Here is a 72089-nt window from a genome sequence, read left to right on the forward strand (position 1 = left end):
CTCTAATATCATATGATTCATGCCAATATTTCCAATATTGTATAATTTCGGCATTGTTTTGAATACTTGGCACTTACCTTGTACACACACTTACACCACCCTCTAAGCTTTCTATAAGCTTATGCACGATAGATGCGTGCAGGTGATGTTAGGTTGCAGCAGTATTGAGCTTGGAGCGTGCAGCTCTCTTCTGGAGCTTTAATTTTATTTTGACATATGTACTTCCCTTTCAGCATTGTATTCAAAGTTTATATTAGTGGATATGTGATGATGATGTTGCTTTTGTGATTTGGGTAATCTTGTGATTATACTTCTTACGAGATAAATGTACGTTGGAAAAAAAAATCCTCCTTGTAGGATCCTAGGATCGGAACCTGGCATATGAGCGATGGGAGCCGAGAATGGGGTAATACGGAGGTTGTCGACACCGGATTCGGTGATCGGGATTCCTGTGAATCCGATTTTTGGGTTTGGGGCGTGACATAATATCTGCTTGTGTTTTGTTTAATGATCTTTTTAAATCTAATAATTTTCTTTTTATCTTTATTTTTATTTTTTATTTTGAAAGTAAGATTAAAAAATGGTTTGTATTCAGCCAACTGGACAGTGACTGGACTGTCCGGCCAGCCGAACATGGGTTTCGACCAGCCGAGTACCGCGCTGACCACTTTTTAAAGTGAAAAATTTTCATTTTCCCCAAATCTTCTTCTTCTTCTTCGGTTTGCCGATGCCTCCTTCAGTTACCCATCTTCCATTACTTGCTTGTAAGTACATTTGAGTCCATTTTATTTCTGATTTAAGTTGCTCATTGTATTTCCATCTTGATTTCATATCTTTTCTTAAGATTTGAAACTCCTTTGGTGGGTTATTTTGTATAAGACCTGATTTACTTGATGCTCTTTCTTTCTTCTTGTTTTAATATGATGAAACAACGATCTAAACGTATTGTACGCAAAGTACAAGCCGGTTCTTCATCCCGATCCGGTTCCCCATGACATTCAGTCCATCCGTCCACCAGAAAATGACCTCGAAAATCTTTGAGATTTTAGAATAAGAAGCATTATCATTGAAAGATCAATAAGATTAAATCATATCGTTGAATATGGATTATATGATCATCTTTCTAAGGTAGAATGGGAAAAAATTCTTTAATGGGGAGGGAATGCAACCGATCGATTGTACAAGGAATATACTCTTCTATTTCTGATTTATCTCTTGAAAATGACATATTTTTCAAAGTTAATTTTTGTAATGCCCTGAAAATCGGGGGTCGAGCAGAAGCTCAGCTCTCGAGTTCCAACGCATCACTTATGCAATATAAATAATGATGATTTAATATTTTCCATATTAGTGCATTAGACATGAAAGGGGATTATACCAAATCAGCATATCATACTCCAGCGACAGTTAAATTACGCAAGCGGAAGACTATGATAAATATATAGGGCATATAAGTGATTGTAAGTCTTCAGAGTATGAGCATCACCAGGTTAAATAAATACAAGTGTAACTCCAAAAGATACAAAAAATTGATAAAGTGTAATGTCATCTATTCATATCCCTATAGCCCCGATTCGCAACTCCAAGTCTACATAGACCTGCCAGAGAGTTGCATGTAGGAGAACTCCTCCTCCTCGTCGTAGAAGGTAGGCTCCATCTCGTAAGCCTCAACATCATCTGCAACTACAATAGGGTCTGGTTGGTGTTTTAAAATACTGTCCCAGAACGTGGGAGTGAGTGATCAACTCAGTGGAGCTATAAGGCAAAGGCTAACATGTTATCAATTCAGTCAAGCAGTAATGATAAAGCAATACAACAAGCATTTCTAGGTACTCTAGTTAATGCAAGGATGATATGAGTTAATGATATATGCACTTGCCTACACTCCCTCTGCGAACTTCATCTCACGGTCGCAGCATGCACAACTCCAGACACATGCTACTTCCTCGCCAAAGCACCGTGCAATGCAATGTTATAATCGTGTTAACCAAGTTCTTACTTAGGTTTATTCATATAGCAGGTTTGGGAAGCTAAGGTCCCTTGTATCATTTACCCAAACAATGATCCATCTAGGGTTGTTAATCCTAGTTAATCATACACATTAGGCAAGTTTAGGTCACTACCACCAACGCCCTAGCAACTGGCAGTCTATTTTTGAAGGCTCGTCACTAACGTGACTGGGGACCACAACCAGGCTGCGCCAAGGTAGGCCTATTTCATACTCGAGGTCACTCCACCAACGCCCTACCAACTGGTAGTCTATTTTCGAAGGCTCATCACCAACTCAACTGGGACCACAGCCAGGCTGCACCAGTGTAGGCCGACAGCTCGAATACAGGGTCTCATACCACCGTATTTGGCTCACGAGTTTGGGTTGCTCACTGGTCACTACAGGGAGGCTCGTTGCCCCAGCGTAGGCCAACAGCTTGACCACGGTGTCCCATACCACCATGCCCGACTCATGAGTCTTAGCGGATCATGATACCATGGTTGAGACGGGTCTTTACATTGGTAATGGGTACCTTAGGTTCAAGCAGTAGTGCTCATACATGGTAAACACACAGTGGGCAAATCGGGTTACTTGACAAGTTTGATTGGTACGAGCATACGCTGAATTAATTGACATGGAGCACTAACCACTGTCGACAATCATCGTATGACTCGGATTCCCCGAACGCATCAATTGTGGTGAGACTAGCTTGGCCATTCAAACAGGAATTGTTACCGATTGCCTGGACTACGTCGTAGTCCCAATCATAGTCAAATGTAAGAAGTAAGTATACATGATAGTCATACGGCATTTAACAACCAACGTACATATCATTTGAGCATATTATTCAACACATATAACATGATATTATACATATACATTTGCTACACAAACATGCACTTGAAATGAAAGCTACATGAAGAAAAGTACACATATAGCTAAGGTAGTTGAGAATGCTATCTCAACAACCCTCGTAAATACAAAGCATCAACCAATTACTCATACAGGCATTTTGTCAAACACTTAAACTACATATTACACATACGTGTAATATACTAGTTCCAATAGACATTAGGGCAAATCCTTTCACAAAGGAGCTATCACTTATACAACGATCATATATTATCAATTTACAAGCATGACAAGCACAAATCATATTTCCATATTCGTTCAGACATTTTAACAAACACATAGAACGCATTATACTCAACATGGTTTATATCTATATGTAATATATAGAAAATATTGTATCTAAGCACATGTAACAACAATCAAGTCAGTCATAAACCATTACTGACATTAAAAGCCTTGAAATCCATAACCTAAATGTTTATAGTCCGCACCTTTCGCCGGTAGACTCATAACGAACTCAGTTTAAACACTAAGTTCTCGCCTACGGCACAACGACAACCTATAGCTTGAAATAGGTTAGCTACTTCACCATTTACTCTACTTAAATTCCTAAAACAGATTAGAGTTAGGATTTCTTACCTAAGAACGGAGTTGGATCACCGGTATAGCGATACGGACAGAGTGGTTAAGCACGTGGAGCGACAGGGAAGGATCCCAGGGATAGTCTCCCACTTTCTCTCTCTCTCTCTCTCTTTCCTTCTCTCTTTACCCTCTTCTCTCTCCTAGGGTTACAAATTCGTATGTGAAGGGAGAGAGGATTTAAGACCCTTATATAGGCCCAGAACTAATGGGAATGGCCCCATGGCCATGGTATACTTAGGTTATAGCCAAAGACTAGTCGTTTTGGTCCAACGAAGCTGATCTGGAGGCCTCTTTTCTGCATATGGTTGGGAGTAAGCCCCCTGATGATGGATCTACACCAGGTTAAGATCTCGGTCCGATCGGATCAGTAGATCGACGCGGAGGACCTATTTCAGTTCAACGGTCACCGGTACTCGATCAGGGCCATAAGTATACTACATGTGTTGGAAATTTTCTCTGATCTGAGGGTGTAATTGGGTCAGAATCTAATGCTCTAAAACCTTAAAATTAGCCTACAAGCGAACGGCTCAATTCACTTAAGTTTCAGTTCATATCCTAAAGATATTCTCGTTTCTCACACGCTTCGCTCCGGGCTCAAGTTGTGCATTTCTAGACACTATCTGGATTTAATTTACAAGGTGGTAGTCAAGCCCAGTAAGGCAGTCATAACCGTATAGTTTCACGGTCATCAGACTTTCGACGCGCGGTCTAGGTATGATACGGAGTTTCAACGTGCTCCCGAGAGCAACTGGGTTTTGAGATTGATCCTAAGTTTTTACGTGATATAACGTTAATGGTTCTACTCATTTAGGGTCTTACAAATTGTATTTAAAGTGATTAGTTCTAATTTCATAGGTAATCTAGTTTAACACTTAATAATTTTCGTCTAATTTCTAAAAGGTTCGGTCCTTAGTGATTTCTGCCTGAGGTGGTACTCGGGTCTTTGTACGGAATTTTTTTTTCCAGGACGTTACAATTTTTTAAAGGAAACGATTTCAATTACACCCTCCACCATCGCATCTTTGATGGAAATTGAATTGACGGATGATGGAATTTCAATTGCTAGTCTTGTGGATAAAATGTTAAATTCTGAGAAAGAATCCTTCACTTGAGTTTTATGTGGTTTTAATGCAGATTGGAGATCGAGTAAGTCTCTTCCTATTGGAAAGCTATTTCCAAAATACTATGTTCTTCATCAAATTTTCACTTCAAATGTTTATCCTAGGGTTGGTTCGCATTCTTCATGCAATAGCTACTTGAGTTAGAATTTGTCTGCCTACTCTCATCTGTTATTCAATCATTCAGTATCAAATGCATCATAAGTATGGTTCTCTTTCATTTGGTTATCTTATGATGTCTCTCACATTATTTTTTCGTGTCCAAATTCTAAAATTGAGGCACCGAAATCCGAGCTTCTTTTTAATTCTTCCAATTTACATATGATGAACTTAACTCCTCTACTGAAGCAATGAGGAGTTCATGATGAAAGACAAGAAGAAGACATGAATAAGGATGGCACTTTTAACAAGCTGGAGGAAGAATTAGCAGAAGATGAAGATGATTCAGATTATCATCCTTCTAGTTTTGATTAGCAATTATCTTCCTTAGAGCATAGGATAGATTTGTTGCATGTATCTCAGGAAGTTTTAACATTAAATCAAAAGCTTAATATGAAGTACATGAAAAAGTGCTTTCATCGTTTAAGTAAGAGCTTGAAGGCCATTGATCCTGAGATGCATGTTCCGTCTTCATCTAAATCAGAATGATTTGTAATAATTTATGTTTCTGACTTGGATTATTTGCTTGATATTTTCAGACCTTTTAGCATATTAACTTGAATTGCTTTGTTATTTGATGCATATTGATATAGTTAATGCCAAATATTTGCAATTATTGCTTCCTATGTCTTTCTTGAATTTAATATTCCTTTGTCAAATTGTGATAAAAAGGGTGAGAGATAAAACAATACTTTTTGGAGTATATTTCTCAAGGGGAGCATACAAGAGAATTCTTACTTCAAGATTTGATTTGAAGCTGTATTCTAATTCTGGTTATTGAGTCTTTGTAGTCATTATAATTATTTATAATAAATGAGATGTATATGTGGAATGTGATGTATATGTAATGTTTTGTCATCAAATTGACAAAGGGGGAGATTGTAAGTGATAATGTTTTAAGCACACAAGTAGTTATCAAAATTTTTAGACAAAATGTATACAGTATGGAACTTCAGCACACTAAGCTCTCTTCGACATTTCAAAACTTGAGCGCAATTTAAAATATCAGGAGTAGAAGTTCGGAACGAATTCAAGAGAATCATCATTCATATGCCAACCTATAGGTAAAGATGACCTTAAAAAAGACCCTACGATATAGTGCTTCATTATGGTTTTTCAAACCTTTAACTTGTGGAAATTTTTACATGAAAAATTGAGGCTATTCGGCCAGTCGAAACATCTCGGGTCAGCCCGAGATTAGTCTAGGTCAAGTTTCTAGCAATATAAAATTTTATTTTTTGTTGGACCTTCGGCCAGCCCAATCCTGCCTTTGGCCAACAGAATGCAGCTCGCGCTAGCCCGAGGTTGACCCATGTTAAGTTTATAGCATTATATTTTCTGATTTATAGAAGCTTAGGTCAGCCGAAGCTTGCTCGGGCCAATTGAAGATTTGTTCGGGCAAGCCTAAGTTTTGAAAAAATCAAATCCTGCAAAATCTGATAGCTGTTAGAACAAAATCGTGAAAATCCGGCCAGCCGAAGGGATTCGTAGGGTGACCGAAAAACCAAATATTTAGTTGTAATAAATAGAGACCATTTCTCATTGTTTAAAACATGAAAATTAGATAGAATTCTTCCACAAACAAAGAGAGAAATTCTAGTTTTTTCCAAGCTCTTTAATTAATCATTCTTATTTCTTTTATATCTTATTTAATTCCCTTCTCAAGTATATTTAAATTCAATTAGAGAGTACGTTATACTCAACTTGAGATTAGAGAAATAAATCTGCAGCTTTTAGGGTTTTATTCTTTGAGAAATTATATATCCCTATATCTTTCTTGGTTGAGCATACATTGATTCTTCATCATCCAAGAAAAAAAAAAGGATCGATGTATCTATTGAAGCATCTACCTTTAAAAGGCTTCATCATATCTTTGTATCGACATTCGTCTACGAGATTATAAGTATTTACTTATACTATATTACTTTCATTTTGTGTTTGTTGATATTGCTCAAAATATCATCAGGTTATGTAGTGGTTAGCTCATGAAAATCACTTGAGGTTTTATTGTGGCAAGCTTGTGAAAATTACAGGAACTGTAAGAGGTTGTTGAGGTGATAATGTGAAAACCCTGAAAATAGTGGAAATCCAAAATTATGTAGAGTAGTAATTTTGGGAGTAGATTAGGTGTGTGTTAAACACCAAATCACTATTATTCTCTATGTATTATGGTGATTGATAATCTTATGCCTTATTTTTATTATTTTCAAATATTGAATTTAAGGATATCATGAAATAAGGTTGTCATACATAAGATTTTAGGTAAAGGTTGTCTTACAACTCAATTGAAATCAAGATTTCAACATCTATTGTCATTATGAAATTAAAAGACATCTATAACTCATCTTACAATGTGCAATGGCGAGTTCATGACCAAAGTTCCTAAAGAGGCATGGGATTACTTTGATAAGTTGGCTGAAAATGCACAATTATGGGATACCACCAACAAATCAAGTAATGCCAAGCCTATGCTTGAAGAAAAAGGGAGAATATATGTCTTGAATGAGGAAGATAATGTAAATGCTAAGATTGTATGTCTCAATCGAAAAGTGAGGCCATAGAACTAAGGAAGGTGGAAGCAGTCCAACCCACCAATGCGGTTGTTAAGAGTGCTTGTGCCATATGTGGGAGTGATTGACACCTTACAAAGGATTGTCTCATGATCCCAACTTTTCAGGATGTGTTGCAAGCTTTTAAGTAAACGCCATGAATGTTTATGAACATCCATTTAGTACACCTAATTCTAACATGTACAATTCTAATTGGTGGAATCATCTCAACTTCACTTGGAAAAATGGGCTAGCTACTAATGCAAGCACTCCTCCCCAAGGGCTTCCCCTTGCACCTCAAAGTGCACCACAAGTGTAACTACAAAAGAGGACCCTTGAGGACACGTTGAAAGCATTCATGCAAGGGGCAAATGCAATTGAATAAAACCACCATGCAGGCCATAAATGATCATAAAACATGGGTTTAGAGGATTAAATCACACTTAACTATTAAGGAGAAATGGACCTTTCTAGCCTAACCCTAGCCTAACCCAAAAGGACAATAGGAGGTGAGTGATTCTAATACTCATAATTCACATGTGGAACAAGGTAAATCCATCACCACTCTTAGAAGTGGAAAAGAGATTGACAAGACCATTCCAATGAAGGCCGACACACCTAAGGATTCAGATAAATCTATGAAAAATGATGGACCGAGTACCGCTCCACATTCAAAGAGCCAGTGCATGAGTACAAGCCCACAACTTTGTTTTCCCAATGCCTTATCTCATCAAAGTGCCCATCTGAGAACTAGGACATCTTAGAAATTTTTTAATAAGTCAAGATCAACATTCCCTTGTTGAATGTGATAAAAAAAAAATTCCATCCTACGCTAAGTTTCTTAAGGATCTTCGCATGGTTAAACAAAAAATGAATGTGTAAAAGAAGGCTTTTTTTATGGAACAAGTGAGCACTATTATCAAACAAAATGCTCCCCCCAAATATAGAGACCCGAGTATCCCTACGATCTCATGCATCATAGGGAATTTCCATATTGAAAGAGCCTTGCAAGACTTGGGGGTAAGCGTTAACCTCATCCCCTACTCAGTGTATGAACGATTGGGGCTTGGTGAATTTAAACCCTCCAAAATGACCCTATAACTCACTAATCGCTCTATTCATATACCGGGAGAGGTAGTTGAGGACATGTTAGTCCAAGTCGATAAGTTCTACTACCTGGTAGACTTTATTGTCTTGGATACATAACCGGTTATTAATGTTATCACTCAAATTCTGATCATCCTAGGACGTCAATTCCTTACAGCTTCAACTACAATAATTGTCATACCCCGAACTCAGAAACCAGGCTCACAAAATTCCCGATCGCCGAATCCGGCGCCGACAACCTCCGTAGAACCCCATTCTTGGCTCCCGGCACCCATTTTCCAGGTTCCGATCCTGGGATACTACAAGGAGAATTTATAATCATCAGTTTGATTCATAATGAGCATAACCAAAAGCATAACCCACGAACAATAACCACAAGAACACCATCACAAAATCCACTATGATCAAAAACTTTTAAGTACAAGGCGTATGTAAGGGAAATACAATATACTGAAAGTAACAAAAACTCCAAAAGCTCAACTGCACACTCCAACGGCGGTGAAGCTACGGCTGCATCCTGGCATCACCTGCACACATCAATCGTGCATAAGTTTTAGAAAGCTTAGAGGGTGGTGTAAGTGTGTGTGCAATATGAACGTGCTTAGGATGCAAGGTCAGAGAAATGCAGAATCGTGCTGATGAACACATGTATGCAACCAGCTGTACCAAGGCCATACGGTGCAAAACATGAATGTGATCGGCCACATCAAGGCCATGCGATGCAGAATGCAAGTCAAGCATGTCAATCTTCATCCACATATCAATGCAGCTCCTCACTAGAGCATCAAATCAGTGCGGTTCTCAGTCTGGATAATCACCGGGGTCAAGTACACTCTACGCCAGCTTGCCGCCCCTATCCAGACCCACAACTGGGAGGATAGAAAAGACCTCACTATCCACCTGCCAATATCAGGTCCGGCTCGTCGATAGCAGACTAATTCCTTAAACTGGTTAAACTCAACCTAGAAATTGCCCCCTCACTCAGGCGGGTAAGGTCACACCCCTTTCCAACCGACCACGACACAGTGGGAGATGCGGCCTACTAGTATACGGCCCTCGCGCGCTCGTGTATCCACTCGTTCTTGACATTGGAGTCATCCTCTGGTACCATTGGGTTTAGGAATTTTCACCCAGGGACATCTATGGCACCCGTATGCTAGAATCAAATATTTTCGGTATCCAATCCTGCCATCCACGATGTGTCTGTGGAGGCTATGGCCCTGATGTCACTAGGGCATACAGTAACAACAATCACACAAATGCAAGTGCATGAGTCACACTATCAGTCATGCAACAGTCATGCGTGTACCATGCACTTATATGGGGTAACTCCGCCTATCAGGGAGCCCATAAACAGTCTGCCCGAAGGCATATGCTATGATCGGTCACTCCTCATATCAGGCATGCATATGATGTGTATGATCATGGATCTATACTAAACATGTATAAAGAGATGGGCTTTGTGTATAACGGAGATGGACCTAGACGGCCTACTTACTACAAGTATGAGCCTATCAGTGGGCCTCAGGGAGAGTGATGATGCGGACATCTAACCAACATCATCCTTACAATGTGGACATCAAACCAACATTGTTCCCAAGGCATAGCCCACTACAATAGTCAACACACGAACCATGGTAGAATTACGTTGTAATGGGCCTCATTTACATCCCATTGGGCCTCGACCCATGGGCCTTCAATACATCAAATGGGCCTCAAACCATGGTCTCATATATATTAAAATGGGCCTTAGTGGGCGACCATGAATACATTAAGATGGGCCTCAACTAATGGCTTTATACAAATCAAAGTGGGCCTTAATGGACGGCCCATAAATACATCAAAATAGGCCTAGTCACATGGGCCTCATATGGCAGCTCATGATTGGCAAAATTAGAAGGACAGAGGGTCGGACACACTCATCACGGTGGGCTTGCCTGGGTGACCCATATTTGGGGCACATAAATAGGGTGGACCCCACAAAATAAATGAACAATGTGGATACAAAACATACATTAGTGGGTCCCGTGTGGGCCCACCATAAACGTTTATTTTTTTCCATCCAATATGTGGATAAGGTCATACAGACCCTGGGGCCACTGTAATGTTTATTCCCATTCAACCAGTTGATAAGGTCACATGGACCGGGGCCCACTGGAACGTTTATTACCATCCACACGGCTCATAAGGTCACATGTTTAAGGAGGGGCCCACCGAAACATTTATTTTCCACCCAATCTGTTGACTGGGTCACGTGGGCAAGGAGCCCACCATGATATTTATCAGTCGTCCAACCTGTTTATAAGGTCACATGGACCTGGGGGTGGGCGTGGAGCCCACCGAAATGTGGTTCACAAATCCAGCCCACCCATTATGTGTGTCCCACCTGGCTAATGGTCCAGACCAAGTTTCAACAACATCCAAAACTCAAGTAGGCCCCACCAAATGATTTTATATGTTTAGGCATGTCTTCACATGATTTTAGATGGTATGGCCCACCTGAGTTCCGTTTACGGCTGATTTTTGGGGACGTCCAGTGGACAAAGGGGACCCACCAAATGCAAGGTGTTGATGTTTAAAAAGCATCACGTGGGGCCCACAGCTGGAGCCATGAGGCCCAGCCAGTTCGTCCGTCAGGCAGCCAGTGCAGGCGCCGCCTGCGCCTTCTGTCAGCGGCAGCAGTTGCTGCTACTATTTTTTATTTTTTTAAAAGAAATTCTGTGGTTTTTCCCCTGCAGGGCCCACATCAGATGAATCCACTCCAGCCATTAGATTCCACGGTCCAAGACCGACCAAATGAGTACAATATGAGGCCTGTTTTTAGCGAATAGAAGGATCAAGGTGCATTTCAATGGTAACACTCCTATTTCCCATGGTATGGCCCGCCAGAAAATGGGATCAGCTTCATTTTTCGGCTCAACGCCTAAAATGAGCTGAAGAATGGAATGGACGACGTGGATCGACCCCATACATCAAGGTGGAGCCTACATAGGTAGCCTATCCCAAAAGCAACTCTTTTTTTTTTAGCTTTATTAGTACCCACCCATGTCAGTACATACACTCCATGTTAGCCAGCCCATGTCCAGCGTCCATCGACGCTGGACGGTGCAAACACAGGCGTCATGGTGGGGCTTCATATGCATGTGGCCCGCCTACACCTATATACATATATAATATTTATATATCTTATATTATATATATATAATATATATATATTATATTATATATCATATATATTATATAAAATATAACATATAACAAGAAGGGCATTGGATCCATTTCAACAGTGGATGGTGTGGATCTTCACCTATAATAGGGTGAGCCACACCGTCTGATGTTGATGGATGGAGTGGTGGGTGTAATTAATGAGGTATGGGTTGGTTTGAAAAATGGGTGAAAGAGGGATGGTGAGGGAGAGAGAGGTTTGACTTGTGGGAAAAGGAGTGGGGTGGTTGTACTTAGATAAGGGATGCATTTATGGTTGATTAATGGGACTTATTGTAGAGATTCCCTCGAGATTCGCAATGTGCGGCGTTTCTTCGGAATAAATGCAGACCGACATCTTCTAGCCTGGGAATCGGGTCGGTGCGTGAGTCGCGGCGTTAGAACTGCAGCAACGACGTGGTCGCTAAGATACAGGTTTCGGTTCGAACCAATTTCAGTATGCGGGACCTAGTTTAGAATCGTGCGCAAACGTCGGATACGGTGCGAAGGTTGCTGAAATTTGACCGGAAGGACCGCGGAAGCTAATAGAACGGTACGAACTAGGACACGGGTCTTACAATAATCAATTGCTAGAATGCAGTGATGAAGTTGTCCTTTGGAAACATGACATTGGAGGTGAATGTGTTTAATCTTTATAAACAACTAGGCGATGCAGATGAGATCCACGAGATAAACATGACTGATACACTCGTGGAGGATGAACTTGTTTTGACTACAATCTCTGATTCCTTATAAGCCTGTCTTGTTCACTTTATGGGCATAGACGATCACATGATTTTGGATATAGTGAGTGTATGGTTTGATTCTGCGTAGGTACTCAAAACTAACCGGTGGAGGCCATGCTTTGAAAATTTTCCATTCACGGATTCAAAGCCTTTACGGTCTAGCATCAAGGCACCGAAGCTTGAACTAAAATCATTATTATCCGAACTAAAATATACTTATTTAGATCAAGGAGAGACATATCCAGTGGTAATTTCTTCCCACTTAGATGATGAGCAAGAGAGCAAGTTGATTACTATTAAGAATCACAAGAGTGTTATAGGATAGACCATTAGGGACCTAAAGGGAAATGATCCCCTGATTTGCACTCACTGAATACACCTAGAGGAGAATGCCAAAACATCTAGGCAATCACATTGTCAATTAAATCCAAACATAAGGGATGTGGTTACGGCAGAGGTGTTAAAACTATTGGATATGGGTATCATCTACCCTATTTCTGATAGTCAGTGGGTGAGTCCAACTCAAGTGGTGCCTAAGAAGACCAGAATCACCATCATAGCCAATAATAATAATGAACTCATGCCAACTAGAGTTACCACTAGTTGGAGAATGTGAATTGACTATAGGAAGTTGAACACCTTCACGGGGAATGACCACTTTTCCTTGCCTTTTGTTGATCAAATTTTGGAAAGGTTGGACGGTCATTCCTACTATTGCTTCCTAGATGGGTACTCGAGTTACAATCAGATTGAGATAGCCCTAAAAGACCAGGAGAAGACTATATTTACATGCCCCTTTGGCACCTTTGCTTATCAAATGATGTCATTCAGACTATGTAATGCTCCTGCAATATTCTAGAGATGCATACTTAGTATTTTTTTCATATATGGTTGGGCATTTTCTGGAAGTGTCCATGCGTGACTTCTCCATTTTTGGTAGTTCATTTGATGAATGCCTTGAGCACTTGAAATTGGTTTTGACAAAGTGTGAAGAGAAAAACCTTATTTTGAATTAAGAAAAGTTTCATCTCATTGTTCAAAAGTAAATTTTCCTTGGACATGTGATTTCATCCAATGAAATCGAGGTATACAAGGCCAAAATAGACTTGATTGCTGATTTGTTGGCTCCTAGAAGCATACGTGACATTCGTTCCTTTCTAGGTCACATAGGATTCTACAAGAGGTTCATTAAGGTTTTCAATCATATTTCTAGACCATTGAGTAACCTCCGCAGAAGGATATCCCTTTTGAGTGGATTGGCTCACACCAAAAAGCTTTTACAAAGCTTAAGGGTATGTTGACAATCGCACCTATCATGCAACCACCCGATTGGAGCATTCATTTTGAAATCATTTTTTATACTAGTAATTATGCGGTTAGGGCTATGTTAGGCTAAAGGAAGGACAAAAAGCCATGTGTTATCCACTACACAAGTAGAACACTGAATGGTGCTCGTATAAATTATTTAACAACAGAAAAGGAACTCCTGCCTGTAGTTTTTGCTATGAAAAAATTCAAGTACTACTTGATAAGATCTAAAATTATAACCTTTACTGATCATTCGGCGCTCAAGTATATTATTTTAAATAAGCATGTTAAGCCCCATCTTTTGAGATGAATCCTCCTACTCCAAGAGTTTGACTTAGAGATACGAGAAAATAAAGGAGCAGAGAATGTAGTGGCGGACTATTTGTCCCGACTTGTCCTATCTGATTCCATTGAGAGCACACTGATCAAAGATGCATTCCCAGATGAACAATTATTTTCTGTTTCTCAATTACCTTTGTCATGCCCCAAACTCAAGAACCGGGCTTACAAAATTCTCGATCGCCAAATCCGGTACTAACAACCTCTGTAGTACCCCATTCTCGGCTCCCAGCGCCCATATGCCAAATTCCGATCCTGGGATCCTACAAGGAGGATTTTCAATATGAATTTATTTATTTTTTATTTTTACAAAGAAGCATAACCACAAGTGTACCCAAATCACAAGAACAACATCGTCACCACATATCCACTAATATAAATATTAGAATACAGTACTGAAAGGGAAATACATAAATTAACAAAATCTCCAAAATGATCTTTCACAAGGTCCTGCCTCAACGCTGTTGCGACCTAACGTCACTTACACACAAGAGTCATGCATAAGGTTACTAAGAAGCTTAGAGGATGGTGCGTGTGTGTGCAATACATGTGCCAAGCACATAGATATTAGAGTAAGTGGAAATACTGGCAAGTCCATAAATACTGTCAACCATAACAAGGCTATGTGATGCAATGCTAAATGTCATATGCTGAGGATGCAATGCAATGTACAAATCCTGACAAGTCCACGAATACCATCATCCTTATCTAGGCCATGTAATACAGAAACATAGTGAAGCAAATGTCATATATAGATGATGCAATGCAATATGCAATGCAAAAGAAATGAAAAGCTGGAGTGTGTAGTTGGGATGATAGTACGTGGTATCACAAGTTGTGGTGTTCATCACAAGGAACTTCTATCCAAACAAATCTCATACCTAAATTTAGATAGCTAGACTCAAGGTGGTAAACTCCTGATCTCAGGTTGGTTGTGCGCCCAACCAAAATCTTGACCATTGCGAAGGTACACATAATGATTTGGCTGCACACCACTAGCCCGAGTGGATAGTGAATGAATGAATGAATGAGTTAAGTACTGAGTATGTAACTCCTGCTCAGCAAGTCCGCATATAACATTCATAGCGCTTCTGATGTGGAACAAGGTTCTGCCTCACTGTATGTACAGTAGCCTGTCAACCATTGGTAGCTCGCCCAGGCCCTTAGGCCCCGCCCACATCAGCGTCCGCCCACGTGTGCCCGCCCACGTGTGCATCAGTGATGGGGCATCATAATAATAGTACCATGCATCTCTAGGATATCACCGGGGTCTAGTAGACTCCACACTGGCTACCGCCTCCCTAGCTGCACAACCCAGCGAATGGAAAAGACCTTACTACCAGCTTGGCCAGTAGTCTGCCAATACCTACTCAGCTCGTCGATAGCGGACCCATTTGGAAGCTGGTCAAACTCAGCCTAGCTTACAGCCCCCTCGCTCAGGCAGATAAGGCCACACCCCCTTCACAACCGACTATGACATAGTGGGAGATGCTACCTACTGGTATTCAGCACTCGGGCGCTCATGTATCCACTCAGTTTAGACGTTAGAGCATTCCTGGTACCAAGGGGTATAGGGACTTTCACCCAAGGACATCAAACCTGCCAAAGTGCTAGAACCAAACATTTCCAGTGTCCCATTTGGTCATCCACGATATGCCTGTGGAGGCCACAACCCTGATGTAGTTAGGGCGTAAAATGGTCATGTCACACAAAATGCGAGATGCATGAGTCATACCATCTAGTCATGCATTAAACCTGCGCATACTGCGCAATCATATGGGGTAACTCCATCGCACAAGGAGTCCCCGAAACATCTCAGCCCAATGGCATATGTTATGATCATTCATTCCTCATAACAGGCATACAAATGATGCGTATGGGCATGTATCATGATGTAATACTAAGCATATTCTTAGTGTCCCACTGGACTAAGTATACTAGCATGATTATCAGATGTAGCAGACAATAACCGGCCCTAACCGGTATATCACATACAAAGAGTAGGAGCAGAATGACATGCCCCACTAGGCATGAAGTAGTCTATATGGCATGGCCCATGTTAGACTATCCTAACCTTCTCAAGGCACTAACACATCATATATCCTAAGGCAAGGTCCACTAAAAGGATGGTAGATCTAACCCACGAATCCAGATAAGCTTCAACAGTGGATATACCAAATCTGATACCATATTCTTCCATCTATGGTAACGAGTGATGATGTACTCTCCTGTAGACAATGGGTGGCCTACATGGCATACTTATATTAAGAATGGGCCTCGTGGGTGAATCTAATAGGTATACAACAAGGTGAGTTGAGAGGATACATCTAAGTACAACAAGTGGGCTTTCTCACCCTCTTTATCATGCAGTAAACTGGGCTCCCTATGGGGCCCAATACGTATACAAGGTGGGCTTTGATGGGGTCCATACACTTAGGACTGTGTGCCCTTACAAACGGATCGGGTATCCCACTCATCATCTAAGTGGGACTTGGATATATTCACTAAACTTGGACAAAACACATGCATCTAGGTGGGCCACATTTCTTATGGAAGTCTTGGTACGAACACAAGATGGGCTCCAAGGCTTGGGTAGTTCTACAGGGTATGGTGGAAAGCATTATTATCAAATGGGGGCCCAATGAATTGGGATAGCCCAACAAGGTAAGGTGGGAATTGCTACATCAATGTGTGCCCAACGTTTGAGATAGCTCAATAAGAGAAAGATGGGTATCACTAGCATCAATGGGGGCCCAATGGTTCGAGATAACCCAACAAGAGAAAATGGGTATCACTAACATTAATGGGGGCCCAATGGTTTGGGTTAACCCAACAAGAGAAAATGTGTATCACTAACATTAACGGGGGCCCAAGGGTTTAGGTTAGCCCAGTAGGGTGAGATGGGTATCATCAATGGGGGCCCAATGAATTGGGATAGCCCAATAAGGAAGATGAAGAGTGGGCTTACAATGGTCCCTAGGGAGATTTGCAAGGTGGGCCTTTAACCACTATTGCTCCTAAGGTGCAGCCTATTTAGGATCGGAATCGGAATCATAACGGGACTCTCGGTCCTCTAATTATCCAGGAAATGGATGGACAATGTGTGCCCATCACTCATACATGGTGGGCCTACATAAGGCGGTGGGGCCCACGGCCTATGAATGGATAAATGGTGTGTATATAACACATACATCATGGTGGGTCTCACACACATAATGGGCCTCACACATACAATGAGTCTCTCATGGAATGGGCCTCATATACATCACAATGGGCCGCATCACATGGGCCTCATATACATCACCATGGGCCGCATCACATGGGTTTATATACATCACAATGGGTCGCATCACATGGGCTTCATATACATTAAGTGGGCCGCATCACATGGGTCTCATATACATCAAGTGGGCCACATCTTATACAGCAGGTGGGCCCTGCACATGCAACAGGTGGGCCACACAAATGGACGGTGTAGATATAATACACAAGTGGGCCCCACATACAGCAAGTGGGCCTTGCATACAGCAGGTGGGCCTGCTTTTAGGCCTCCCACAAGTATCATAGAGGGGCCCAGGAGATTACAATGGTGGGCATTAATCCCTGCTGTCCAGCAGCATTTAGGCCTACTGCTGGATGGTGTGGATGATACTCATACATTAAAGGTGGGTCCCAGCGTCCCACAGATGGACGGTGGACGGTGTGGATCAAAACATACATTATGGTAGGTCCCACCATCCTGCTGGACGGTGAGGATGAAACACATAACATGGTGGTCCCACCGTCCCATTACTGGACAGTGAGGATATAACACTTACATCTTACTGGATCCCACCGCAACACATATATCACAGTGGGTCCCACCGTCCTAGCTGGACGGTGTGGACACCACACGTGCAGTAGGGCCCCACCGTCCTATGGACAGTGAGGATACAACACACAGCACGATGGAGTCCCACTATCCTCAGATGGACGGTAAGGATAAAACCCATTCATCAAGGTAGGGTCCACGTCCTTAGATGGATGGTGAAGGTAAAACCCATACATCAAGGCCCATGTCCTCAGATGGATGGTGTGGCAATAACACATACATAAAGGTGGGTCCACGTGGTGGCCCACTAGCACCGGGATTAAGCTGATATTGGTTTTCTCCCTCCGTCCAAGCCTGTCCGAAATGGATAGGCAGGGTGGGCCTGCTGTTGGACTTCAGCAAGGAGGGCCCCACAAATGGGACGACATGGATGCCGCACGTAAATCATGATGGGGTCCACAAATTAGGTTGACATTTGTGTTTTCTCTTCGTTTAGATTGGCTTGAAAACAGGCAGTAAGGTGGGCCCCAATTTGGATAATGGTTAGTCTGCTAAATGGACAGCGTGGGTACGACACATACATCATCAAGGTGGGCCATCAACAAGGAGAGAGAGAGAGAGAGAAACGTTTGGAGGGGAGGGGCTCCGCCACTACGAGCCCTCCCTATACATGATACAAAGCATACATCAAATGGGTCCCACCACATGTGGGCCCTCAGATCATCAAAATTAATGGTGGATATCCCTTCCCACCAACAAATTACAAGCTCTAAATGACCTTCTCATAATAAAAAAAATAAACATCATGATGGGGTCCATGGAGAATGGCCCCATCATGGGATGACCATATGAATCATGGTGGGCCATCGGCCACACCTACGGTCCAAAGTGGGATCCATACCATCAATCGGTAGGCCCCACTTGGCCTATGAACAAAAGCATCATCTACACCTAAGATCAACCACCGATTTCTCTTCTTCTTAGTTCCTTAGAATGTTAAGCTCCTTGGCTTCTTTAAGGGTGGGAGATGAAGATCGAAGGGTTAGATTGAGAGTTTAGGGGTAGGTAGTGGGCCACACACTTGGCTATTTCCTCCCCTTGGAATGCTTGGATGGTTTCTCTCCTTGGTTGCTTGAGGAATGGGTAGAGAATGAGAAAGAGAGGATGGGTTGTAAGGGAGATGGGATGGAGTGATGGGTGTGTAAGAGAGGAGACATGAGGGTTGACTTTAGGGGGGGTTGCTTATCTTGGGGAGAAAGAAAGCATGGTTGTGATGGGATGTGTACTTGACTTGTACTTGAATGATTAATGTGATAGATTGGGTAGAGTGTCATGCCCCAAACTCGGAAATCGGGCTCACAAAATTTTCGATCGCCGAATTCGGTGCCGACAACCTCCGTAATACCCCATTCTCGGCTTCCAGCATGCATATGCCAGATTCCGATCCTGGGATCCTACAAGGAGGATTTTCAACATGAATTTGTCTCATAAGAAGCATAACCACAAGTTTACCTAAAATCACAAAGGCAACATCGTCATCACATATCCACTAATATAAACATTTGAATACAATGTTGAAAAAGAAATACATAAATTGAAAATCAAAGCTCCAGAAGACTGCTGCACACTCCAAGCCCAATGCTACTACAACCTAACATCACCTGCACGCATCTATCGTGCATAAGCTTATAGAAAGCTTATAGGGTGGTGTAAGTGTATGAGCAGTATATGCATGCTCAAAATGTAATATCAGAATAAACAGAAATACTGGTAAGTCCACGAACCATACAATATCAGAGTAAGCAGAAATACTGACAAGTCCATGAGTCATACAATATCAGAGTACGCAATACAAATCAACTATGCAAATGAGGAGTTCAAGAGAGCCAAATATCAGATGCCGAGGGTACAATGTAATATGTAAATCCTGCTGAGTTCATCTAGGCCATATAAGTGCAGAAACATAACAACCCAAAATGCCATATGCCTACGGATGTAATGCAATATGCGATGCGAATGAAATGACCAAGCTGGAGTGTAAAGTCAGGATGATAGTACGTAGTATCGCAGGCTACGGGGTCTACCACAAGGGACTTATATCCAAACCAGTCCCATACCTAAATTTAGATAGTCAGACTCAATGTGGTAAACTCCTAATCTTAGGTTAGTTGCGCGGCCCAACCGAAATCCTGGCCATTGTAAAGGCACACGTAACAAATAGTTGCGCACCACTAGCCTGAGTGGATAGTGAATGAATGAATGAATGAGTATGCAATGCCTGCTCAATAAGTTCACATATCAGTACTGTACATCTCTGGGATCATCACTGAGGTCTAGTACACTCTACGTGTAATCGCTGCCCACTAGATGACCAACCATGCAAGTGGAAGAGACCTCACTATCCGCCTGTCCAGTAGTCAGCCAAAATCTACCCCGCATGTCGATAGTGGACCGAATCACGAGCTAGTCAAAATCATCCTAGTTACGCCCCCTACCCTCAGGTAGGTAAGGCCACACCCCCTCCCAACCAACCACGACACAGTGGGAGACGCGGCCTACAGGTATATGGCCCTTATGCGCTCATATATATCCACTTGGTCTCAACATTGGGGCATCTCCTGGCCTCGGAGGTTTAGGAATTTTCACCCAGGGCCATCTATGGCAGCCTGATGCTAATAACAGATTTCTGGTGTCCCATCTGGCCATCCACGATATACCTGTGGAGGCTATGACCCTGATGTCGCTAGGGCGTACAGTAATCACAACACACAATGCAAGATGCATGAGTCACACAATCCAGTCATACATCAATCCTACACATACCGTGCGCTCATGTGAGATAACCTCCGCTTATCAGGGAGTCTCATAATAACCTGCCCAATGACATATGCAATGGTCAACCGCATCTTATAACAAACATGGAAATGATGCGTATGGGCATGTATCATGATGTTATGCTATCACATACTCATAATCGGTATCAATAATTGGCATCGACAATCGATCTCGACAATGTGGACATTTAACCAACATTACCCCCAAGGAATGGCCCACATAGAACCTAACATATAGTGGACCTATGGCCTCACACAAGGGCCAAGTATACAACACCATGAGCCTCACTCAAGAGCTTAATACACATCACGATGGGCCTTTCACATGGGCCTAACATACATCACAATGGGCTCCATCGCCTAGCCCTTAATGCATCACAATGGGCCTCATCACATAGGCCTCATATACATCACATTAGGCTTTAAACACGGGCTGAATACACATCACAACGGGCTTCAAATACGCGCAGCATATACATCACATTGGGCCTCAAACACGGGCCGAATGCACATCACAATGGGCCTCAAATATGGGCCATATATACATCACATTGGGCCTCGACAATCAGCCCCAATATCCGGCCTCGACAATCGAAATCGGAATCAACCTAAGGGAAGGTCACAATGTGGACATTTAACCATCATTGCGCCCAAGGAGTGACCCACATAGAGCCAAACGATAGTGGAGCCCATGGCCTCACATAAAGGCCTAATATGCATCATAATGGGCCTCATACAAGGGCTACATACACAACAGGTGGGCCCTGCACATGGGCCTCAGATACATCTCATGGGCCACAACCCATGGGCCCAATGCACATTATAATGGGCCTCATTAAATGGGCTACAAAAACATCACAATGGCCATGCCATATGGGAATGAAATATATCTCATTGTGCCTTACCAAATGGCCAGAAATACATCACAATGGGCCACGTCATATGGGCCGAAAATGCATCTCAATAGGTCATGACCCATGAGCCTCAGTACATCATAATAGGCCGCAAATATGACAAGTGGACCACATAATGAGCCGCACCAATGGGCCTCATATACATCAAGTGGACCACATTCATGGGCCTCACAACAGGTGGGCCCTGCACATGGGCCTCAAATACATAACATGTGGGCCCTACACATGGGTCTCATATGCATCAAATGGGCCACGTATCTGGGCCTCAAATACATTAAATGGGACACACATCATGGGCCTAATACATATCACAATGGGCCTTGCCCATAGGCCACGAATACATCATAATGGGCCTCAACCCATGGGCCCCGAATACATCATATTGGGCCTCTCAAATACAACAAGTGGACCGCACTACTTGGGCCGCACCATCTACACCGTTCATCTATTTTTAGAAGTCATTTTAGAGTATTAAAAAAATGAATCATATCAAAAGATCATCTGGACCATACCACAAATAACAGTGGAGGTAATGATCAAATGGTCAGTTGGACCACATCACAAATAGCAGTGGAGACAATGATTCCCACTATATAAAAATTTCATAAGGGGCCATCATAACATGTATTTTCCATCCAATCTATTCATAAGGTCACAAGGACCTAAACCAGTAGAAAAAATAAATATCATATTGGTCCAGGACTTCTGTGACCCAAAAGAGTGTCAATGGTAGACATTCAATCCCACTGTTTTGGCAGTGTGGTCCACTGGATAACTAGATCTGTCTCATTCTTTTTCTCATGCCATAAAATTTTCTCTCAAAATGGTTGGATGGTGTAGATACAGCACATGCATTATGGTGGGTCACTGCACGGACGGTGCAGATATAAAACATCAAGGTGGACCCTGATGAAACAGTAGATCAAGGTGGGGTCCACGAGCGTGGCCCACTTAAGATAAGCACATCAATGGATGTGCAGTTGATATACAATACATACAACCAAGGTGGGACCCACAAAACTTACTGACGTCAGTCCAGCAGCTATATTGTTGTTAGACGACGGTGAAGATAAGCACGTATATCATGGTGTGGTGCCACGTGGGTGGCTCACCAGCATCCAACCCTCGTCCAGCAGATGATGGACGGTTGGAATAAACACATGCATCATGGGTGGGGTCCATGTTCGTGGCCCACCAAAGCGAGTTTGCCATTTGGATGGATGGCTAGGATATAATACATATCTCATGGGGGGTCCACGTCCAGTGGACTAGACGGTGTGGACTGCCACACATGCAGCAGGCCCCACCATCCAACATCACACGGACGGTGAGATAAGACCCATATATCACGGCTGGCACAAAGCAAGTGGGTTCCCACGTGGGGCCACCATATATGTATATAACATATGTATATATATGTTATTATAATATTATAATATTATACACACACACACACACACACACACACACACACACACACACATTCTAAGCAGTAGCATCGTCTAGGCCCGGGACGGCCTGGATGCATCCATACATCAAGGTACGGCCCCACACGTGGGATGGGTCCCACCACAAAATCACATGGGCCCCAAGGAATTTGCTGACGTTACAGCAGTGGGACCCACAGTGCTTGGTGGCGTCAATACACCAGCTATATAAATGGTGCGAGATACCCAACCAATCTGCTTTCAAGGTGGGGTCCATCTCGTGGAGGGCGTGGATCAAGGTGGGCCATACAATCATCATCATCATCAAGAAAGAGAGAGGGAGAGAGTGAGAGATCAGTGATGATGGAGGGGCCCCTCTTTGATACAACATGTACATCAAAATGGGTCCCACCACAAGTGGGCCCTCAAATCATCAAAATCACACAAATCAAATCATAAAATACACCCACCATTGGATCTCCTCTTCCTTCTTCCACCAATGCATCCCAGAACTCCATGGAATGCATTTCAACGATCGAGATGAAGCTTAGAGGGTGGGATTGGATGGTAGGAAGGTGGGCCACACTAGCTTCTCCATGAGAGGCTTGGAGAGCTTGGACGTCTACCCTTAGGAGTTGCTTGAAAAATGGAGTGTGAAATGAGAGAGAGAGAGAGAGAGAGAGAGAGAAGTGATGTAAGGGATGGGTGATGGAGTGATGGGGAGAGGAATGGGTGTAGTGATGGAAAGTTTGACATTTTGGGATTGCTTTTATACTTGGGGTGGGTAGAGTAATGGGCTGAGTGATGGGTGTACTTTGACAAGTGAGGTGATTGATGTGACATGTTTCCCTTGGGATTGCAAAGCATGGTGTTTTCCTCTAACTGAACGCAGGCGTACATCTCCTATCCCAGGTATTAGATCGGTGCGCGAGATGTGGCGTCGGAACCACGGCGATGATACGGTTGCAAGGATACAAGTCTCGGGTCAAGCAACTCTAGAATACGGAATACGACTCAGGGTCACGCACAACTGCTATCTATGCATCACAGGTCACCGAAATTCGACCGGAAGGACCGTGGAAGCCTATGAAACGGTACGGGCTAAGATGCAGGTCTCACATAGAGATTCTCTCGAGATTCACAATGCAGGGCATTTTCCTTGAAATATATGCGAGCCCACAACTTTTGGCTTGTGTATCGCATCGGTGGGCCAGACGCGGTGTTAGAACCACAGCGATGGCGTGGTCGCTAGGGTACAAGTCTTGGGTTAAGTCGACTCAGATCTACGGGATGTGACTTAGGGTCGCACACAAATGTTGTCTTCAAGTCGCAGGTTACTGGAATTCAACGGGGAGGATCGTGGGAGTCTAAGGAACGGTAAGGACTAGGATACAAGCTTGACAACCTTAGTATGATAACATAGCTAATTATCTCGTGACTGGTATATTGCTAATTCATTGTATGTCATAAGATAAGAAGAGATTTTAGCTCAAGTACGTAGCTTTATCTAGGATGAACCATATTTGTTTAAATATCACCCAGATCAAATCATTAGGAGACGTGTCCCGAACAATGAACAAACAAGTATCATCTCCTTTTGTCACTCACAAGCTTGTGATGGTCATTTTATGACAAAGCAAACCATTGCCAAATTTTTACAATGTGGTTTTTATTGGCCGATAGTGTTCAAAGATACCCACGGGTTTTATAAAGTATGTGAGCAATGTCAAAAATTAGAAAGGATGTCCCATCGAGACGCAATGCCCTTAAACTCGATTTTAATTGTTGAAATTTTTTATTGTTGGGGTATTGATTTTATGGGACCATTTTATTCATCTTTTGGACACCATTATACCCTCCTAACTGTGGATTATGTTTCAAAATAGGTAAAGGTGATTCTATGTAGGACTAATGACCACAAAACTGTTATACAATTTCTGAAAGAAAATATTTTGTTAAGATTCGGAACGCCTAGAGCCATCATAAGTGATGGTGGCTCCCACTTTTGTAACAGGCCATTTGCAAAACATATGAAGAAATATGGCATAACTCACAAAGTTACTACACCACATCACCCACGGAAAAAGTTGGCAAGTTAAGAGAGCAAATAGGGAAATTAAATAAATTTTAGATAAATTTGTAAATTCAGCTCATAAGGATTGGTCTTTACGGCTAACTGATACATTGTGGGCTTACAAGATTGCATTGAAGAGCCCTATTGGTATGTCTCCCTACAGACTTGTCTATGGGAAAGCTTGTCACTTTCTAGTGGAGTTAGAACATAAGGCATATTGGGTGATTAAGAAGTTCAATTTTGATTTGGATAAAGCCAACATACCTCACAAGCTCCAGCTTATGGAATTGGAAGAAATCGGGAAAGCTGTGTATGAAATGCTAAAATATACAAAGAGCGCATGAAGGTGTTTTATGACAAGAATATTTTTAGAAAGATATTTGAGCAAAAATAGAAAGTTCTATAGTATAACTCTTGTCTCCATCTCTTTTATGAAAATTTGATATCCAGATGGAGCAGCCCTTTCATTGTGAAGAATATTTATCCTAATGAGGTCATGGAAGTTGACAGTCCCACATACGGTAATGTGTTTAAGGTAAACAAACAAAGGTTGAAACCGTTTGTGGCAAAATTTTCTCCAAAGGATGAGTCCATAACTCTCCTCTCCATCTCTTTCTTGGAAATTTGAGATCCAAATGGACCAACCCTTTCATTATGAAGAATGTTTATCCTAACAGAGTCATGGAAGTTGACAATCCCACAAATGGTAATGTGTTTAAGGTATGGACAAAGGTTGAAACTGTTTGTGGAAAAATTTTCTCCAAAGGATGAGTCCATACCTCTGGAAATCCTATGTATTAGGATTGATCTCCTAGTCTGACAGAGATGATTTCCCTTGCTTTCTTAGGAATTAGTTTTTTCTTGCAGAGTATGATTTTTATTTTTAGTTTGTTGAAGCACCGATCATTGAAGTTCGCATTCTGTGGTGTTTTTTTTTTTTTTTTTTTTTTTTTGCCTTTTAAGCACTTTTCTGCTCATTCCTCTTTATGTTTTTTATTGCTCTCATGTTGATTTTATTGCATATATTCATACATTGAAGACAATGTGAAATTTAGGTTCAGGGTGGGGTTTTCCTTTGGAAAATCTTCAATTTATGATTTATGTTGAATTATACTGATTTTTTTATTTTTTATTTTATTTTATTTTATTTATTATTTATTTTTTTTATTTTATGAATTCAAGTAATCTTGAAGATAATCTAGATATTAGAATGACAATGCACCAATGTTGAGGAATTTTGAAGCTTAGAGTCTAGTTTCTTAGTAATTTTCAAAGTTGAGTTCAAAGTTTATTAATTCTTAATTGGAAAGTATTAAACATTGATTGAGTCCTATATTCACATGTCATATCTGGGTTACACATTAGAGTTTAGTTTTGATATTGAATTGTTGACTTGATGATTATTGAGAATGATAGGAACCAAGCTTGGGTAATTTGTCCATCATGTTCAATAAAAGAAAGAGTAGAAAGTAATTCCCAACTTAAAAAATGAGAGTTGTTGAAAAGGGCTACCTATTGAATTGTCCATGAAAAGACTGTTTGATAAAGAAAAGAAGAAGAATGTGTAGACAAGAAAAAAGAAAGAGAAAAATAGATTGAAAGCAGTCAATGAAAAAATCAAAAGCTGGAGAGAAAGTAGAGTGTTGAACTGAATGACAAGTTCTGATTTAGGCTTTGGTTGATCTAAACATCTTGGTAAAATATCAATGTTAACATGAATTTAGAGAAATGAACCTTTGAACTCATGAAACTCAATGTTTTGGATTTTCTGTCTATAGGATTGATGCTTTGAACTTGATTGGGATACTTACTAAGTAATGGAGTTTATGTAAGTGTCATGTTCAAACAATCGTTTGTCTTAAAATTTATAGTCTGAATTGTTTTTAAAGATTACTTCAGATTATAAGAACTCATTCATTTGGATTTGAATATCTTTTGCCTATTTTGCTCGAGACTATCCTCTCAATTGCACTAGTTTCCAATGCATTCAAGTGTTAATTTGATATATTAAGCTATATTTGATATATTAAGCTATATTTTATATATGCGAGGTGATTTCTGAACCAAGGAAGAATACATGCTCAAATTGGTTCAAAAGAAGACACAATAAAGAATTAAAGATTCCAAGGTAATGAAAAAAGAATTTAAAGTGCCAAAGGACTGAAGAAACCAAGTGAGGAAGGAAGAAAATCAAATATTCAAACCAAAGTTGCAAGTTGAAGAAATTCAAAGACTTTCAATCCCATTGAGTTTTGTTTGATACCATTGAGTGGACCTAGATGGGAGTTCGATCCCTCGAGCATAAATCGAGAAATTATGGGATTTTTTAGAAAGCTTGCTAGACAGTTTATGTGTTCCTAGTTGATACCATTGAAGGAGCTTTTATGCAATCAACAAACTTCTGAAGTTTGAAAAACCGTTGCAAGATAGTTTTTGTGTCTTACTCAATCCCTTGAGGAGATCTTTGATGCCATCGAATGAGGTTCAATGAAAGCTCAATGCCATCGAAGACCCATGGATAGTGCACGCAGATGTATAAATTTAATGTCAGTTTGAAATTTTTTGAGGCAATGCATAGGATGGCTTGCAAATCTTATAAATACAGGTTCCTCGAACGTGTTTAGGTATCAAGTTAGGATTTTGGAGGTGATTCAAGTGAGCCGAAGCTCTTTCGGTGGCATTTTTCCTCAATCCATCCTCCCTAGTTTGTTTTCATTTTTCTTTTGTTTAAGATGTTAGTCATGCTTAGCTAATCTATTAACTAAGGCTAAGAGATGAACGTTTTGATAGATATTTGATATTTAATTCATTTTCAATGAAAGTTCTTTAGTTTTTTATGTTGAATTGTGATCGAATGTGATTGAATTCCTAAATTGGAGAAGGAATCAATCTGTAAAATTGATTAATCTAATGTCACCTTTAGGTACATTAGATACTTTTGATTCCTTGCGATTCATTGCCTAAATCTTCATGAGAGATCAAACCTATTGTGATTCTAATCTATTTTGGATATTTATGATTGATATTACTGCATTATCTTCTGTTGAGTGTGAAATATTACATTGTTCCTATTTGTTTTACCTTGGTTTTATAAACATGAATACACTTAATCAATCTATTTTTACTTATTTTCTCTTTTGAGGTGATTTTGAGAGCTGATGAGAAAATGATGCTTAAAGCATGAATTTAGTGCTCAAAGAATTACTAAGTGAAAGATTGGATCTATGTAGGTCAAGATTGAAGAATTCAAGAGTATAAGATCCAAGAAAACTAAGTGAAGAGGAAAGAAAATCAAGGAAACAAAGTGTAGAAAATCGAATGAGAAGAAATCGACCCTTCGATGCCATCGATGCTAGCTTCGATGTCATCAAAGTAAGTGTCAATGACATTAAAGCCACTTCGATCCCATCGTAAAAACCAAGAAAATTTTAATTTTTTTGTTGGACATATTTGAGCATTCTTCGATGTCATTGAAGAGTGTTCGATGACATCAAATGAGGTTCGATGCCATCGAGAAATTTCACAAATTTGAAAGTTTGTTGCTGGACAATTTTCTAGTTTTATCTGGACTCTTCAATTAGAGCTCGATGCCATCAAAGTTGCGATAGCTGCGTAAAATCACGTCGGTTTTAAAGTCGGTGTGAATCAAGCCTATATAAAGGGATATTTTAAGAGTTTCTAAACATGAATTAGGGTAGGAGTAGAAAAAGGAGTTATGGAGCTTCAAGGAGTCCTTTCCCCTCTTCAATCCTTCGGTTCTAGTTAGTTTTTATTTTTTTTATTTTGAGTTTAAGTTAAATCATGTCTATGGTTAGCTAATCTCTTAGCTAAAGCTAATAGGCGAAGCTTATAGTGTTTCTTAATATTTATTTTACTTTTATTCAAGTATTTGGTTTATATTTTGAACTATTTATTGATTTTTGGTTTGAACAAAGAAGTATTTTAAGTTTACTTTGATCCATTGTCGACTCTGGACAATTTAGATGCTTAGGAAGACTTTGATATGTTCTTCAATGTTTTGTAATGGTCTGATCTGTAAAATCCATTGATTTATCATTAACTTCGGGCATGATAGATGATTTGAATTCCCTACGATCAATACATTGATGCTTTATGAGGGAACCAATTCAATGAAGTTCAAATCTGTTTTGAAATATATGAATGATGATTTGACTACTCCATTATCTGGATGGATAGGATAGGACTTCGATTCCGGTTGCGTGATCCAATTGAATCAAGTAAATTAGCATTAAAGAAGTTATAAGTGGATCCTTAGTGCTCTAGTTTTTCCTTCATCTTGATAGTTTTATTTCACAATCACTCTTCAATTCAATATAATTGGTTAGCATAGTTATAATTCTAGTTCTAAAATATTCCAAAAATCATACAAATAAGCAAGTCCATGTGGGTACGACCTCGGTCTCACCGAATTATTACTACATTGTAGCCCTACACTTGGAGTTCGTGAATAAGTTTTTGGCATCATTGTAGAGGACTTCGATTATGCTTTTTCTTAAATACATTAGTATTAGAATTAAATTAGGATTAGGACTGATTTTTTTTTTTTTTTGTGTTTCTATATTAGTTATTACAATATGCTTAGGAGTAGATAAATATCCATAACCTTCAGTTATTGGATCCTGATCAACCAAATCCCTACTCAAAAGATCAAATATCTTGGTCACATCTTGCTGACCATGCACCCAGATCGTCTGTCCATACTGGCGGTTCAGGTATTTATCTATCATGTTTTTTTTCTAGTCTTATGTATTACTCTATCGATTGTACTAAGCCTCATTCATAAATCAATAAAAATCAGCATTGTTTTGGCATCTTTTTGTTTTAATTTATCCAACTTCATTCCATTGAGAAATATATTGGCTACAATTACTGGTGAAAGAACAAGTCCTTACCCTTATGAAAATCACCTAATCGTTATTACAGCCAATGGTTAAGAGGACGGCTGAATCCTAGAATTCAATCTTCAATGCTCCAGCTCAACGCAAGGGCAATAGCACTCAATCAAACTTGAGTTGATTATGACTCCAGCACAACTGCACTTGCACACAGAAATCGAATACAGGCCCTAGCTAACACGTGTGGCCTCATGTTTGATTGAATTGCACAGACACCTCCATTCATCAGGTGGGTAAAACATATACCAAGAAATGGATGGATAATAGCCAACAGTCTACTTTCAACATATATATGTTCCTCACCTGAAGAGTGCAATGGCTTGATTTTCAAGATCATGAACATTCCCGGATCTTCCAAATGTGCCACATTTGCACGTCTGATGCAGCTTTGTATGGAATTATCATTAATGTTAGATGGTTTGACTCTCACAATAGGGAGAACTCAATCCCTTCATTTTTATTTTTTAACAAACAGATCTTTCTTGGGGCAAGCTGTTATTAATGATAATATAAGCCCTTCATCGGATCATCTAAGATAGATCTTTCTTTATCGGTCAGTTCAAACAAAGCCCATCAACACCTTAGATAAGTTGTTGATAGATTGGTGGAGGGAAAATGTATCAAGTGCATCAACATCATTAGTTAGCTATAACTTTTTCTTTTCTTCTAACTGACTCATACATTCTCTATTAATCAAGGTTTAAAGTATCGTCCAACACCGGTATGTATCACTCGATACTTACTGGTATTGCCCGAAAGAGCCCGACAGAGTTAGAGCAGTAGAGGGCAAATAGTGAATGATATAATACCCCCATACACCGATTTAAAACCTTGATAGTAGTGTATGTTTTCAAATTTTCAGATAGGAAGAGATTGGGTGTGCACAGCCTCCTCTAAGAGTTAGGACACAACAAATAACGTATTAGACATAGGCCAGTGGGGCCCACTAGTGGGCAATCATTAGTGCATGGGTCCCATGAGGTTAGGCCTCTTCCATTAGAAGTTAGATTTCACTTTCAAGTTTGAATGAGGAGATAGGGATAAGACCGGATATGTCTCATCCAAACTCTTCATCCTTTCCTGTAAATAGGATGAGGCTCTCTCACGAAAAATGCTAAGGAATAACGAGAGTAAAAAAGAGGAAAGTGGTATATTGAAATTTATCCTTCTAACTTGTCCTTGGGACGATCTAAGCCAAAAATTGTAATCCGAGGCCATCTATATTGTAGAATCAAAGGGGTGATTAGACCCATCTGCACTAATAGTGGTTAGGCGGACTGCTAGATCTGGATTGTTCAAATTCGGCTTTGTGGAGGCTCCAGATCGTGTAGACTGTCAGATCTTGAGAGCTCACTCTTTCGCATGGACTTTCAGTGGTATCAAAGCAAACTCAACAGTGGATCTCCGATTTATTATTTTCATCATGAAAGGTCAGTGGCCCTTTTTATTAAATTAGATATTTTATTTTAATTATAAATCAATCATTTATATATTTTATTTTAATTATAAATCAATCATTTATATATTCGTTTATTATTATTATTATTATTTATTTTCTTCCTAAGGTATGTGAATTAAATATTGATAATAATAATAATCTTAATATCAAATAGACAATATCTAGATTTACTTCCTATTGAAAATGGTTAATCCTAAGGATTAGTAAAATCAGAGAATGAAGATTTGATAAAGCTTAAATTTAATAGGTATCCTATTTAATGAGTAGCCTTTTTAATGGGTAGCCTCTTTAACGGGAAGCCTTAAAAAAAAAAAAAATTTAAAGAAGAAAAAAAAAAGAAGCCTCTTTTAAAATGAAGCCTCTTTAATAGTCACCTAAATCAGACATTAGAGATTTGATAAAGCTCAAATATAATGGTGTACCATATATTGATTTGAGATAGAAATCAATAATAAGGGTCATATTGAGGATCAAACAAAAAGAAGTCTTTTTTTAAATAGGCACCACTTATTAAGGGAATAATGACAGTGTGGGTTTATCATGTTCCTCTAATGAATATATAGTTGGAATATGCATCAATCTGCACTGTCATGATTGTGAGATTTTTTTTAATGGCCCAGATAATTAGCTTATCAAATTGATGGGTATGATATGGATGACCAAAAGTTAAATAATCAGTAATTAAGATTCATTTTTTGGTGATATTTTTAAGCCCCATGTTTTGAATAATAAAGATTGGGGTATGTATTTACTACTATAGATAAATTACCACCAATTATTTCATAACTATTGAAGGCCTAAAATTCCATTAAGTGAAATCTATAGATAACAATTTTATCCAAATCATTATTGTCTAAAGCCTTCTTAAACCGGTGGGCTCGTATTTAGACTTGGACCATTTATTCATGTAGTAGCATTTTTATGAAACTATCTGAATATGCCTTTTTTTAAAATCAAAAATAAAAGAACCATAATAAGCAATCCATGAGTGGTTGAAAAGATCATATGGACCCCATATTAATATACTAATTCAAATTGACCGTATCAAAAGCCCAATTCACTTTCTTTAAAGTTTAAGTATATCTTATTAAGGGTTTTTAATCAGCCATTTGTGGGTTGATTTAAACCAAGTAATAGGAAGTGACTTGTGATTTTTTAAGCAAGATATAACCTATAGTGTGGTCCATTTTAATGATTAACGGTTAAAAACTCTTAAAATGATAAAGATCGATGTATGTATTAAAATAAATAATATATAAATATATTTAATATTATGATATATTAGTATCAACAATGTAATCATTTAAGGTAAGCTACACATTTTAAAAGTTATACAAGCAAAATGTATATTTCACGTGTTTCTTTATTATTACATGTACGTATACATGCATGTGAATGTAGTTTCCTTTATATCATTCTATTCACTATTGATCAAGAGACCATCAGTAATCGAAACGATCATCAATCATGATGATTGATGTTGATGAAATGATCCATCATCAACAATGATCATTAACGGTAATGATCGAATCCATCGCTAATAGACATGATCACTAGTGATAATAGAATTCTGTTTATATTTAAGCACTTAATTTTTTTAAATCTGATGATAATGTTTATATGTGTGATATAATTAGGCTTGATGTGATTAGATTTAAGCTCATTTTTCATTAAAAAATAGAAAACTTGGTGCTAGAATCCTCCCTATATATAAAGGTTGTGCGTAACCCAAGTGGGAGTTAATTTTTCCCCCACCAAATGATGCATGCAATCTGTAATAGAAGATTGCACGTTATACAAATACATTCTTATAAAAGCATCAAATTGATCATAAAAAGAGAACTTTATTGATCTACATCGCCCATACAAGTATATGGACTTTCAGATCTCGTTAAGATGTGTTGACTACTTTTATACCTTGAAAATTTAAATAACACATAGAAATGCTAATGATTAGTGTCAATACCTTAGATCATAGCTAAGTAGAGATACTTAATACAATGTAAAGATGGCTACCAAAGAGCTCAAAGGACAAAAATTTGACGATAACAACTACGAAGACTGATCCCATCGGTGCGAAGCCTTCTAGACGAGGACAACATATTGCATACATTCGATGAGGTTCAAGAGGAACCTATATTGGTTGAGAGTAGAAATTTAGGAGAACATAAGGCTATCATGAACCGCTATAATAAGTAGCATAAATAGAATTATTTTGCCCGTAATGTCCTAATTAACATAATGCACAAAGAACTCATACCAACGTATGAAATGCATGACACCACCAAAGGAATCTGAGAAGCACTGACAAATTCCTATGCGCAGAAGTCAGATGCAAAAGTTTGAGCAATGGAATTAGAATTTTCCATGAATACAGGATGCCAGTTAGCTACCCCATTAAAGCTCATATCCGTAAAATGAAGCAGATGATAGGTGCCCTTAGGAATGTTGGGTGCAAATTGACTTAAAATCAAAAGAGAATAGTAATGCATCGTTCCTTGCCCGAATCTTGGGCCCCAATCAAAAGAATTCCGAACCATATTGATTTTATCACTATGTTCAGAAACTTTTGTAGACATTTGGTATGAAAGGTTGAAATGAATGCAATTCAGCCAAGTTCGGCCAAGGCCTTTGCAGTAGAGACCCAAAAGTGGAAAGCTAACAAGAAACGGTACAAAGCTCGCAAGAAGGCGAAAAAGAATGACCAAGAATAGGAGTCTGCAACACCTCCTCTAAATCTCAAGAAGGAAAATGGAAAGAAGAAGTAGAAAAATGCTAACATAATCTGCTTTGTTTGTGGAAACTCCGGCCATTATGCCTGGCAATGTGCCCATAAAAAGGCGATAATTCCTAAGTCACTAGATACTTTGTATGTAAGTGTTTGTTCTGAAATCATTTCCGTTGATACTATATCTAACGAGTGAATTTTGGATTCAGGCACAACAAAACACGTGACACGAAGTCGTCGAGGACTCGAGGAATTTCAACCTGTAGCCACATGAAGTTGAAAGTGCCCTGGTTTGTCAATTAGCGTGAGTGTTGAGTCGGACAGACTGCAGAGCCTCATAGGAAAATCAATTCAAGCGTCTGCCTCAATCAGAATGTGTGCAAGCTCGCCTCAGGTAAATCTAAGCCTCACATCTCATGTCCTAAAACACCAGGTATATAAAACCTTAAAACAAACTAGAATATCATAGGGTTTTAAAGTTGAGAAAACTTTTTCAAAACTCAGAAAATTCTCTAAAGTTTTCTTGCTTTGTCGATTTTATCGATACACATCTCGATATGATTGACCTTTGCTGTCGATGTCCTTGATACTTAAACGATATCATCGAAATGAGGACAAAATACATCCAGCAATCGCATATATATTTGGACGGATTTATCGATGTATCGATGTACCTATCGATATCATCGATATTTGAATCTCGAGTCCATCGATGGTGACTCGATAATATCGACAAACAGATCTCCGGTGCCCCTATTTTTACTTTAAAAAAATCACGTGTGCATCTTCTCGATATCATCAAAGTTCAAATCCCGATGATATCAGAAGGCTCTCGATGTTATCGGTCATGGACGCCTCGTCTTCCAGCAAATATTTCAGGATGTTTTATCTTTGATCGAGGGTCCCTCGATAGAATCAATATTCAAATATCGATGATATCGATGCTGAATCGATTGCATCGATTATGGACATAATCTGTCCAGCAAGCTTAATGAAAAATCTTTTAGATTTATCGACGCCTTGACACATCTATCGATATCATCGACATTCAAATTCCGATGATCTCGAAGGTCCCTCGATCATTCTTATAAACCTGAAATATTTCATAGTAAGTCTCTCTCATTTTCAAGTATCGATGAATCGAACCTCTCATCGATGATATCGGAGTTCGAAATCCGATGACATCAACACGTGCTTTGATTCCCTTGACCAGCTGGCATTAGGTTTCAAAAGCGTATGACATTTGAGTTTATGTCATCGAGCGGACAGTCGATGCAATCGAGAGTATACGCTCGATGATATCGACCTCGCTCGATGATATCGAACTCTATCATAAATGTGACCGTTTATATCCATTGGAACCTTTTGCCTGTATAAAGAGGACTTGTCTATTGTTGCTGGCAGAGAAAGAAGAGAGTGCTTTTGAGTGTTTTACCTTAAATCATATACCCAAAGCCCTTTCTCTCAAGGGAGTTCATCCTCCAATCCGCCCTCATCATTGATATTCAATAGAGTGGATTGGGGAATGAACTTCCACATTCAAGGATCCTTCAGCTACTACCCTAATGGCAAATCATTAAGTTGAGATGCCTTGAATGCATAGATGATTGGAATCGCTCTATTTTCTTAATAAGAAAACATTTAGAGAGTAGGATTCCATCATAACCTTGACCCAACTCGTTGTCATATATTGGTACATCATTTGAGTTGCGGATCAAGGAAGCAAAAGACTCTTCATCAACGAGCTGAATGAGACTCATCCACTTATCTATAAGTAACTAGAGTCCAGAGGACCCTTTGATCATTCCTCTGTAGGATTGGGTCTAAGGTGTTTCTCACCCTTGCAAGCCCTTGTAGGAGGCTTCCAGCGGGAGTGTACGTGGTGGGTGTGTTGTGTGGACCCTTGCTCTGTGGAGAGCATAAACATCCGGTTGAAGGTGAACCTATCTAAAATCTTAGGTTAGAGGTGAACCGTGTGAAACCTCAGTTATGGTCTTATGGAAGATCCTTGGCCAGTGTGCCTAAAAGTGGGTGCATTATGTTGACCCTTACTCTTGAGAGGATAAACAGTCAGCCTCAATGTAAGTTGTAAAGGTTGAAGGTGAACCTGATTTAAAACCTTAGGTTTGAGGTGAACCATTGTGAAACCTCCTTAGTGAAATCCGGTACACTTAAGAGTTGAGTGCGGTTATCAGGAGTGGAGTAGACAAGTAGTCGAACCACTATAAAAATGACTGTGTTTGAGATTGTTATTCTTTTATCTGTGTGATTTGCTTTAATATTTTCATATCTGAATATCTGAGATCACACCTCACACACATACACAGTCATATCCATCATAAACTAGTTTGCGTATTGTTCACTTATTAAATAGTTAGTGATTGGATCCTCTACCGGGCTTGGAAACTAGTAGAGTTACTTTTACGTAATCCTAATATGAGCTTGTTGTTAGGATTAGTGCAATAGGATTTTAAATAAACCATAAAAACTTTAAAAGTCCTATTCACCCCCCTCTAGGACATATTGGCATATTCTTACTTCAATTAAAGCGATTTTTACAGCAATTTCAGAAGTTACAAGGTACATATGGGAAGTAATGTTGTTGAAGACGTACTAGAGATTGGCGTTTACCATCTCCGTATGCTCATAAGGTGAACAATAATCCTCCATGATACTCTTATGCACCAGGCATGCGTCAGAATTTAATTTCTGTTTTTAAGTTATTATTTGATGGTTTTGATATTCGTTTTTTCAGCACACGAGTTTCTTTAAGACTAAATAACCTCATATTTGCATGGAGAAATTTAATTTCAGATTTATTTATTTTGGACATAGATAATGATAATGCACATATTGCTTTATATGTTATGTCAAATGAAACTATAGTATCTGAATTTCAAAAATGGCACGTGAGGTTAGGTCACGACGGAAAGGATCGTATGACAAGAATACTACATTTTGGTCTGTTAGATTCCTTATCCAAAGTTGATTTGCTATTTTATGAACATAGTGTGTTCAGAAAGACTTCAAAGAAATCATTTCCTAAAGCGGCTAGGTCCAAGGGTCCACTAGAGATAATCCATTCAGATATCTGTGGACCCTTCAATGCACATGATAGAAATGGATGTCAATACTTTATCACTTTCATTGATGATTACTTGCGCTATGGATATGTGTATCTCATCTCACATAAATCTGAGGCTTTTAATTGTTTTCCTAAATATAAAGCTGAGGTGAAAAATCAGCTTGAGAAAAAGATTAAAATCCTTCAATCTAATAGAGGTAGCGAGTATACATTTGAAACGTTTAAATCGTATTGTAAAAACATTGGCATTGTTCAGCAGTACATGATAGTTTACACTCCACAAGAAAATGGTATTGCAGAGAGAAGGAATAAGATATTATTCGACATGGTTAGATCGACGATAGCACAAGTTAATCTCTCTACCACATTCTAGGGAGACATACTACTAACATTCATCTACATCCTTAATAGAGTCTCATCCAAATCCATTCCTAAGACCCCATATGAGACGTGGTCTGGGAGGATTCCTTCTTTAGCCAACCTACCCTCTTAAGGATCTTTGGGATATATTTTGATGCCTGCTCTGCATAGAAGTAAACTTGATAGTAAAACTATTGAATGCATGTTCATAAGGTACCACATGCATTCAAAAGGATACGTTTTAGTTTATGAGGACCGTGGATAATGGATTGAGATAGAATCTCGAGACATGACCTTCATCGAAGATAGATACCCCAGTCAAATGAAGAAAAAGTTTCCAATAGAACTTTTTGAAATGCCCGATGTATCTTAGGAGAGTGGGAGTTCTGCTTCTCAAAATGATGATGCTCTTATAGTTCGTTAGGATAATGGGAGAACATCTCAACAGGCTCATGAGTTACGTCGAAGTGAAAGATGATTGATTCCCTGAAGATACTTCGATATTGAGGGGTAGTCATTCTCTTGTATTGTGGTTGATGATGATGAACCTGATTCTTATCAAGATGCATTATTATCTTCTAACTTGACCGATTGGGTGACTGTTATGGATGAAGAGATCACTTCAATGGAGAAGAATAAAGTCTGGGAACTTCTAGATCTGTCTTCCAATCGCAAAGTGATAGGTAATAAATGGGTACTCAAGATCAAAAGAAAGATAGATGGTACAGTGGCCAAGTAGAAAGTACGATTAGTTACTAAAGGTTTCACACAAAAAGAAAGTATTGATTACGAGAAGACTTTTTTACCTTTTATAAAGTTCTCCTCATTCTCATGATCTTGTCCATTATCGCAAGTTTAAACTTAAAATTATATTAGATAGATGTAAAGACCATATTCTTAAATAGTGACTTGGATGAAGAGATATACATACAACAACACATGCGTTATGTAAACAAAAAGCATCTAAAGAAAGTCTATAATTTATTGAAATCTATCTATGGGCTGAAGCAATCTTCAAGACAGTGGTACATGAGGTTCCACTTAACCATCACTATTTTTGGATTCATAATGAGTAAAGAAGATCATTGTGTATACATGAAACGATTTGGAAGATTTTTTTTTTTATACTATCTCTATATATAGATGATATCCTATTAACTGATAATGACATGTAATTGTTGATATTGACTAAAGATTGGTTATTCTCGAACTTTAAGATAAAAGATCTCGATAAAACTAACTTTATTATTGGGGTAAAAATCATCAGTGATCGCCCCAAGAAATTTTTAAGCTTGTCTCAAGTCACCTACATACAAAAGATCTTAGAATGATTCAGGATAGAAAATTCAAAAGCTATTAAAACCCCTATGGACAAAGCTACCAAGTTAGACAGGAAATCGTGTCCCCAGACTAAAGCCGAGAAATTGGTCATGTCTCCAGTACCTTATGCAAGCGTGGTAGGGAGCTTAATGACACCGATGAGGGAAAGTCTACTTCGGGATATGTCTTCTTACTCGGAGGGAGAATTATCTTATGGTCGAGTAAGAAACAAACTTCTACACCTCTTTCATCTATGGAAGCTGAGTACATTATATGTCATGCTGCAGTTTAGGAGTGTGTATGGGTTCGCAGATTTTTAGTAGGTCCGAGTGTTGTACTGAGCGTTCGTCAGCCTATATCGTTGAAGATAGACAATACTTCTGACATTGACTTAGCAAATGACCCTAAACACCACCAGAAGTCCAAAGCACATTGAGATCAAGTATTATTACGTTTGTGATCAAGTGAGAGATAAGAAGGTCACCCTCAACTACAATTCTACTAAGGAGATGATGGTTGATCCTATGACGAAACCTATATCAAGAGATCTATTTCGGGTTCACGTCAAGCAGATGGGATTAAAGAAAGCTTGAGTGATATGCTTGTATCTAATACCTTTGATCTTTCATTAATGAATAACACATTCCATTTATTCAGTATTGAGTGCTTATATAAAATAGATAAGTAGATCATCAACAATTACCATCAGATCATGTAGGATTTCTATTTTTTGTCGGCAGGCCGGTCACCCACTTGCATGGGTTGACCAACCTTGAATGTATAAGAGAGGTACATTTGGGTCGATGTTCATACACTGAGGTATAGACTTCTCTTTGTTATGAATAATAAAGGATGAGGATAAGGGTGTACATCTGGCCAAACCGAGTCGAACTGGGCTTAACCCGGCCCGGCCCAGTCACCAGCCATACCCAGCCCGAACCCGGCCTTATTACTTCAAAGATAAGCGGTGAACTATCCCAGAAGTCAAGAGAGATTGAGAGAGAGTTTTAGGGTTTAAGGTTGGGCGGCATTCTCACTTCTCTGTCTCAAATGGTTAGGGTAAGGATTTAGGAATATATATATATATATATATATATATATATATATATATATATATATATATATATATATATATATATATATATATATATATATATATATATAAACGGCCGAGTCGGGTTTCGGACCGAGTCAGGTCGAACTAGGACCTGTTCGAACTCGGCCTAAACTCAATTTCGAGCTGAAGAAAATGGCTCGTCCTGACCGAACTCAGTTCTGGGTCAGGCCGAGTCGAGCGAGTTAACCGAGCTAGCCCGGTTCGTGTACAACCCTAGATGAGGATACGAGTGAGTCGCATTCGCCTAAAATCTTAAAAGATTGAAGATGAGACTGATCAAGTCAAATAACATAATCGTACTATTACTTTTTATGCGATCAATGTTATGGCCTGAATTAATAGTCAAGTTGTGAGGATATGAGGTGAGTCGTACCTCATGTGGAATGACCTGTGTATTGTAGACCAACATATACATAGTATTATGTACTTTACGACGTGAATTGTAGCCATGTGCTAGGACCTTTTATCTATAGATTGTTTTGATTCGATCTAATCATTACAACATGCGAGTAGCCAGTCCCGTAGGTGAATCTTTGTGTCCTTAGCTATCCTCCTCTTATATATAGGAGGATGAGATTGATTGTTGCTACTTTAGTGTACTATGACGAAAGGTCCTTAATTGATCAAACTCAGTTACGCTAAGAAAGCAGCTTGATTGATTTCAAATTACACATTTGCGTGGGGAAGATCTCACGATAGCTATACCAAGTTTCTAGAACTATAAATACACACTTGAAGATTTATCCGCCAGCAGTATCAAATTTTTTTATTAGACGTTTGCAAACAATATTCTTTCTTATATATATATATATATATATATATATATATATATATATATATATATATATATATATATATATATAAGTATTACTTTAAATTGATTTTAGTCGAAGTTTGTGAAAAATAGAGTTTTCAGAATAACTCGATAAGTTGGATAAGTGCGTATGTTGGCCGAGTACTCCAGATCGGGAGTTAACTCCATCTGATGTGGTCATGTGAACTAGGACAAGCATTGCAAAGCTTGGGTGATTGAATACTAGTTAGGTGGTCACTTAGTACTTAAACACCTGTGAGAAGATTACGGTGATCCAATTGATCCCACGCCTCTGATTCTTTTGATCACAATATTTGGTTTTAATTATTATTAGGTGAATTAAATAGATAAATTTTTTTTAGTTTATTTATTTATTTATTTTTTTACCTATCCAATGTGATTGAGTGGGAGATGTTGGACATAGGCCAATGGGGCCCACTGGTGGACAATTACTAGTGGATGGGTCCCATGAGGTTAGGCCTCTACCGTTAGAAGTTGGATTTCAAATTTAAGTTTAAATGAGGATTTAGATGAGGAAATAGGGATAAGACTGGAAAATTTCCGGTCTCATCCAAACGGGATCATTTCCTATAAATAGGATGAGGCTCTCTCGTGAAAAACACTAACAAATAACGAGAGTAAAAAGAGAAAAGTGGTATATTGAAATTTGTCCTTTTAGCTTGTCCTTCGGACGATCTAAGTCATAGATCGTAATCCGAGGCCATCCATATTGTAGAATTAGATGAGTGATTAGACCCATCTACTCTGGTAGTGGTTAGGCGGACCGCTAGATCTGAACCGTTCATCTTGGGCTTTGTGGAGGTTCCATATCGTGTAGACCGTCATATCTTGAGGGCTCACTCTTCCGCACAAACTTTCATTAGGATTGGTGGGAGTCTAAACAGGCATTTCGGGACAGGCTTCTAAAATTCACAATTAGAAATGTTGGCTAGATCCCCACTAACAATCTTTAAATGGAGCTGTTTGTTTGGAAGGGCTGCCCTTTTTTCATAATTATTGATGGGTTTTGCTAATCGTTCCTACCTTTGTGGAGAAGTTAGCAACGTCCCAAACCATATGAATTGCACATAAGATGCCGAATCATTAATAGGGATGATTCATTCAATAGTACTATCCGGAGCAAGACCGGGTGCAAGAAGCACACCAATCGGATGATCCAAGCCCCTTTAAGTGGAACTAATTTGTTTCAACTCTGTTATTTACAAGCCATAGATCAAATGGTTAGACTTATCAAACCATAATGGTACTTTAGAATCATAAGCAACACAAAGTGCGATCTATCAAATGGATGTTTGAAGATGATAATTGGACCGATTTTGCTTCTCTGCTCAAGCTTTGATTGGCATGATTTTTACACATGGCTTGCTCCAGTTGTATCAAATCAACAATAGGCAATTCATGTGTCATTTAAAAGCTCTGAGGGTATTAGACGTCAGAAAAAACCCATTATTAATTATGAAGTTTCAACTTTCAAGTATGTGTTTTTTAAAGGAGAAAGAGAGAGAGAGAGCAAAAGAATTATCTGCACAATTTCAATATCTCATGAATGGTAATAAATATCCTAAAAAATATACTCACAAATCCAATGGGATTTGTATCGCAGCAGTCTCCATGATAAATAATAATAATAATCAAAAGAATACAGAAAAAAAATAAAATAAAATGATGAATGGTGAACCTAAGACAATAAGAGTCCTTACAAAAGATTGGTCCAAGTTGTTCTTGCATCCTTCTGCACCACTCCAATTGGCAGTGACTCCGATTCCACATACCATTACAACACATGACATCTAGCCCTCCCCATGCAGGGACAAAATTGGGTAAGGAAGATACTCCCCCATGCTAGGAAACTTACTCTTCAGAATGATAACATGGATTTCTATTTTACAGATGGAATGAAAAGGATCCCTCATGCTGCAGGTATTAAAAAATAAAAAATAAAAATTGGTCCTATGGTGGGGCAGGGTCCAGGTCGACTAGACACACACTGCAATTTCATTGTTTTCCTCAACAAATCTCATGAAAATTCTCAAGCTGCCAAACTAGCTGCAAAACTAACCGTAAAACATCTGGCCCTTGGGCTTGGTGTCCATCTACTATGGTTCCATGATATGACAATTTCTTATGAAGTTGTTGGAAGAGTTGATGTACTTGGTCCAAAATGGCCGAAGATGATTGAAGCCAATCTCTATCCAAGGCTTTGAGTAACCGTTATAGTGGATAACAGCAGCTTGTTGCAGACGCTCGAGGTCTGTGTTATTTTGATAGCCTAAGCTGAGGATGTGCCAAGACGGGTCAATAGGATGAATGTGGCCTCTGAAAGTAATCAGTGCTGGAGGTAATGTTCCAAGCTTCCACATTGTCATGTTGGAGTTGAGATTCTGCACCCCATTAGGAACTTTCTGAGGAAATGGTGTAGGGACGGACAAGCAGAAATTTTGTAGATGAAGTTTTGCAGAGAGTCTCACCATTGAGGCTTGACCTACATGGAAAAAGCCCTTCTAAAGTTCTGATTAGAGATCCTCGTCGTCCATACCAGTGTTGAAACATGGACCAATGATTCTAACATATGAACGGTCAGGATCTTCTGATCAATCGGGATTTTGCCACGTGGCCCATCTATGGTGGGACTTTCCAGATGAAAGCCTGAATTGCCACATGATTGGCAGAAAGGGTTAGCCTCCCTAGTATTTCTCATGTATTATATAGAATCCATAAATGATTACCAAAAGCCTGTTTTCCCCCCTTTTCTTTCCCTAATTCATTGACCGGAGAACAGTTACGAAAGCTGAAAAAATGTTTGTGATTCAGAATTCATGGAGTCCTCTACAAAACTGGCAAGGCAAGGTCGAGTGAGTACTCAGCCAAGTTGAACAAGGAAAAATAAAGAAAAAGATCAGCTAAAAAATTATGTGGCTGTGAAAAAAGAAGCTCGGGGCTGCAAGTTAAGAAAATAGAAATTCATTAAAGGGTTTGCGAAGATCTGCTGAAATTGGTGACGGCTTACAAGGAACAAAAAAGAAATAAGAAATAGTTGGAGCTAGTGGGTTTGTTTTTGTTTTTTTGTTTTTTTTTTTTTTGTTTTTTTTTGTTTTTGTATTTTTTTTATTTTTTTTATTTTTATTTTTATTTTTTTTGTGATGAGAGGAGAATAAATGCTACATGGAGAAAAAGAAGCAGTGAGATGATGTATGTGAAAAATCAAAGACATCCCAGTTCTATTGTTTTCTCATGAGCAAAGAATCATTAAAGGGGGACTCCAACATGAATGCAGGGCACAAATTCTGATTTTATGGTGCTGCACTCCAGTACAAATTAGATTTGTGGCTCAAAAGTGTGATCTGAGTTGTTCGACAGGTGGATCCCACCTAACATGGATCACTATATACAAAACACATGGATTGCACATCATACCTCATGTTGAAAGACTTTACTCTTCTGGTGCTGACTCCCATCAGTATACTATTATGTCAACCAATTGTAGGTCAGACTAATTCGATCAGCGAGATTTTTTTCTGGCTAGTCCACAAAGGGACCCACCCAATGAAGGTCTACATCATGGAGTGTTTTGCCACGTCCAATGTTTGTAGGAGCACTGAATAAAGAGAAATAGTGCTGGTGAACCTGATAGATAACCTTAAAACTAAAACAACGTAGTTTTTAAAGTTATCTTCAGTAATTATTTTCGAAAGGCGTGCATTAGAGCAGGAAATTTTCAGAAAAGCATGTAAGATAAGTTTGCATGAGAGGGCATGCATGTGACGTGGATATTACCTCCCTCAGCCAGTAATGGTATATGTCTGTAATACTCATCTTCCTCCAAGCATGCAAGTCGAAAACATTCATCCCATACGCCCATGTATTTTCATCAGGGTTTAGACTCTTTGCTATGAGGGGATGAGAAAAATTGAAGTAATTCTTGAAGCGCTTACACATTACCCATGCGTCTTTGCCATTACAAGTTTCTATGGCTCCATTTACCTTGCCCCCAAGGTTGATCTCCCACAGAGGTGACAGGTCGCGCTGAATCACAACATCATCAGCAAGAAGGACCACCTTGTCAAGATTAGGAAAGAACTGTTCACATTCATCACAAAGATAACATGTCAGCATCCCTGCAGAATCAGCTTCACAATAGTAAAACAATGACAATTATCCTAGTTGATGCCATGATTCTAAACATAAAAAGAACTGGACCCCAGTTCCAAACTTAGCCTAATCAGGATGATTGGCATTCTTTTCTAGGGGGACAAAAAAAAAAAAAAAAAAAAACAGAACCGGAAGATTACATAAATTACGTTGAGAATTTTTTTTTCAAACTCGGTCAAGTTTACATTACAAAGAAACCAAGGCTTTATATTCTGGTCCCCATTCAATTTTCTCATTTCAACTTTTCTGATAATGTTTTAGGATCCAGTGAGTGTGAAGTAACATTTAACAAATGGTATCAGCCCTACCAGCCCTTGTCTGATGCACTTTCGCAATGGATCCGGCCTGTACAATTTGTGGACTACATACCGGATGAGCCACAGCCAAATAATCGCCTTACTAGAAGTTCATGACCATCCAATCTTCCAACCCATTTTAGGATAGCCGAGGAAAGTTCAAAATCAAGGAAGAAAATCAGATATATGAAGCTGCAATTTTTGACAATTCAACCATCCAAAGTGACCAATCATTTGGTCTATTCGGATTAATTCCCATCAAGCACTGTCATCAACCATCAGGTCAATATTATTTACAAGGCAACTCATGTACAGGCCACAGAACTGGCAGCTTGGAACATTGGTATGAAATCCAATCCATTCATTAGAGCACTCCCGCTATGCAACAAGAATCAGGTCTGTCCACTCGTCAGGTGGCTGTGGTTTATGAAACAAATGCATGGCTGAAAAAACTTTGGCTCAAGTTCTTTTGCCAGTCCAACTGCTTCTAAACTCGTAAGCTACACTAGGACACATTGTGTGCATGAGCTGTTTTGTACACACGTGTGAGCTTAGCAAAGCTCTTGAACTCAAACAGGCAACTGCTCTGGTAAGTTGGAACACTCCATCCACACGAGAACTGATCAAATACAACCAGTCTAAGGCTAACTTATGATCCACTTTTACAAGAATTTAGCCGTTGAAAATATCCAGTATTTTCAAGGACAAAAGTGGAACCAAAAATTCAAAACACAAAAAGTGGGTAAGACCATTTGACTAGTTGTAGATTCAGCTCTCCTATTCACTTGGAAAAGTCGAGGTGTTCCAAAACGGTAATGGTGGCCATAACGGCTACCAACATTATCGTTATGATAGGGGCTGTAATGGCCGTTATAGCCCTTTTTTAATTTTTGAAAAAACTGTTACAGGACTGTTATGGGGTTGTTAGGGTCCATTACAGGGCCATTACGGGGCTGTTACGGGCCATTATGGGACCGTTACAGGGCCTTTACGGCCTCTTTTTTCTGTAATGGCTGTTACAACCGTTTTGACCCCGTAACACGTAACGGTTATGACCATCACCATTATGTAACGGTCATTACAGCCATTACATAACCAGTTTTTAATACCTTGGGAAAAGTGTTCATCTTTCTAATAGAGTTCCTAAAAGGAAAACTTTTTTTTCCCCCAAGATTTACTTAAGTTCTAAAACTGTTGTATTTGTCTTTCTACTCTTGATCATTCCTCTTCCACTTTTTCTTCTTACTTTCTTCTCTTTCATTCATGCCTCCCTCTATGCATTTTTGTTTAGTGATTTTCATCGACTCAAGCGAGAAAACTTACATATCCGAAGTCCAATTTCTGACCCAGTTTCAACTTTCAAAATTTGTTTCGGGTTTTAAATAAATGGCTTTCAGGCTTCAGAACAAGAACAAAACATATCCAGGTGGCATAGTTACCTCTGGAAGGTACATGCGGATATGGTCGAGTAACAAGATATATTTTGGACTTCTTGGCTGCAATTTAGAAGCAAAAGACCTTGAAATTTCACCACGATTGGCTCCAGTGGTGTGGCTTCCATGGTTGTAATATCTCATAATGTGCCGCTTCCCAATGACTTCAAACACAACATTTTCTCTTGCTAACCAGTCGAACTGGTGAACACTTTTCACCTCAATAATGGCTGGGGAAATAGGGTTTAGTGCAAACCATGAATGCATACCCGCATAAGTCTTCTTGTCAGTGATGACATGAAAAACAACCTTTTCAGGTTTTGAAGACGACCTGACTGTTGAGGTAACAACAACAGAAGCTGCAAGGATGTTATCACTGGCCAGAACAAAATGGAAATAGGAGTTGTCTGAGAGCAAAGTTAGTAACTCTGGAGGCGGCAACTGTTTACGTGCATGAGCATTGGATGAGTATTCATTGGTCAAGCGCAAAGAGAGACAGTGGATGCCTTTTGGAATAATGGTTGCTGCAAAATGCTTGTATTTCAACTCTGCCAGCTTCAATTCCCTAACCTCCTCCTCAAGTTTCTCAATCTGCAAGTAACGTGCCTTGAGGCTCGGTCAGACACATTTCATACCATGATAACTTCCGAAGAGTTAATCATGTGTGAAAAGAACAACACGGTCGAAATTAATAAGGTGACGGATAGAAATCAAATACCTTTTCTGTTATATAAGAATTTATATGCAATCCACATCCTAATGTATGCAAGACGCAGGTAGGATCCAAACTGTCCTCCTAGGTTCATACTGTAGATGGAAAACATTTCAAAAACCACCCCAATACAATATCATAGCCATCACTTTACCCACTTCTTCCCCTCTGTACTGCTGAACATTGACCATTTTCTTTCCACCGTCTGTTTGAAGGTCATCAATCAAATGGATAGGATTGTCTGAATAATTTGGTTTTTGAATTGTGGCCCATCCTTGATAGAGTCTTCTAGATGGAAGGTGTTGATCGACCTTCCTTTCTACCATGTGTACACTGGAAGGTAGGTCCTAGGGGAGTTAGATATGATGGAGGCATCGTATCATTTCATAATTAGTGACTTGGAATTAATGATATAAAATTTTGATGGCACTAGAAAACTGCCATATGTTCTAAAAGATCATAGAAATTCACAAACTATAATACACTGAATAGCTACAAGCCTCCAACAATATGCAAGATGGATGGATCATCCCATGGTAAGGAATCTTTCCAACACATACAATCAGCCATCTCTTGGGAAAAGAAAGATGTCAACTTTCTATGAAGAAACTACAACTTCCTATGGAGAAAACTACAGAAAAAGCAACTACTTTTGACTGTAAATGGAGCTCCTAACAATGAGCTCCCTTCAAACTTTATTTGCTACTTGCTGGATACCATTGGAGAAAATCAAATTATCTCCTCTAACAACGGAAAATGTCAGTATAAGGGAGATAGAAGAAAAGGAGAACACAGAAAAATTCTAATAGGAAATTTCTCTTTCATTAAAAGCTTACATGTGGGAATTTTTTCAACTTTCTCAACTTAGATACATAGACGTTACCCCTACAGGATATGTACCAATCAGAGCATGACAAGTGGCACCTAACTATTAGCCAATCACCAAGAAAACTACACCATACACCAGTCAGGATGATACAGGTGGCAGACTTGAACTGAACAACACAGCAATCAGGCTGTACAGGTTTCAGACTCCAATTTGCGATTAAATAGCATAAATACTCCTCATCAGTAAATAACATGAGGCACTAAATAATAATCATGAAAGTGGCTTTTTAAACATTCCTCCATGCCATCATACTTCCATAACAAACTCAACCATCCACAACAGTTATGCACAATGTACCTCCCTTGGGAAATGTTGTGCACAACGTGCCCATCAGTCATACGACCACTACTTTGTCACACGTTACGAGATCTATTACATTCCGACATGTACACATACATCATCTTCAACAAAGGTTGCTAAGGGCCTGTTTGGATTGGTGGAATCCAAAAGGTAAGTTTGGAAAGGAAAACATCACATCTGAGAAACCTGTGGGTAACGTCGTCAGTGGAAAAGAATCCTTAAAGCGCTTCTTCTTCTTTTCTTGGCAATTTCCAGGGAAAAGTACAATGGTCAAAAAGAGAAATCTGTTTCTCAAATATGTGGAAATGAGTATTAACAAGGTTCAAAACAAAAGGAAAATGCCGGAAAAGTGTGGAAATGAAAACAGTGTTTCACAGGTTACCTTATTGTTGCAGTTGGCAGAAAATGTTACATCCACAGAAAATGGTTTCCTTTACACAGTTACTTTTTGGATTCCACATATCAAAATAGGCCCTGAAAGGAAAGCAATCCAACTTTGCATGGAAATTCAGGAACTGAAGAAAGGCTTTCTCTCTATGACAAAATATTGGAACAAGTTCAAGAATGTGTGATCAATTTGCTGCAAACGAGCATTTCATCCTGATAAGGTTTTGCATCTTCCTGGAAGACTTTCTGAAGAATTCAAGATGTTGTAGTAAGCTTGGTGAAATGCCGTGGAATGCCCAAATAACAAATGCTGCAGGAAGTATTGGCGTCCCCTCTACCATGAGAAAATGTTAACCCCTAGCCTTCAGTCAAGGATAGGTTTGTAATCCCAACTTGTAAGTTCACTTCCAGTGCAAATTGCAAGTCAAGGTCCCTCAAATATGATAAAGGGGTGTCTGGCACAGACGAAAATCATTTATTGGAGCCAAAGCTAAGATCGACATGCTTCATAATTGGGAATGATTTTCCTTCTCTTTACACAGATCATAGATGTTGAGATATATAACATGCTTCATCATTCTAGGCTTCACTATCTTCACTCATGTTTTGAAGAGAGAATCCTACACTGTTAGTCACATGCAATTAGTATAGCAAACAACAGAACCAAATGTGCATAACTAACTGTCATTCTCATTTAAGGAGTTTATTGTATCAAATTGTGCAAAACGTCCTACAAGCATTGTATGCATGATGAGAAGTTCACAAGGCTCCTATGAAATAACCTTGAGAAGAAGTTACACCAAATAAGCTAAAGTACCAAGAGATTCAAAGAGAAAGGGTGTACCATTGCCTTTAGCTTAACAGCAAATGTCTTGGCATCATATTGGTTAGTCTTCATTTCAGAAACAAATTCACTGAATGATTCTGGCAGTTCCAGTCCAGCTGGAATTTCCTCAGTATTTACTTGATCAAGGATCTTGTGCAAATCTGTAACCAGCCTCTGCAAAACCACCAGATGATCTCGTGTCAGATCATAACATACACGATTATTCCACCACAAAACTTCAATTAGTTCAACTATTTCAAAATTTCAAACATATCTAATGAGAGAGAATTTACCATCGAATCATCAGCCTTGCCAAGAAACTTGGGTCCCAATCGCCTCCCCAAACAATCTGAAACAAAGAAAGGGCTGCTAGTGAATGTGTATGACCCATCCCAACAGTTAACATACCCCACAAGAACCCACATTCATCAAAGCAAGCGAACGTGTCAAAATGACAGCATCCTGTGCAGTTTATTGCTCTAGTATATCTGAACCATCCTATTCAAGGATGATTACCGAAACAATACATAAAATACCCGTAGATTATTTTTTAAAAAAAAAAGGTTTAAGGAGACATCAAGGAAGTGAAATCTTCCTGAAAACCTAAATGCCTGAAAAGAAAGACAAAAAGAAAAGCTTGAAAATAGCCCAATGAAGAAATGAGGTTTCCCTAGATACCAGCAGGTGCATCAATGAAGCATTGGAAGGTGAGTGATCTAGCAGACTAATCAGTACTGGGCAAAAAGGCCAAAAGCCTCAAATCAAGAAACTTTTGCTGACGCAGGAGCATTTATTCAGAATCTGATAGAATCATATTCAAAATATCTAGTACATAGCCAATAACAGTGAAAGTGGACTCAAGAAAACATGAAAATGATATTAATCAAAGAACAAGCCAAAACTCTGTAATCATTGTAATCACATCTCCCTGAGACACTGTCAATTAAAAAAACATGACAAATCTGATAATATATAATTAATAACTTAGCTAAGCCCACAAACATGTACAAGGACTACCATATACATGCCACAACATGTGCCAGCATGTGCAACAGTTAGAATGTCAAACCCATACATCAGGTGGGTATGACAGTGTAGATTTCTGACCCAAAATTAAATCTGGTACACTCAACAGGTAGGCCACAGTGTAAGAAACTGCTGCACAGTTAAGAAAATCTCTGCTGGATTTTTTTTTCATCTGTATTCTTGTTTCAAACTGTGGCCCACCTAACTACTAGACCAACCCAATTCCTAGACCAGAGCATCTACAAAGAGCTATCACTCAGATGAATGGATTGGATCTCATCCCTATGTGTCAAGCTGCCACATGTATTGCATGCACATGAGCTTCCATGTATGCACGTGTGGGCTAAGCACAGCTCTACCATTAAAAAGAGCAAAAAAAGTGAACAAGATCCAAAGAAAAGCAGGTGGATTGAGAGCCACAAAGAAAATCTAGTAATTCAAAGTCAAGTATTCCAATTTCCAAATGACAGCAAAATCGATACCTGAAAAGGGGCAAAGCAACTTTGTACCACTGACCAACGCTAACACACAGATGGTTGCACAAAGTGTGAAGCGAAGCGGCAACAAATTCAAGTAAAGGAGTGGGGAAACTCTATTTTAAAATGTTAGCAAGCATAAACAGCTAGGAAGTGGGAGCAGAAGCATGGGTCCAAATTGCGATACAAAGCGATGGTGGCACCTAGTTAGAAGGAGCATGCAACTAAGCCACACAGACAATTACAAAACCAACTCAAACATTGGCAATGCAATTAATTACACCAATCCCTCCACCCCATTCTTGAAGGGCACATCCAATTCCAACTCAAGTGAAGATTCTAATGAGATCAAATCTGTGAGCCTTAGAGCCCATTTGGCATGGCTTCTCAGAAGGGAAGAATTGAATAACAATGAAGAATTCCCTAAAATTGTTTATTGAGAATTACTTGTGCGAAAAGAAACATGTTGGGAGAACATACATGCAAAAACACAATTGCCCTTCCATGTTGATGCATTGGCCCAAGACTCAGGTCATTAAACTAATCAGGTAGACCAATGGTTATGAAACAATGTACAGGTTAGAAGAACTTGCTCAAAGTTTATTTAAGCCATCCACTTGTTTATAACATCAAGGTCCATCTGATGAGTGCACCAGTCTGATTCTTTAGTGAGAACATCTTGACAATTGGACCAACCTGATGGACAATTTTGATATTCTATTTGTCTACCATGGTGACGTGTGATGCCATGTACACGGTATGCCTTGTACACAAGTGGACTTAGAAAATTGTACATGAGATTGTATTTGGAAAGATCCTGCAAAAGAGAAAACTTTTGATACTATAGCAAAATATGATGGATGATACGATTGCACTAGGAAATTACTTACAAATTGCATATGTGGCATCACTAAACTTTCCAAGTTATGGATCCAAGCAGTGTTTTAAATATCGACAATATCGGTCGATATATCCCACGATATATCTTGTATCCCACCAATGCGATACAAAAAACACGAGTAGTGCGATATATCCCACATGTTCGATCTGGTGAGTGTTTTCGAATTTTGGTCCTTCTATTTTCCGTAAATCATGTTAAATTAGTGTCAAATTATTACAAATCCATGATTTTTCATGTTTCACACGAAAAATCATGAATTGGGAGCTTTGATTTCGAAATTTGGAGGAGATGGGCCGAGTTGCGGAAAATTGAAAATAAAATCAAAATTTCCCAATTTCTCGCAAATCATTTGCAATCTTTGTGTCCAAACATCAAATCAAACATGTATGTAACCTAATGTAGTGATTTTTCTTTTGCTTTTGAATGTATTGCTTGTGTTTCCACATGTCTTCTTACATTTATAAATTATATCAATAGACATTGAATATACTTGCATTAATTCAGTTAGACAACGCATAGATTAGGACCCCATACAAAGAAAACCTATTATGTGTACTTATTTTTTTGTAATGTTTTGATTTATAAGTGTGTATTAATGTATTTTTTAACAACCACCGAAGTTTCATTGAAAAATGCAACCAATTTCCCAATGTTTTCCCATATTTCCAACAACAGCAATACATTTTATGATACAACCGATATATCCCGTGAGATAACTGATACGTATCTATATCCCAAGAATGCGATACGTAACGCCATACTGATATTTCAAACACCAAATCCAAGTTTAGAGGCATCATGAACCAAAAATTACACTAATTAGATTATTTATTGGATTGGTGGAAATTTATTGGAAGGTTAAAAATGAAAGCTATCGACCACTCCTATTTCAACATAAGTGTCCAAAAATTAGAGTTTAGGATTGTTCAACCAATCTGATTTTGGGGTTGTGACTTGGCAGACATGGGTTCCACAATTTAGTTGGCTTAATTTGAGTTAATATACACCGCCACGTGTACAGTTTCTTAGTGTCTACATATCAAGTTCGATGCCCTACCGGAATATCAAATAGCTCCCCACTACAAAATAGCCTATTATTGCATAAAAGGTTGTCTTTCAAAAAGGAGTCCCTCATGTGAGAGGACAGAACACATGTCAAAGATCAGGTGAACAAAACATGTGTCAAAGATCCAGGCCATTCATAATGTAAAAGTACTGTGAACAAGCCATGGACCAAAAATAATGTTGGTCCCTTGATCAATCTGATCAAACTTCTTTGAAAAAATGAGCAATTAAGCAAAAAAAAAAAAAAAGTCCAGTGGTCCAAATTCAATGCAATGCACTAGATGAGTGTATTATCCTAATTTTTGGTACATGGCATGTTAACAGTTTTCTCCATCTGATCAAAAGCCCGGTTCTCTTACACGCGTCGTGTAAGCACTTCACATGGATCTCTGAAATGTACATAGCCTCCACCTTTAAAAGATTCCTAATCAATAGAGGATTAGTCATGTTCCAACCCAACTTTATAGTAAGATTCCTATTTAATAGGAGGTCAACGACGGCAGCTCACATGAAGGGGCCGAATACATGTCTGAAATCCAGGTAGATGGCAAGATTATCTAGATATGGGCTATTCATCAGGTAGGGGACACCGGACAAAAACTAATGTAAGTCTATGATCAGTTGAGTCAAACTTGTATGAGATAAATGGGTAATAAGTCCAACAGTACAGATTCAACATACATTTGGGGCTCACTTGATGAGCAGGATACCCTAAATTTTGGCATATATCATATTCATAGTGCTCCCTACCCGATATTGGTCTGGATCTCTGATACATGTGGTGTGCACAGATCTTTCACGCATGTATTGCCCCCCCTCAAATGACTGTCCGCCTGCTTAGAACAAATGCCTCTTGGAAATGTCTCATAAATCATTGGGGAAAACAACATTTTTCAGTAATTGTTTTAATAATCAACCGATGAAGCTTTCCAACCAACCATGTTTAATACTTATTTAAGAGATTTGAGATTAAAATCTCCCGAAAATCCTTAATTAAGCAATGCCAAAAAGCAAGAGACTCTTACTTAATCAAAACTCAATTTGTTGCAAGGAAGTGACAAACAGAACCACAATGACAGTACATGATTCAAATCACACACATGCACACACACACACGCACGCCCACCTACCCACACACACACACACTAAAAACCCTTGCAATAATCAATTCTGTGAACTGCTTCGATAAAAATTCAAGGGAAATCGCAAGAGGACACACACACTAAAAACCCTTGCAATAATCAATTGTGAACTGCTTCGATAAAAATTCAAGGGAAAATGCAAAAGGACAAAATAGCAGAAACAAGGGCAAAAGATTAAATGCCCAAATACTAACAATTCAATTGCAGACTTGGTCAAGAAAACCCAATAGACAGGAATCAAGGAGAAGAAAAATACAACAAAACACATAAAACATGAGAAAATTAACAAAGCCAGAATTCAAACTGAACCGTTCTTTTCTTTAAATCAAGACTAGAATAACATAAAGCAACCCAACAATTCAAATTAATCCAAACTATCAAATGACATTACCCAATCAATCAAACACCCAACAGCTTATAACACACCGAATTATGTTAAGAAGCAAAAGATTGATCTCAAATGAAAACGAAGCATCCAACTTCAAACTTCATCATTCAAACCACAAGAATCCAACAAATCAGAATAGACCAAATGACTAAAACTTGAAAAATGACCATGGGACAAATTGAGGTCAGGCTAAACAGACCAAATGGAACCCATATCAGATCCATTCTTATCCACATTCTTTCAACAATCTAACAAGAAAAAAAAAACACCTCAAATTTACATCAAGAACAATACAACAGATCAACAAACCATGTGGTTTCGCATTCCTGTAACTAAAAGGCCTCCTATTTTATACCAACACAAATTGCAATCCAACAATTCAAATGTAGCCAAGCCAAACAGGCCAGACAAAACCTTGATTAGATTATTCCTTATCGACATGAATAGACGTCATATTTACATCAATATCAATGTAACCAACAATCAAATATCGGCATTTTTCTATAAACGGAAATTTAAAAAGGCCTACATTCGTCATTTGTAATTGTTCTGATTATCTACCAATTGATAAATAGAAAGAAGGGAGATGGAAAGGAGTACCGAAGGAAGAGCAGTTCTTGACGCCTTCGAGGGTGACAACGGCAGTGAGTATGAAGAAAAAGGGGAGGAGGAAGGTTACGATGAGGATGGCGTGGAAGAGCGTCCGATAAGAGATGTGGGGAGCTGCGATCTTGATCCTCATCAAGTCAAACAACCCATTGCTGCTCGATATCGTGATGCTACTCATGCTAGGGGAGAAGTGAAGCTGCATCGTGGTCGATCGAAACCCCTTCGTCGCCGATCAAAAACCCAGATGAGGAGAAGGCGAACAGAGGCCATCATTGCCATCGGATCGAGGGACGGTCAGATCTGATCCTGTGGGTTTTTGTGGGACCCTTGAATCCAACATTGGATTCCTGAGCTGGGATTGGAATTGGAAGAATTCCAGCAAAACCAAAATGACAAGTGAAAGAGATTAGTTCTGGGATTGCTTTTCTTTCTGTTTTTATAGTTTTTTGTTTTTTAAAGAAATGTTCCAATGCTCTCATACCACTTTAAGTTATGGTGCTCCTACTTGCATTGGATCATCTGAATAGTACAATCAATCGATCTGAACTGTCAATTAAATTCAAAACATGTTTCTTCGGATACCATAAAAAATTACAACGATTTAATGATCATATCAATCTAAATTTGGCCTTATTTTTTGTACCCGTTATTTTTCTGAGCAATGGTTAGGATTTCTAAATGAAAGATATCCTTTGAAATCATAAACAATCCAAAATGGGCCCTGAAAATTGGATCAAATAGTTGATTTTATGTAATGATCCTAACCGTCAATATTAAATTTTACTATTATCAGATTGTTATGGTAGCACATGAAATGAGCAAAGTGTCCCAATTCGGACACCGCTGAGAGCACCGAAGCTTTGCTATTGTTTTTACATAATTTTTGTTTTGGATCGAGGACGGGGATTAGTTACCACCCCGGTAAAGTAGACAAGATGAAGCAAAACACAAATATCAGCTTGATCCAAAACGTCCGATGCTCTCAGTAAGTTTTTAATTTAATCTCTGCTGTGTGTTCTACTTGCGCCTTGGATCTGCCTCAATTTAAGCTTGTACCGTGACGGAAAGAAACATGGAAGAACGGTGTTCATAAACCCATAAATCACGGTGTCTCTTCGGATCCCTAGCCTGTTCCAGCAGGGTAGTGTTATAGTTGGATTTACAGATTTAGCCGTTTGATAAATGCGTGCGGGTGCGCCATGATTTGACAGTGCTACTCAGTTCAAAATGAACAACCATGACCCAAGTACGGGGATAAGTAGATATGAAGCATGTAACGCGCGTTCAGCCATATAATATTAGAATGAATTCTTATTCATTTTAATAAAAGAACCTGATACCATTTTGTTTTAATGACTGAAACGACATTCCATACCATTCGGCATATTTAATAAGCCTGACGGACGTAGGCTTTAATAATTGTCCAATCTCTTCCTTTATTTTATGTATCACTTCTTTTGTCACCCGCTATAACAGTTGTTTATACTGTTGATATCCTTCTTTTATTGGTAGTCTATTCTTAATCAGACTATGATCTAACCCCGGCATCTCGTGATAGTCTCATGCGAAGCAGTCGATGAACTTTCCAAGCATGCCAGTAAGCTCGACTTTGTCTTGCGGCCTAAGCAACCCACTGATAAAAGTTGGCTAAGGATCTTGGTCGGCTCTTATGTTCAAACTTGGGCCTAAGAGTCTTCCAACTCATCAGGTGCTTCCTTCAATTCCATTTCTTCTTCATCGGTCGGGACATCTATGCCAGTCAAATTTATGAAACAACTATCATTGACATCCCTCGGGCTTTCTTCAAGCCTTCTTATTCTGGCAGTGAAGTTGGCCATTCGTTGTTGTCATGCCTTGAAAATCGACACCCAAGTATGAAGGCTCCAATCCCGAGTTACTGGGTGTGAACCTAGCAAAAATACACGTGAGTGAGCTCTCATGTACTTGCACAGTCCAATTAACATTCATACATTATCAATAATCAGAGTAGCTTTAAATCAGCAACATCAAAAGTCAAGCAGAGATAATTAAACCCAGAAATATATGGTTAATATTCAAAATATACAATTCTAAAAGTAGTGTCCATCCAAATGAGAATTATACAAGCCACAATATACATACCCAAAACAATTAAAGTGTAAAGTTTTTAGTTTTGGTCTAATCTTCCAAAACATAACAGTGGTGGTGCAAGCCAATCTTAGCCTACCCCTCTGAGATCTCGATAGTACCTACATCGATAATATCGTCCGGTTGGTATTTTAAAACATTATTCCAAGTGAATGTGAGTAACTAACTCAGTGATTCCATTAGTTCTAGGTTATACATATTATCAACTCAATCAGCGTAGGCAATAATGAAATAAAAAATCAATCACTTCTTAAATATTCTTATTAAATGCATATATGAAGTTATGACATGATGTATGCCCTTTCCAACAAGCACTCCCTCACAAGCGACTTCAATGCCTATTTCGTATATCCCAACATCTCCTCACAAGCGATACCACCGCCCAATCTCAAAATCATATCTAATGCGATGCAATGAATGCGTATATCAGCCGAGTAGTTATTAAATTCCATTCATCTAATATATTGGGGAAGCTAGGGTATCTTCATTTTATCGTGGTCTCAACTGGATCACAAAGCTCGGGACGGCCGAAGTGGCTCCTTGCCTATGTCCTTTATTCGTTTTTGGGCTCATCACTAAAGCAACAACTCTTAAGCCAATGAGGGACTAACTGTTCGCAACCCCAAGTGTAGGGTCGCAATGTAGTAATAACTCGATGAGACCGAGGTTGAATCTACAAGGACTTAACTTGTAGGTATTATGAAAACAATTAGAATTAGAACCAGGATGAGATCTAAACTAAAATCTTGAATAGTTGAGAATAACTGTGAATAAACTATCAATAACCAAAAAAAGAAAAAAGAAAAAAAAAGAAGAAGAGGGGGAACTAGAGCACCAAGGATACACTTGTAGCTATTAAAATGCTACCTTACTTGATTCAACAAACACAACTAGAATCGAAGTCCTTTCCTATCCAATTTGAAGATAAAACAATTGAAGCACAGTATGAACTTATCATTGAAATAGTTCACACATGAAGAACCATTGTTGTCACACCCCAAACTGAGAAATCGGAATCACAAAATTTTCGATCGCCGAATCCGGCGCCGACAGCTTCCGTAGTACCCCATTCTCGGGTCCCGGCACCCATACACCAGGTTCCGATCCTGGGATTCTACAAGGAGGATTTCTAACATGATTTTGATTCGTAATAAGCATAACCATAAGCATAACTCACGAACAATAACCACAAGAATGCCATCACAAAATCCACTATGATCAAAAACTTTGAGTACAATGCGTATAAAGGGAAATACAAGATAGTGAAATATAACAAAAACTCCAGAAGCTAGATTGCACACTCCAATTGCGGCGAGGCTATGGCTGTGTCCTGGCGTCACTTGTACGCATCAATCGTGCATAAGCTTATAAAAAGCTTAGAAGGTGGTGTAAGTGTGTGCGTAAAATGAACATACTCAGAATGCAATGCTAGAGTAATGCGGAATCATACTGATGGGTACATGAATGCAATCAGCCGTACCAAAGCTATGCGATGCAAGATATGAATGTTATCGGCCATATCAAGACCATGCGATGTGAGATGCAAATCAAACATGTCAATCCTTATCTAAATCCTCACACAGCTCATCAAATATCAGTACAGTTCTCATTTTGGATAATCACCGGGGTCTAGTACACTCTACGCCAGCTTGCTGCCCCTATCCGAACGCACAACTAGGTGAGTTGAAGAGACCTCACTATCCGCCTGCCAATATCGGGCCCGGCTCATCGATAGCAGACCGATTCCTCAAGCTGGTCAAACTCAACCTAGAAATTGCCCCCTCACTTAGGCAGGTAAGGTCACACCCCTTTTTAACCGACCACCACACAGTGGGAGACGCGGCCTACTGGTATACGGCCCTCGCGCGCTCATGTATCCACTCGGTCTTGACAGTGGAGTCATCCTCTGGAACCATCGGGTTTAGAAATTTTCACCCAGGGATATTTATGGCGCCCCGATGCTAGAATCAGTATTTTCAGTATCCAATCCAACTACCCATGATGTATCTGTGGAGGCTATGGCCCTGATGTCGCTAGGGCATACAATAATCACAATCACACAAATGTAAGTGTATGAATCATACTATCAGTCATAAAACAATCCTGCGCATACCACGTGCTCATGTAGGGAAACTCCGCCTATCAGAGAGCCCATAAACAATCTGCCTAAGGGCATATGCTATGATCAGTCACTCCTCATATCAAGCATACATATGATGCGTATGAGCATGAATCATGGAGCTATACTAAACATTTTATATGGTGATGTACTTTGTTCATAACGAAAATGGGTCTAGACGGCCTATACACTACAAGTATGGGCCTGTCAATGGGCCCTAAAGAGAGTGACAATGCAGACATTTAACCAACATCATCCGTACAATGTGGACATCGAACCATCATCACTCCTAAGGCACAGCTTGCCATGAACATCATTATATAAATCATGGTGGAATCTCACATAGCAATGGGCCTCATATGCATCACATTCGGCCCACACATAGGCCTTATATACATCTCATTGGGCCTCATATACAACAAGTGGGCTGATTAAATGGGCCGACCAAATGGGCCGATCGAATGGGTCGATCAAAATGGGCCGACCAAATGGGCCGATCGAATGGGTCGATCAAAATGGGCCGAATCAAATGGGCCGAGTTAAATGGGCCAAGTTGGATAGGCCAATTCAAAAGGTCAAACCCAACTCTATTTAGAAATCAATATATATATATATATATATATATATATATATATATATATATATATATATATATATACACACACACACACACATACATGTATATATACAAATGAATCGCATCAAAAGATCAACTGGACTATCTCACAGATGGCAGTGGAGATAATGATTTTCACCGTTATAAAATTTCAGGGCCCACCATCAAGTTCATTTTCCATCTAGTTTGTTGTAAGTCACAAAGACCTGGTTGGGAGGAAAAACAAATATTAATTTAATCCAAAACTGTTGAGGTTCAAAGGATTTCAATGGTAAGCGTTCATCCCTCCATTGCTTACTTTGGTGTGGTCCACTTGATAAATCTGCCTCATTTTTGTAGTCTTAAGCCTTAAAATTATCTTCCACAATGGTTGGACGATTTGGATGCAACACATGCATCATGGTGGGTCTCATAGGGATGGACAGCATAAATAAGGCACATGCCTCATGGTGGGGGCCACACTAATGGAAAGTGTGGAACACATACATCAGTGGGTCCCACATGGGGCCCACCAAAATGTTTATTTTCCACCCAACCAGTTGATAAGGTCACACAGACCTGTATGAAGAGGAAAAACAAATTTCATAATGATCCAAAACTTCTATTACCCAAAAAGGGTTTCAATGGCAGACATTCAATCACATTGTTCCCTATGATGTGGGCCACCTGAGTTCCAGGTATGGCTGATTTTTGGGGTGGTCCATAGCCAGAAGGGGGCCCTTAAAATGCATGGTGTGGATGTTTCACACACATCACGATGGGACCTATAGTGGGGCCCACGGACCCAACGTCCAAGCAGCGGACGCTCAGCATCCTCTGGATGCTGACAGCAACAACGTCCCTGTTGCTATATTATTTTTTTTGAAAATAGGTTTTTCAGCAGTTTTTTGTAGGTAGGGCCCGCATCTGAAAAATCCAACCCATCCATTGGATTTCATGACTCGAGACAATCTAAATGAGCCCAATATTCGATGTATTTTGGTGCGAAGAAACATCAAGGTAAATTTTAACGGTTAAACCACTATTCCCTATGGTATGGTCCGCCTGATAATCGAATTAGCCTCATATTTTGGCTCAACGTCTAAAATGGGTAGGAAATAGGATGGACAGCGCGGATCAGCCCCATGCATCAAGGTGGGGCCTGCATGAGTGGTCCACCCAAGGCTTGTTGAACCATGCAAATATATATATATATATATATATATATATATAGATATATATATATATATATATATAGATATATATATATATATGTTGCCTAACACCACACTGTCATCTCACTTCACTGCTTGCCACACGACTACTGGCCACGTCCAGTGTCCTTGGATGCTGGACACTCTGGATATAACACAGGCAGCATGGTGGGTCCCACATGGACATGGCCCACCTGTTTGGATTGACATGATATTTGTGTTTTTCCTTCCATCCAGACCCACTAACGTGCTGGACGGTGTAAATCCAACACATCCGTCAGGTGGGTCCCATGAAGGTGAATGGCATGGATAAAATATACACTTCATGGTGGGCCACACACACAACCACACTATCATCCACACAAGAGAGATAGGGAGAGAGAGAAAGAGAGAGAGAGAGAGAGAGATAGAGAGAGAGAGAAAGAGATCGGTGAGAAGGGGAGGGACCCCGCCACTATGGGCCCTCCCTAAATACAAAGCATACATCAAGATGGGTCCCACCATATGTGGGCCCTCGAATAACAAAATTGATGGTTAGATCACCCACCTATTGGCCTTCTTCTTGCTCCCTTAGCCTCCTTAGCTCCTATGCTCAACTTTTAACGGTGGATGATGGAGTTTTGATGGTGGGGATGAGAGATGAGAGGGTGGGCCACACTTGTTGTTTTGGGAGAGCTTGGAAAGGCTTGGACGTGTGGTATTTTGGGTTGCTTGGGAGTGAAGAGAGGGAATGAGAGAGTGTGTGAAGTGATGGGTGAAAAGGGATGGGATGATGTGTGATGGGTGATGGGTGGAGTGATGGGGTTGTAAGAAAGGGATGGGCGGAGAGAGAGAGAGAGAGAGAGAGAGAGAGAGTTGACTTTGGGAATGGGAAGGGATGGGTTATTGTACTTGGGGTATGGAGTGTACTTGATTTGTACTTGACATTGATTGATTGATTGATGTGACATGTTGTAGAGATTCTCTCAGAATTCGCAACGCATGGCGTTTCTTTAGAATGAACACGGGCCCACATTTCCTAGCCTGGGTATCGAATCGGTGCGCGAGTCACGGCGTTGGAACCACGACGACAGCGGGGTTGCTAGGGTACAAGTTTCGAGTCGAGCTGACTTCAGTATGTAGGACTCGGCTTAAGATCGCGCCCAAACGTCGAATACAGGTCGAGGGTTGTCAAAATTCGATCGGAAGGACCGCAGAAGCCTACGGAACGGTACGGTCAAGGATGTGGGTCTTATAATTGTAAAGATTGGAAGGGAATTCAACCATCCACTATGCCCAGGAGACAATGGTGAATCACAAATTTTACTAATCTCAACAACATCAAAACAGATAAGAAGATATTCAAAGTCATCACAGCATCTATTGTAATTTGAGTCATAATAAATCATAAAAAACTGAAAGTATTCCTTAATTCAAACTTATAACATCCAAGTTTTTCCAGTCCGAGTACATACTCGTGCCCGAGAATTCCAGGTGTTAATAATGTAAAACTTGGATGCTTCAAAATCGCACATTTTAAAAAAAAATCACATCCAGTTACATTCACGAAGGTAACCATTCATGAGAGTAAAATCAATAATATTTATTATTCCATTAGAGTAAAAGAATTCAATAAATCCTCAAATGCCCTTTCAATGGGAGCTTATTACATTATCAAAGATTGCAGCGAAAAATAAATGAAAGTAATTGTGCACTATTCTTCTTCTCTATTTGAACCTATCTTCCACAGAACGGTCATCGTCTGTTACATCAACCTGTAATTCACCTGCAACATTTGTATTGTTGGAGAGGGTCAATGCCCTACTCATAGTGATTGTTGTCCTTTAAAGTTTACAATGATTCAAGTGATTCATAAGAATAATAGAAGGGTTCTGATACATTTCATACTCCATAAATACAAGTGGTATCGGTATGCGTAAACATTCTATATGAAATGCTGTAAGTACTATGGTTCTAGCTCCAATAATTGTCAAATTTGGTAGTGCTAAAACCTCTTAGAATCTGTGTCTTGTGTAGCTCTTTTACATCATGAAGACTTTGCATCACTCAAGAACAAAGGTCTTTACTTCAAGAAAGGCAAGATTACATGATCTTATTCGAGTACACCATTAAGTGAGTGTTCGATATTCAACATTCATAATTCAAGCTCCAAGTTAAGACAAAGTCTTTGTACTTTGAACCTCAAGCTCAAGATTCAAGATATTTCAAGTTCAAGCTTCTTAAAGCTACAAATTCAAGTTTGAATATTCTTCAAAAGGTCTCAAGTTCAAGCTTTATCCTTTAACAAGATTTCAAGCTTCATGAACTTCAAAGAATAACTATCAACTGAAGAAAAAGAGATGTTAATGTTCATGCATCATGGTTAAGGTATGAATGACCTTAGATTGACCTTAGGGTAGGTCATTTTGATTACATAATTCAATTATATCATTTTATAAGTGAATAGACTGTTTCTCGACTAGTCCTAGACTCTGCATGACTAGTCCTAGCACTGGCTCGACCAGTCCAAGAAACTCCTCGACCAGTCCTAAGTTTGTTGCAGATTTTCATAATTTTTTGTTAAGCTATGACCAGTCCTGGAGACTGCTCGACCAGTCGTGTGAATAGTGCTCGACTCGTTCACGACCAGTCCTGCAGCTACGACTCAAAGTCTAGCAACTATTCCAGGTTCCACACGACTAGTCGTAGACAGGTCATAATCAGTCGTGGAGGTTCCTCGACTGATCGTGGAAGGCCTACGACCAGTTGTGGAATGACTTTATCTTATCGCACTCAAAATTTCAAAAATCAGTTGGTCCTACGACCAGTCGTAATGTCCACAGGACCAGTCATGAACGTGATTTCTTCACCTATAAATAGAACACGAATTTCAGAGTTTTTCATTCAATTAAAGATAAATCAATATGCCACTCTGAGAGATAAGTTAGTGTTCTTTTTAAGCTATATTGTGCTCATTTAATATTCTCTTAATTTAGAGTTATTATATTTGATTTGGTATTCTATATTCCATTCATGTTTGAAGAAGGGATTGAGGATTACCCTTTTTGGAATCAAAATCAAATAGAGCTAGCCCAACTTGATTTAATTTAAAATCAATTTAGAACATAGAACCATTTCATAAGTGAGTTTGGACATTGAACTTCTACGTTGAAATTTTACTCCGATTTGGTTCTACCGGGCGGTATCAAAAAGAGAATATCCAGGTATTTTACATTATTGTAAATTTCTATTTTGGTTTTTGAGATTGTACTAGAAAAATCTCTGTTTTGGTTTGTCTGAGGTGATCTAGAAAACTCAGAGTGTAGGATTTTTGAATTGTTAAGCCCACTTGAAAGACACGATTGTGAGTATTTTAGGTGAACTTGGAAAAACTTATTTTCATAGTGAACACTAATATCCATTGTGTGAGGATATTAGGAGTGGAGTAGTTGTGTGGCTATTTTTCTAAACAGTTGGTGTACACACACAAGCGAACCACTATAATTTCTAGTGTTGTGGTTTGAATGTTTATTTCTTTTTGTGAATGGTTGTAATTTTCCTTATTACATTTGTGGAGAATGTTCTAATCCTTATGTGGATGTGTGGGAATATTGTAATAGCTTAGATTTCCTTTCTTGCTATTTATTTATTTATTCCTCTATATAAAGTTTGAGTTTTTGATACACAAACCGTTCTAGTAAGGTTGTCCTGTCATAAACCCTTGGTTTTTATGGTGTAAGGTTGTCCTTAGAACAACAATTGTTATCAACCTCTCAATACTTGTTCTTTTGAGGTTGTCTTTAAATTAAACATCGTGGGATTATCTATTGCTATCTGTATTTAATTTATTTAAATTCTACTGTTAAGTTTTAATTTGGCATAGTCCTATTCAACCCCCCCGCCTTTAGGACATATAGCTCAGCCTTTTCAAATGCATACCTAGCAAAGTATGTGTAGTCTTGAAAAGGCCAAGCTATATGTCCTAGAGGGGGGGTGAATAGGACAATGCCAAATAAAAACTTATAACAGCGGAATTAATATGAATATGATAGCCAAAGTAAATCACAATGCAGTAAATTAAAATAACCTCAAAATTCAGATCTTGAGAGGTTGATACAAACGTTGTTCTAAGGACAACCTTACACCAAAAACAGAGTTTATGGTAGGACAACCTTATTCCTAGAAAGATCTTTGTATCAAGTCTCAAACCGAAGAGGAATACAATAATAAATATAAATTGAATTGAAATAACTTGTAATTAAAAATGTATTGTTCTAGGGACAGCCATACACCATAAAAATGGCAGGGCAACCTTGCTGGAACAACTTTCAAATGAAATTGAAAATCAAGCGATAAAGGAATAGCAGAAAATAAATTCTAAGCTATTACAACATTCTCACAAAGCTTGAATTAAATAATTACAACATTCACCACCATACATACATCCCACAAAAGAATAATTAAAAATTAGAAGAATAAATCAATCAAACACAAGGGTTTATAGTGGTTCGCCTGTGTGTTCACCAACTGTTAAACAACAGCCACACAAAAGCTACTCCACTCCTAATATCCTCACACAGGGGATATTAGCGTTCACTAAAAATAGGTTTTCCCAGGTTCACCCAAAACCCTTACAATTGTGTCTTTGTATGTGGGCTTACACAATTAAAAAACCCCACTTCTGAGTTTTCCTGGCTTTCCTCAGATAACCAATATAACAAGATTTTTCTGGCAAATCTTGAAAGAAACCAAAATAATAGAAAGGAATTTACAATATGTAAAATACCTGAATATCTCCTTCGTTGTAGCAGCCCGGTAGAACTAAATCAAAGTAGATGATTGAATGTCCAAGTTCAATGTCCAGTACTCGATTACAATGGTTCTAATTCTAATAGATTTTAAATTAAACCAAATAGGGCTTGCCTTAATTGATTGTGATTCCAAAGAAAGGGAATAACAATTCCTCTTATCAAATCAGATTGGAATAGCAGAAACAAAATCAATTAAATAAAGCTAAGGAAAGAGAATATTAAATAAGCACACTTAGCTTAGATGGAGCACAGAATTATCTCTCAGAAGTTCGACGAAGATTGGCTTGAATACTTTTATTAATTCAATGATTTCTTCTGAGATTCGTGCACTATTTATAAGAGAGAAGATCGGGCCTTCGACTGGTCTAGAGTGCTCTTCGACTAGTCGAAGCACTAACAGATATTTGAAAAATCCGTCGAGATATGCTCTGACCGTTCTACGACTGGTCGAAGCTCTCCTACGACTGGTCGTAGGTCACCTACGACTGGTCGTAGGTTTCCTTCGACTCGTCGTAGGTCCTGAAAATCTTCGCTGGACTTCGAGTCGAAGATTGTACGACTGGTCGAAGAGCAGTCGACACTGTTCCTACGACTGGTCGAACAGATTCCTGGACTAGTCGAAGGCTAACAGATTTTATCCGGAATTTGTAACAAACTCACGACTGGTCGAGGAATTTCTTAGACTGGTCGAAGCAAGTCTAGGACTAGTCGAAGAAGGCCTAGGACTAGTCGAAGAACAGACCAATCACATGTAAAATAAACATTCGGTTTATGTATCCGAAATGACCTACTTCTAAGGTCAACCTATGGTCAATCAAACCTCAACCATGAAGTATGGACATTGAAACATTAGGAACAAGAGACCTTGAAGTATGAGCCTTGAAGTCTTGATGTCGATCAAACCTTGATGTAGCTCAATCTTGAAAGTGTACAAACTGCCTTGAACTCTTCTTGAAGTCTTGCAGCTTGAGTCTTGTCTTGTGAGCAGTTCTTTCATTCAAGATCTTGAGTCTTGTCTTGTGAGCTTAGCTTGTTCATGAATGTTGATCCTTGAAAGAGCTTCACTTAAGCAAGTTATATATAACATAACAGTGATTTTGTCATCACAAATTTGACAACAGACAGGGATATAAACTATAGCACTTACAATCTCCCCCTTTGTCAAATTAGTGACAAAACATATAATCAAGATAAACAAGAGTAAAACAACTGGTTAATACCTGCAAATTAATATTCAATATTCAACATTCAACCAGTTTCATTCAATTAGATCAAACATATACTCAAGATACATATACTCCCCTTGACTCCCCACTCCCCCTGAGTAACATAACCAATGCTACTCCTCTCATAATCACATTAAGAACAAACCATTCTCCCCCTTTTTGTCACAATATGACAAAGGAGAACTAAATAAAGAAAGTCATGAGAGGAAATATGAGGAAGTAAGAGAGTATAGCAAAAGAGTCATAGAGATACTCAAGATAGCATCACATATATCCAGCATAAATATTACATCAAAAACAAATATCCAGCATAAAATCCAACTCAAACTCAAGCAAACAAGTGCTAAGTAATAAAGTTATTACAGACCAGAAGTCTCATAAAAACTAGTCAGAACTAGAACTTGATGATGGAGTAGGAATAGAGGGATCAAGTTGGTGCATGCCTTTGTTCAAGCGCCTAAGATATTTGCGCATGTACTTGAATTGCAAATCATGAGCAACAGACATGTTTTCCAACTTTACATTTATATCCTCAACTTTACCCTCTAATGCACTCAGACGTGCATCAACATCAGATGGTACAAAATCTGGATCATTTGTTGAGTCAGAATCCAGTTCCTCAAAAATGTCATCCATATTAATGTCAACACCAGCTTCTTCAGGACCACCACCACCACCACCACCTTGTTCAGGAAGCAGATCCAACTTCATCTTATTGATATTTGTATTCTTGAAGATCAGATGATGGATAGGTGCCTCATCAACAGGCATATCGACTAACATATGAGTAGCCAATACAGTCATAAAATAGGCAAAAGGAATGTCACTATGACCAGGATGGAGTCGAAATTGAATAATGAAATGACAGATTAAGGATGGCAAACAAATCTGAGTACCATTTGAGATAGCATGGATAACACGAACCATAAACGAAGTCAAGTCAGATTTATTACCCGAACGAGGATACAAATTAGACACAAAGATTCTATGGAGAATTCTGTACTTGGATAACAAATACCTTGCGGGGAGCGCATTCCCTTTTTGAGTCCATTGAACATCCATGTTGCACAAATCTCTAGTGAGCATCTGTTTTTCAGACATTGAGGGTTTATCAGTTAAGTTATGAATTGGAATACCCTCATCATTCACAAGAATTTCCATAAGGGCTGAAATTAAATGGCGATCAACGTCAAAAGGCCCTTCTCTAGTAGAAATTTGAAAAGTTAAATTATCCTGTGAAAAAACACTAATACATGTAAACATGGATTGGGCAATGGACCAGTATGCAGGCCCACCCCAATGCAATAAGTTAACCCAACCTACAGCTTCAAGCATAGGAAGGATGTCAAAAGGTGCAATATGATTGACATCAACAGGATGTTCAACAATAACATTACGTGATCTAATGTCCCTGACATATGATGGATCATCATTGGGAACAAGAAGATGACGCGTAGAGATAACGGTCGATCTGGAGGAAGAAGAAGGACCACGTGAAGTAGTTTTTCTACCTCTAGAAGCCATTTGTAACAAGGATTTCAAGAAAATAGGAAGTTGTAAAGGATTGAGAAGTGGGTTTAATCAAAACAGATTTTTCACAATCCAAACCCCAAATCTCAATGATTTTCAAAATAGAAAGCTTCAAGAGAGAAAAGGAAACAATCTTGACACAAATCTGCAAGAAAAATGGGATTTGGAACACTAACCTTGAAGAACTTGAAGGATTGGTTCGACAAGTCAAAGTTCGGCTCCAAGGAGAAGAAAGAAGAAATGAGGAAGAAAGTGAAAAATCCTCAATTTGAAGTGAAACCCGTGTTCCACGACTGGTCGTGGGTATCTACAACCAGTCGTAGGACGACTGGTCGTGTATACTCACGACTGGTCGAAGAAACCCCAAAAATTCAAAATACTTGCAAATTTTACAAAAATTGAAATGCAATCTAGCAAATATATACACTATAATACAAGAAGGCATAAATTATCAATTTAAAATGCACATGCCAAGATCAAATTTCATCTTTTTGAACCTACTTTTATCGAGAGGTTTTGTGAAAATGTCAGCTCGTTGATCTTCAGTAGGAATATATTCTAGAGATATAACTTTTTCTTCTACTAATTCCCTTATATAATGAAATCTAATATCAATGTGCTTAGTACGAGAATGCTGAATAGGATTTTTTGAAATATTTATCGCACTGGAATTATTACAATGTAATAACATAGAATCCTGTTTAATTCCATAATCACTTAGCATTCGTTGCATCCAAACAAGCTGTGTACATGCATTACCAGCTGCGATATACTCAGCTTCAGCTGTTGAAAGTGATATAGAATTTTGTTTCTTACTAAACCAGGAAACTAGACAATTTCCAATGTAAAAACAACCACCACTGGTTGATTTTCTATCATCTAGATTACCAGCCCAGTCAGCATCCGAGTACCCAGCTAATTGAACATTAGTTTCATGAGGATACCAGAGACCAAGATTTACAGTACTTGCGACATATCTAATAATTCGCTTGACAGCAATCAAGTGAGATTCTTTTTGATCAGATTGATATCTTGCGCAAATACCAACACTTAGTGAAATATCAGGTCTACTAGTAGTTAAATATAGCAAACTACCAATCATACTCCGATAAAGTTTTGAGTCAACATTTTTACCATTAGAGTCTTTTGATAGTTTCAGGGTAGTACTCATAGGAGTATCGAAATTCTTACCATTCTCAAATCCAAATCTCTTGATTAGATTCAAGGCATACTTAGATTGAGAAATGAATATTCCTTCAGGTTGTTGCTTTACTTGCAATCCAAGGAAATAAGTCAATTCCCCAACCATGCTCATTTCAAACTGTGATTTCATCAAATCTGCAAACTCAGTAGTCAAGTCAGTACAAGTTGATCCATAAATGATATCATCAACATAAATCTGTACCATTAAGATATGATCATTATGTTTCTTAACAAACAGAGTTTTATCAACAAATCCCATTTGAAAATTATGACTTAAAAGAAATTTCGTTAGTTTCTCATACCATGCCCTAGGTGCTTGTTTTAATCCATAAAGTGCCTTTTTAAGCTGATATACATGATCAGTATTTTTGGAATCTTCAAATCCCATTGGCTGTTCAACATAGACTTCTTCATGTAAATCGCCATTTAGAAAAGCACTTTTCACATCCATCTGATAGATCTTTATCTTTTTAAAACATGCAATGGATATAAATAGTCTGATAGATTCAAGACGTGCTACCGGTGCAAAGGTTTCATCGAAATCAATCCCTTCAATTTGAGTATAACCTTGTACCACTAGTCTAGCCTTGTTTCTAATTATATTTCCACACTCGTCAGACTTATTTTTGAAAATTCATTTTGTTCCAATGATGTGTTTATCTTTAGGTCTTGGTACGAGATACCAAACATCATTTCTTACGAATTGGTTGAGTTCATCTTGCATCGCAACAATCCAATTCTCATCAGCCAGAGCTTCTTTTACATTAGATGGTTCAATTTGGGATGTAAAACATACATAATTACATATATCCTCAAGTTGTCTATGGGTGCGAACACCGGTGAGAGGGTTTTCAAGAATTTGTGTAGTTGGATGATCTTTAACAGTCTTCAACTCAGAATCAATCTGATTCGATGAAGTATCGGGTTTATCAATGATTAGTACTTCATCATTATCTGAATTAGAAATTGGTGTGTTTAAGTGATCATCAATGACAACATTAATGGATTCTTGAATCACACCAGTCCTTTTGTTCAGGACCCTATAAGCTCGACTGTTTAAAGAATATCCTAGAAAAATACCTTCATCACTCTTCGTATCGAACTTTCCCAAATTTTCATGATCACGTAAAATATAGCACTTGCTGCCAAAAACTCGAAAGTATTTAACAGTAGGCTTTTTATTGAACCACAATTCGTAAGCCATTTTATTATTATCTTTGCTAGTGTATACTCGGTTAATAATATAGCAAGCTGTGTTGACTGCTTCAGCCCAAAGATTTTTAGAGAGCTTCATGCTATTCAACATGACATTAGCCATTTCTTGAAGCACCCTATTCTTCCTTTCTACAATTCCATTTTGTTGTGGAGTTTTGGGAGCAGAGAATTCATGTAATATTCCTTGGTCGGTACAGAACTTCTCAAAATTGCTATTCTCAAATTCAGATCCATGATCACTACGAATTTTACTGATTTGAGAGGATTTTTCAGTTTGAATCCTTTCGAGAACTTTTCTTACTTCTTCAAGGGTTACAGATTTATCCCTTAAGAAGACTACCCAAGTGAATCTGGTAAAGTCATCAACTATTACCAAGATATACTTTTTACCACCACGACTTTCCGTTCTGGTAGGTCCTATCAGATCCATGTGGAGAAGTTCGAGTGGTCTTGATGTGGTATTTGAATTCACCTTTTTGTGTGAGTTCTTTGTTTGTTTACCTATTTGGCACTCACCACATATTTTATCTAATTTCTGAAGTTTGGGTAAACCTCTTACAAGTTCACGTTTGCTCAA

The 72089-nt window shown here is 38.9% G+C and overlaps 1 protein-coding gene across 5 annotated transcripts; it reads right to left on the reverse strand.

Annotated features, from left to right (window-relative positions):
• Positions 1-42405: 42405 nt before the first annotated feature.
• Positions 42406-55916, reverse strand: LOC131229214 (probable galacturonosyltransferase 13). Of its 5 annotated transcripts, none has more exons than XR_009163214.1 (7): positions 55485-55916; positions 50180-50235; positions 49905-50060; positions 46779-47378; positions 44669-44971; positions 43363-43540; positions 43139-43275 (listed from the first exon to the last, which is right to left on the reverse strand). XR_009163214.1 is itself a non-coding variant. In XM_058225107.1 (6 exons), the coding sequence occupies exons 1-6, from the start codon at positions 55693-55695 to the stop codon at positions 42991-42993; spliced, it is 1404 nt and encodes a 467-aa protein (XP_058081090.1). In that variant the 5' UTR covers positions 55696-55916; the 3' UTR covers positions 42406-42990. The 5 variants fall into 5 exon arrangements, 3 of the variants coding, with proteins under 3 accessions (XP_058081090.1, XP_058081088.1, XP_058081089.1); XR_009163215.1 differs by having other exon boundaries at positions 43363-43720; XM_058225107.1 differs by lacking the exon at positions 43363-43540 and having other exon boundaries at positions 42406-43275; positions 44876-44971.
• Between the last annotated feature and the right edge of the window lie 16173 nt (positions 55917-72089).

The sequence above is a fragment of the Magnolia sinica genome, chromosome 16, assembly GCF_029962835.1.
Source record: "Magnolia sinica isolate HGM2019 chromosome 16, MsV1, whole genome shotgun sequence".
Lineage (NCBI taxonomy): Eukaryota > Viridiplantae > Streptophyta > Magnoliopsida > Magnoliales > Magnoliaceae > Magnolia > Magnolia sinica.

Coding starts and splice junctions, on each gene's coding strand:
- LOC131229214 (XM_058225105.1), bottom strand. CDS start 55,695: ATGCAGCTTCACTTCTCCCCTAGCATGAGTAGCATCACGATATCGAGC. Junction 50,236..55,484: donor CAAGAACTGCTCTTCCTTCG/GTACTCCTTTCC, acceptor TCTTTGTTTCAG/ATTGTTTGGGGAGGCGATTG. Junction 44,972..46,778: donor TCCGCATGTACCTTCCAGAG/GTAACTATGCCA, acceptor GAATGTGAACAG/TTCTTTCCTAATCTTGACAA.